Here is a 72,089-nt window from a genome sequence, read left to right as displayed (position 1 = left end):
GCCAATGCACTCCAGCCTGGGCAACAGTGCGAGACTTCATCTAAAAAAAAAATAGTCCAGCTCCTTTGCACAGTTCCTGTCTGTCTTCCAGGCAGGCAGGTGGTCTAGAGCTGCTGGGGTCCGACGCTGCTGCTTGGGCTGTAGAACCCCTAGATGGGCCAGGCCTTCAGCCCATCACTGGCTCTGTGAACTGCATGCTTGAGCCTGACCTTCCTCTCCCTCCCAAACACAGTGAGAAGGTCATTACTGCATGTCCTCAACATCCCAATGCAGGGGAGTGTGGCAGAACTGAGTATAAGTATTTAGAGTGGCAAATAGGAGGTCCTTGCTCTCTGGAGCCAAGCATATGTTTCTGTCCTGTAGCCAAGTGATCAGTGAGGTTGGATGGAACAGTAGGAGCTTGGGGCTGGCCAGGAGGTCCTTGGCTTACCAAGGGCAGGGTGCAGTGAGGCTACAGAGCTCAGAGGGCTGTGGCTCTGCCTCTGAACATGGCATTTACCTGGGTGGGCTTCAATAGCTCTTGTCTCACCCTAATGGAGACTTAGAGACTTGGGCTGATGGTGCGAGAGAATTGATCTGAGTGTAAGGCTGCTGGTGTAGTGTGTGAGTGTGTGTGTGTGTGCGTGTGCACGCGTGTGTCTATGTCTGTGTGGCAGAAGGTGGTATTTACTCTAAGCCCAGGAAAACTTCCCAGTACCTTGTTGTTGACGGAGAAGACTGAGGAGAGAGGTTTCTTTAAGCAGTTAGACCTAGCCACAAAAAAAAATGAGAAGGGAGGAGTATTTCTCAGTGTCTGTGGTATCCCAGGAATGGACAAGATCTTCCCTGTTCCTTACCAAAGTTCATTCAAATGATCCCTGGGGCGGGTGCAGGGTGCACCACAGAGGGGTTGGCCACTGATAAAAAAAGGAAGGAAAGTTTGTAGAAATAGTGCTGAAATCAATTACCCAGGAAGCATTAGCAGGTTCAGGAGAGCTGGGTGGCTACTCAAGCTAGGGCACTGTGCACACTAGATGCCCAGGGAGAGGAAGGAGGTGGGGAGCAGGGGGAAAAATGAAGGAAAGACAAAAGAGGAAGGGTCAAGGTCAGAGCGGCTGACCCTGTATTCCCAGACCCCACCACACTTCCTACCGTGGGTGCCTGCCCTTCGCTAAAGAACATTAGGAGAGTAATCCCAGCACTTTGGGAGGCCGAGGCAGCCAGATTACTTGAGGTCAGGAGTTCGAGACCAGCCTGGCCAACATGGTGAAACCCCATCTCTACTAAAAATACAAAAATTAGCCAGGCATAGTGGTGGGTGCTACCTGGGAGGCTGAGGTACGTGAATTGCTTGAACCTGGGAGGCAGAGGCTGCAGTGAGCTGATTGCACCACTGCACTCCAGCCTGGGCGACAGCGTGAGACTCCATCTCAAAAAATAAAAAAATAAAATAAAAAAAAGAACATTAGGAGAGAAATTGAACATGGACTGTATGTTGGGTAATAGTATTGTACCAGTATCCAACATCCTGGGCATAATAATGGTATTGTGGTCATGTGGAAGAATGTCTTTGTTGTTAGGAGCACATACTGAAGTGTTTAGGGATGAAGTGTCTTGGTATGTGCAACTTTCAAGTAGGTGAGTAAAAAGAAAAGAAGAGAGACAGAAAGAACGGAAGCCAATGTGGCAGAATGTTAACAATGTAAAGGTCTAGATCAAGGGTTCAAGGGGCTTCATGGTACTATCTTTGAGTTGTTCTCTAGGCTCAAAATTTTTTTAAAAATGATAAGTTAGGGGAAACAAATTACTGGTGCATGACAACATGGATGAATCAACATGCTGATTAAAAATGAAATCAGACAAAATATCAATTAATTTGAAATTCTAGAGCATGTAAAACTACAGTGAAAGATACCACAACAGTGGTTGCCTCAGCGTGTGAGTGTGTGTGGCAAGGGCTGGGGAGTTGGAAAGGAGCATGAGAAAATTTTCTATATTTCTAAAGGGATTTAAGTTACACAGGCGTAAGATATTATTCAAAACTGAGCAGATGTACACCTAAGATTTGTACATTTCATGGTATGTAAAATGTGTATCAAAAGGGAAAAATGATTAAAAAGAGTTGGGGGCGGCCGGGAACAGTGGCTCATTCCTGTAATCCCATCACTTTGGGAAGCCAAGGTGGGCAGATCACCTGAGGTCAGGAGTTCAAGACTAGCCTGGCCAACATGGTGAAACCGGGAGGCTGAGGCAGGAGAATCATTTGAACCCAGGAGGAAGAGGTTGCAGTGAGCCGAGATCGCACCACTGCACTCCAGTCTGGGCAACAAGACCAAAACTCCATCTTAAAAAAAAAAAAAAAAATTGCTGGGTGTGGTGGCAGGTGCCTGTAGTCCCAGCTACTTGGGAGGCTGAGCCAGGAGAATTGCTTGAACCTGGGAGGTGGAGGTTGCAGTGAGCTGAGATCGCGCCACTGCACTCCAGCCTGGGTGACAGCGAGACTCCATCTTAAAAAAAAAAAAAAAAAAGGAATTGGGGGAAATGTTGAATTCAGATAGATTGTGGTGGTTTGTCTTGGATTTCTAACCTCTGTGGGATAAACCTTGGGAGCCTGGCTGGGTATATTTTGAATGCTTCACTTTGAGGATTCAGAAAGAATACATTGTTGCTCAGGTTTTGGAAGTTCCCAGCCCCAGAGTTGATTTCCCTGCATTGAGTCCCAGCCATGGATCCAATGATGAAGGTACACCCATGGCTTAGTTCTATGGAGAATGTGGAAGCCAGCCTCCAAGATGGCACCCTGTGGAGAGTGGCAGCCGGCCTCCAAGATGGCACCCTCCAAGGAGACCCTCTTACCTTTTGGTTTTGTCTGTGGTGTGTGTGTTTGTGTGTGTGTGTGTGTGTGTGTGTGTGTAGCCCCCTCTCCCACTGAATAAGGCCAACCTGTTTAACCAATAAGATATTATGGAAATGATACTCTGTGTGTGTGTGTGTGACTCTGAGACTAGGTTATAAAAGACATTGCATGTCCGCCTTGCTCTCTCTTGGATACTTGTTCTGGGGAAAGCTAACCCTATGGAGGCATCCACCTCGCAAGGAACTGAGGCCTCCTGCCAACAGCCAGTACATCTGCCAGCCGTGTGAGTGACCCACCTTGGAAATGGCTCCTCCAGTCCCAGTCAATTTTTCACATGATTGCAACCCTCGCTGACATCTTGACCAAAACCTCCTGAGTGACCTCAAGTTGGAATTATCCTGCTAATTCAATCCTGAATTCTGTACCTGCAGAAACTCTGAGATAACAAATGTGTCTTGCTGTGTTAAGCTAGTAAGTTTTGAGGTTAAGCCACCAGAGATAACTAATACAGGAAGGGACGTTGGGACCTCTAGAGGACACCGAAGAAGGCTGTGGGCAGGTGTGGTCCGCCTCCTTGTGGCAAACCCCAGAGGCTTTCCTCTCTGCCCACAGACCTCACCTTCCCTCCTGGTTCTCATTCACAGCAGCCCAAGAAAAGACTGAGAAGTATTTTCCTTTGCCATTCTGGCCCCATTGTCATACTGAGTCACTAAACTCTTTCAAGACTCTGCTGTCTTGCACCACCCCCACACCACCCTTGCGAGGGGAATTCAACTCTCTCTACACATTTATCTCAGGACCTCATGGTACCCCATAGCACCTTAAAGACAATTACTTCTTGGACCTGAGAAGTTCCCAGGTCTCACACATTAAAAGTTATGGCCAACATCCCACTTACATTTTCCTCCCCAACCTGAGCCTCTCATCTATGGGGAATCTCTCCATCCACAATCAGTTTTTGTGGCAGACATGGCATCCTCCTATAAAATAAAGTATAATTTTTTCTTTCTTTCTTTTTTTTTTTTTTTAAGAAAAAGGGTTTCACTCTGTCACCCAGGCTAGAGTGCAGTGGCACAACCACAGCTCACCGTGGCCTTGAACTCCTGGGCTGAAGCAATTCTCCTGCCTCAGCCTCCTGAGTAGCAAGGACTACAAGTCCCTGCCACCACGACAGGCAAATTTTTAAATTTTTTGTAGAGACAGGGTCTTGCTACATTGCCCAGGTTGGTCTCGAACCCCTGGTCCCAAGTGATTTTCCTGTCTTAGCCTCCCAAAGTGTTGGCATTACAGGCATGAGCCACTGCACCCAGCCTAAAAATGTTTTTATTATGAAGGTAATACATGCTCGTTTTAGCATTTCCATTAATTAGAAAATATAGCAATTGCTGTTAAGGCTGTGTGCGTGTATGTGCACACACGTGTATTCCCAAAGCAAATCTGCTATAAATAATTTAGGACTAAATGAAGCTCTGAAGTAATTTGCTTTGTCACAGCCAAAGCTTTAAAGCCAACATATTTTCAACCTGGAGGCTTTTTGTATTAAAGGCATATTCTGGCAAACAACAACTTAAATCTCCCAGAAAGAACACGGATACAGTTAAAAGTTGGGGCAAGTGGATCTTTGTGGTCCTTTCTCTGACCAGAAAGGAATGGCCAGCAGGTGAGGAGATCAAGGAGAAGGATGTGACCCCATACACCTGCACACCGCTTGGCCCTTTGCTCACGGCTTTGCACGTGGTCTCTGTGAATCCCCTCAGATGTCTGCTGACCTGGGCAGCCAGAACCACAGCCCTTGTATTCCACAGAAGTGCCAGAGCTGTGCTCAGACCCAGGTCCCTCTGAGTCCACAGCCCATTGTATTTAGTTTACAAGGGTTGCCATAATGAAATATCACAAACGGGCCGGGTGTGGTGGCTCACCACTATAATCTTAGTAGCTTGGGAGGCAGAGGCGGGAGGATCGCTTGAGGCCAGGAGTTTGAGACCAGCCTGGACAATATAGAGAGATCCCATCTCTACAAAAAATGTTACAAAGAGTTGAGCATGGTAGCGCCTACTTGGAAGACTACTTACTACTTGGAAGTTCCAGCTACTTGAAAGACTGAGAGATGGGAGGATCCCTTGAGTCCAGGAGGGTGCAGTGAGCTATAATTGCACCATTGCATTCCAGCCTGGGGGACAAGAGTAAGACCCTGTTTCTTTTTTTTTTCTTTTTGAGACAGAGTTTCGCTCTTGTTGTCCAGGCTGGAGTGCAATGGTGCAATCTCGGCTCACTGCAACCTCCTCCTCTGAGGTTCAAGTGATTTTCCTGCCTCAGCCTCCAGAGTAGCTGGGATTACAGGCATGCACCACCACGCCCAGCTAATTTTGTATTTTTAGTAGAGACGGGGTTTTCTCCTTGTTGGTCAGGCTGGTGTTGAACTCCCGACCTCAGGTGGTGATCTGCCTGCCTCGGCCTCCCAAAGTGCTTGGATTACAGGCATGAGCCAATGCACCTGGCTGAGACCCTGTTTCAAATAAACAAAAATAAAATCACAAAGAAAGTGGCTTAAAACAATAGAAATTTATTCTCTTGCAATTCTGGAATCTAGAAGTTGAAAGTCAAGGTGTCAGCAGGGTTGGTTCTTTCTTAGGTGCCTGTATTTTTCTGTTTTCACACTGCTAATAAAGACATACCTGAGATTGAGTAATCTATAAAGGAAAGAGGTTTAATGGACTCACAGTTCCACATGGCTGGGGAGACCTTACAATCATGGAGGAAGGTGAATGAGGAGCAAAGTCACATCCTACAAGGTGGCAGAAAAGAGAGCGTGTGCAGAGGAACCCCCCTTTATAAAACCATCAGATTTCATGAGACTTATTTACTACCAGGAGGAGAGTATGGGGGAAACTGCCCCCATGATTCAATTATCTCCACCTGACCCTGCCCTTGACACACGGGGATTATTATATAACTCAAGGTGAGATTTGGGTGGGGACACAGTCAAATCATATCAGGGCTCTAAGGGAGAATCTGTTCCGTGCCTCTCTTCCGGCTTCTGGCAGTGGCCACCATCCTTGGCTTTCCTTGGCTTGTAGGCAAATGCATCACTCCAACCTCTGTCTCCATCTTCTCTATCTCCATTTGTGTGTATGTCTCTGTCTTCACATGGCCTTCTTATAAGGACACCAGTCACTGAATTTAGGGCCCACCCTAATCTAGTGTGGCTTCATTTTACCAAGTTTCATATGCAAAGGCCCCAATTTGAAATAAGATTGCATTCTGAGGTTCTGGATGAATATGACTTTGAGGTGGGGTAGTTGGGGGCACTATTCTATCCAGTACATCAACGTTCAAACATATACTTTTTAGCCATCAGCAATGACAGCACCTGGGTATCCCTAATAGATAAGTCCCTTTATTGTGAGCAATAAAGACAAGGGAAGAAGTCAAAAAAAAGAAAGACTTTACACTTGAACTCTGCTGAAATACATTTGACTAAAGTTTTGTGGAGGCCCCAGGAGAACACGGATGAAGATTTTGCTGACTTCCCTGTTGCCTTGGAGAAAACAGAGGAGCAGTTCTTTGCGGGGGGAAACCCTCTAAGACATGGATAATGAAAGCAAACCTCATGGAAACATAAGGGCTGGATCACAGCTAATTTAGACAAGAAAATAGTGCAATGAATATTACGCAACCTATAAAATTGTCCTCAAGAAGAGTTCTTACGTACATGGAAAAATGCTTATGCTGTAATATTAAACAACAACAACAACAACAACAAAAGCCAGCATTCAAAATTGTCTTTGCAACATGAGCTTAACTATGCATATCCCAGAAAATAAGTCTGGTGCCAACTGAGACATGAGGAGATAGAAGCAGAGCACTGTTGCCTTTTATTTTATATGCTTTTGTATTATTTGAATTTTGCCCCCAATAATAATGTAGTACTCTTTAATTTTTGCTTTATTAATTTTTTTTTTGTTTTTTTGTTTAGAGAGAGAGGGTATTGTTCTGTCACCCAGGCTGAAGTGCAGTGGTGTGATCATGGTTCACTGCAACCTCCACCTCCTGGGCTTAAGCCATCCTCCCACCTCAGCCTTCCAAGTAGTGGGGAATACAGGCACCAGCCACCATGCCTGGCTAATGTTGTTATTTTTTGTAGAGACACGGTCTTGCTATGTTGCCCAGACTAATCTCAAACTCCTGTCCTCAAGCAGTCCTCCCACCTCAGCCTCCCAAAGTGCTGGGATTACAGGTATGAGCCACCACACCCAGCCATAGTACTTTTTAAAAATAAGCTTTGTATTTAAGAATAGTTTTAGATTTACAGAAGAGTTACAAAGATAATAGAGTTCCCATATGGTATCCAGTTTCCTCAATTGTTAACATTTTGTATTTGTCACAAGTAATGAACCAACACTGATACATTATTAACTAATGCCCATACTTAAATGGGGTTTCTCAAGTGTTTTTCTAATGTCCTTTCTCTGTTCCAGAATCTCATCCAGGATACCACATTATGTTTAGCGGTCATGTCCCTTTGTGACTGTGGCATTTTCTCAGACTTTCCTTGTTTTTGATGACCTTGACAGTTTTGAGGAGTACTGGTCAGGTATTTTGTAGAATGTCCCTCAATTTGGATTTGTCTGCTGTTTTTCTCATAATTAGACTTGGGTTATGAATTTGGAGGAGAAAGACCACACAAGTTAAGTGCCATTCACATCAAGTCATGTCCAAGGATACATTATTTTTGTAATGAAACATATGATGAAATATTAAACAAAGCCAGCATTCACAATTGAATATATGTTTTATAATGAAACATACAATGAAATATACAATGAAAAGGATATACTACATTTGTAATAAAATGTACAATGAAATATACATTTCTTTTTGTTTTTTTGTTTTGTTTTGTCTTGTCTTTTTGTAGAGACAGGGTCTTGCTATGTTGCCCAGGCTGGTCTTGAACTCTTGGGCTCAAGTGATTCTCCCACCTCAGCCTCCCAAAGTGCTGGGATTACAGGCATGAGCCACTGTGCCCGGCAAAACATATTCTTAAATAGGATTATGCCAAAAAACTGTTTGACTCTAGGTGGTGGATTATAAGGGTTTTCTAAATATTTTCCTTTACAGTTTTCTATAAAAAGCATACAATATATTTTATAATTTTAAAAATTTATTTTAAAAATCCTACTGTAAATACTCAAGCTGCCTGGCTGTAGAGACAGAGGAAGGAGGGAGGGAAGCATCCCGGGGCCTCAGCCTGGCCTGTGTGGGAGCAGAAAGTGTCAGAGTGATGGGGAACACACCAGGACTTGGCTGTATGCTGGGAGCAATCAAGATTACTTATGGCAGGACAGAAAGTAACAGCAACAAAAGGAGAGTGAAGGCTGGGGCTGGGAAGACATCTCTAATGAGAACATTGAGATGCATTCCAGGCGAAAGGGTAACCCAAAAATGTAAGCAAGCCTAGAGCAGAGATTAGTTATAGCCAAATAAGTCAGGCAGAACTCAGAGGGTGCAGGCGGCTTCGGGGAGGGACAGGCCACCTCTGTGTCTCTGAATCCAGCAACCTGAGGCTTTGTATAAATACTGACTTTTTAGGGAAGACACAGAGGAGCCTCTCTCTTTTTCCACTGGAGGGATTAAGAAGAGTTTATTGATTTTCAAACAGGCTGTTTCTAATCAGGGCTTATTTTAGATCTAATAAGGCTCTTATTTTTTTTAATTGGGTACAGAGAAGGGAATTTAATGTCAATCTCTGGGTAAAGTATTTTTAATTACTTTGGATGATGTTACGTTGAAACTAAGATTGTAGGTCATACGCAAATCCCAGGGAACTGGTCCTACAAGGATATTCTACTAGAATTAGGGGAGCCTTGCCCAAGGTGTCTCCCAGCTCTTGGTCCAGCATGAAAATGACTGGGCAGATGGGCTGGCATCCATAGATGGGGTAAATGATGATAACTTCCAGAGTAAACAACTTTTTTTTTTTTTAGATACAGTCTTGCTCTGTTGCCCAGGCTGGAGTGCAGTGGCTTGATCTCGGCTCACTGCAATTTCCACCTCCCAGGTTCCAGTGATTCTCCTGCCTCAGCCTCCCTAGTAGCTGGGATTAGAGGCGTGCACTGCCATGCCTGGCTAATTTTTGTTTTTTAGTAGCGGGGGGGGCGGTTTCGCCATGTTGGCCAGGCTGGTCTCAAACTCCTGACCTCAGGTGATCCACCTGCCTCAGCCTCCCAAAGTGCTGGGATTACAGGCATGAGCCACCGTGACCAGCCTAAACAACCTTTTTTTTTTTCTTTAATTTATTTTTAAATTTTTTTAAAAATTAAAATTTTAAATAATAGCGATGGGGTCCACTATGTTGCCCAGGCTGGTCTCAAAATCCTGGGCTTAAGCGATCTCCCCGCATCAGCCTCCCAAAGTGCTGGGATTACAGGCGTGAGCCACCATGCTCAGCCTTTTAATTACAGTTGGCAAACTTCTACATATCCTTTAAGACCCAAATCAAGTGTTCTGTGAAGTCTGCTGTATGAGCAATCATAGCAGCTCCGACTTCTGCCCCCACTATGGAATGTCACAGCTATTTTAATTATTGCATTTATCACACTGCACTATAATCATTAATTCATAGTTCTGCTCCCCCGGTAGACTATAAACCTTAGAGAGCAGAAGCTGTAGCTTATTCTCATCCTGTATGCCTTTCTCCTTCAGTGCAGCTCAGTTATTAGAAAACAGAAGGCACTCAAATAAAAAATGCTTTTTCGGCCAGATACGGTAGATCCTGCTTAATCTCAGCACTTTGGGAGGCTGAAGTGGGAGGACTGCTTGAGCCCAGGAGTTTGAGACCAGCCTGGGCAACATTGCAAGACCCGATTTCTATAAAAAATAAACAAAAATTAGCCAGGTGTCCTGGCACGTTCCTGTAGTCCCAGCTACATGGGAGGCTGAAGCAGGAGGATCACTTGAGCCTGGGAGGTTGAAGCTGCAGTGAGCCAAGACAACGCCACTGCTCTCCAGCCTGGGTGACAGAGCAAGACCCTATCTTAAAAAAAAAAAAAAAGGCTAGGCGTGGTGGCTCATGCCTGTAATCCCAGCACTTTGGGAAGTCGAGGAGGGTGGATCACGAGGTCAAGAGATCGAGACCAGCCTGGCCAATGTGGTGAAAACCTGTCTCTACTAAAAATACAAAAATTAGCTGGGCGTGGTGGCACGCACCTGTAGTCCCAGCTACTCAGGAGGCTGAGGCAGGAGAATTGTTTGAACCCAGGAGGCAGAGGTTGCAGTGAACTGAGATCATGGCACTGCACTCCAGCCTGGTAACAGCAAGACTCCATATCAAAGGAAAAAATAAAAAAAGCTTTTCCCTGAATAGTAGACTTAGCTATCCTTCTGCAGATCTGGTGTGTCTAGATGTACCGTCACATGTGCATCCAGTCAATTTTTGATTTACTAACTTTATGAGGATTCATTGTTGAGCACTTCCTATGGGCTTAAGTTCTGTGCTAGACATAAAACTTTTGTGCAAGGTTATGTAATCATGCTGTGGTGTAGCCCTTGATCTTTAAAGAAATACAGTGAAGGAAAATATTAAACCATTAGCGAACAGGAGAAGATGTAATTATAAAAAAATTCGAAGTCAAGTGCCCCCATGCATGATGAAGATGGCGCCTGTCGAGGGGCTGAGGCAGGGGAAGTGGCAATGGCTGGAGTCACCGGGAAGGGCTTTCTGGAGAAGTGGGAGTTGGGTTGAGACATGGAAGACAGGGACAAGCAGCCAGGTGGAAGGAATCGGGGAGAGCTTCAGACCTGCAGAGCAGCCTCCAGGATGGGATGGAGCACAGAGGGGAGAGGAAGGTGAAGAGACCAGAGTGGGGTCCCTGATTGCAGCTCGGAGTCTTTGGGGTCCACAACTAAGCTGTAGTGTAGGCCAGAATGATGTCACAGACACTTGCAGTGGACCAAGAGGCCAAGTGCTGAGTGAGCACAGCTGACACCAGAAGCTGGCAATGATCTGAGTGAAACTGGGGCCAGGGGTGTGGCATCACCCTGATTGCAGCTCGGAGGCAGCATCTGGATAACCTGGGGGTCCCGGAGGCAGCATCTGGATAACCAACGGGGATGGGGCTACAGGAATTGGCGAGATCTGGCAGTGCAGGCACCAGAGCCTCAGGAAGCCAGATGATGCCACTGATTGCTGTGTCCCCATCCCTGCTCCTCCCTCTGAGACAGGCCTCTTCTCTCTACAGTGCTTCGCGGCCCTAAGTTATTCCTGAAGACTAAGAAGGGGCAGGAGGAAAGGAAAGGATGGGCTGAGGAGATACCTAGAAAGGAAACAAAATTCTGAGTGGAGGGAATTCAGGCAGCAGCATGGCACTTGGGCAAGGTTTTGGTGGACACCACGATACGGCTACCTGCTAGCACTGCGCCCTGGGCAGGCTGCCTGATCTCTCTGAGCCTTAATCTCATTTGTACAACTCAAATGCTCAACCTTCTCTTCTGTTTTTAATTGATGGGTAAATATTGTATATATTCATGGTGTAAAATTTCTTTCTTTCTTTCTTTTTCTTGAGACAGGGTCTCACTCTGTCATCCAGGCTGGAGTGTGATGGTGCAGTCATGGCTGACTGCAGCCTCGATCTCCTGGGCTCAGGTGATCCTCCTGACTCAGCCTCCTAAGTAGCTGGGAGCACAGGTACACATCATCACACCTGGCTAATTTTAAAGATTACTTTTAGAGACAGGGTCTTGCTATGTTACCCAGGCTGGTCTTAAACTCCTGGGTTCAAGTGATCTGCTAGCTTTGGCTTCCCGAAGTGTTGGGATTACAAGTGAGTCTCTGTCTGGCCTCAAGCTATTTCACACGTGCATTACCTCATATACTTATTTTTTGGTGGTGAGAACACATAAAATGTACTCTTGGCAATTTTCAAGAATATAATACATTGTTATTAACTGTAGTCACCATGATGTCTGATATGGTTTGACTCTCTGTCCCCACCCAAACCTCACCTCGAATTGTAATCCCCATGTGTCAGGGGAGGGGCCTGGTGGGAGGTGACTGGATCATGGGGGTGGATTTCCCCCTTGCTATTCTTGTGATACTGAGTTCTCACGACAACATCTGATGGTTTAAAAGTGGTTCTCTTATGGCCAGGCACAGTGGCTCACGCCTGTAATCCCAGCACTTTGGGAAGCTGAGACAGGCGGATCACCTGAGGTCAGGAGTTTGAGACTAGCCTGACCAACATGGAGAAACCCCATCACCACTAAAAATACAAAATTAGTCAGGCATGTTGGCACATGCCTGTAATCCCAGCTACTAGTGAGGCTGAGGCAGGAGAATCACTTGAATCCGGGAGGCAGAGGTTGTGGTGAGCCGAGATCACACCATTGCACTCCAGCCTGGGCAACAAGAGCGAAACGCCGTCTCAAAAAAAAAAAAAAAGGCAGTTCTCTCCATGTACCCCACCCCCACCCAACTCCTGCCACCTTGTGAAGAAGGTCCTTGCCCCCACTTCGCCTTCTGCCATGATTGTAAGTTTCCTGAGGTCTCCCCAGTCATGTGGAACTGTGAGTCAATTAAACCTCTTTCCTTTATAAATTACCCAGTCTCAGGCAGTTCTTTATAGCAGTGTGAAAGTGAACTAATACAATGTCCAATGCATCTCTTGAACTATTCCTCCTGTCTGATATTTTGTGTCCTTTGACCAACACCTCCCCAGTCCTCCCCGTCAACCTTATGGTGCAGTTCTTGGGACATAGAGCAAATGAGGCACTTGGTTGCAAGAGACTCACTGGGATCATCTAAAGTGTGCGGAGGGTGATGGCCAAGTTAATCGTAAACAATTCATCCCGGCACGGCCCTCCCAGCCTCATGGCAACCTGGGGCAGACACACAGCGAGGACTCACTCTGTGTGGGATGAAGCTCAGATCCGGGGGTGGGCCTGGGGTGCAGAGTGGCCCCGGCAGCAGGGCCACTTTTCTGTGCACTGAGGAGCTGGCATTTTCATAGGCTGCCTCTCTGCCATTGATTCGCCAAATCCTCTTTGAGGGCCCACTGTGTGCCAGACCCTGAGTGGGTGCTGGGGACGCGGTTTGGTCTCTGCCTCTCTGTGTTCTTTTGGCTTCTGTACCCTGTCCCTAACTGCTCAGCTCCCCCTGCCTGCATTAGTCAGTGACGTCTTTGTTTTCGAGTGTCTGACTGAAACCCCACTCAAACTAACTGAAGTTAAGGGAGCCATTAGGAGATTCATATAAATCATCCACAGAAAGACAAGCAGGGGTGGGCATGGAAGGTAGAGGGAGGCAGCGGAGAATGAGGCTGGCTTCTGGGTTGACAGACACAGCTCACCAGGGAGCAAGCTGGGATTTTAAAATAACTGCAGTTGGGTGCGGCAACTCATGCCTGTAATCTCAGCACTTGGGAGGCTGAGGCAGGAGGATTGCTTGAGCCCAGGAGTTCACGACCAGCCTGGGCAACATAGTGAAACTCTGTCTCTACAGAAAATAATTTAAAAATTAGCCAAGCATGGTGGCATGTGCCTGTGGTCCCAGCTACTCGGGAGGCTGAGGCGGGAGGATTACTTGACCCCAGGAGGTTGAGGCTGCAGTGAGTAGTGATTATGCCACTGCAATCCAGCATGGGTGACAGAGCAAGACACTATATTAAAAAAATAATAATAAAAAATAAAGAATTGGGTTTCTGTCTCTACTTAACAAAGGAGATTTCTTCCATTATACCTCCTCAAATCCCAAACTCTCCAATATTTTAATAGTGTTCTGCTCTAATTTAGAAACTCTGTTCTCATTTGAAATTTACTGAGGATCTGTATAACAATAATATTAATAAATAGCAATTGTTGGCTGGGTGCAGTGACTTATCCCTGTAATTCCAGCACTTTGGGAGGCCGGGGCAGGAGGATTCCTTGAGGCCGAGAGTTTGTGACCAGCTTGGGCAACACAGTGAGACCCCATCTCTACAAAAATTTAAAAATTAGCAAGGTATGGTGGTGCACGCCTGGGGTCCTAGCTACTCAGGAGGCTGAAGTGGGAAGATTACTTGAGTCTAGGAGTTTGAGGCTGCAGTGAGCTATGATGGCACCATGGCACTCCAGCCTAGGGGACAGAGCAATGCCCTGTCTCAAAAAAAAAAAAATGCCAGGCATGGTATAACACCTATAATCCCCACAATTTTGGAGGCCAAAGCAAGTGGATCACTTGAGCCCAGGAGTTGGAGACCAGCCTGGGCAACATGGCAAAACCCCATCTCTGCAAAAAATACTAAAATTAGCTGGATGTGGCAGTGCATGCCTGTAGTCCAAGCTACTAGGGAGGTTGAGGCAGGAGGGGATTTTTGCTTGAGCCCAGGCTGGGATTTCAAGACTTCAGGAAGCTGAGATCACACCACTGCACTCTGACCTGGGCAACAAAGCAAGACTCTGCCTCAAAAAAAGAAAAAATAATATCTGTGTAGATACTAGGCAGACATTTTTCTGAGCATGGCTTTGATCTTTTGGTAGGAACATTCCAGGAGAAAAACAAGAAAAAAAGCTTCTTAAAGATCTGCTGTTCCTTGGCTGAAGGATCTGGTATCAGGCTGATTGATGGAGATCATGACGTGCAGCAGTTAGGCAAAAAAAGCCCTCTTCTCACGATCAGAAGAGCCGCATGTGTGTGTGAGCCAGTTGCTATCCTGCCTCCTTCAAGGTTAAGCACTGCTAAAAACCACTATGTGTCTGTTGGAAATTTTACTTAACCCAAGAAATAAGCAACAATGTGTCATAGGGCCATAAAGAGTTCTGCACCTATGTTCAGATTATTTGCAGAATCATGTCTATTACAATTCTGACCTGTGTACAAACAAATAGACTTCTTAATGCATGGATCAAGTATGATAGTCACCTCTGAAGATTTTTAACGTGGGAGTGTGATGGGATGAGACTGGAGAACTTAACAATCATATTAACAGCTGCACAAGTCATTTTCTCACTTTTCTACTTTTCATAATAATCATGTAACTATACATATGTTAGTATTAATGCTTATTTCTTTGGTTAAATAAAAATTCCAAAGGACACAGGGCAGGTTTTGGAAGTTCTTAACCATGAATGAATCAAGATAGGGTAGTGATTAGCCTTAGATAAATCCCAAGAAAATTACATTCATTTGGTGGATTGAGACCAAATGCAGATTTTCTTTTTTTTTTTTTTAAATAAAAAGAAGCTCATGCATGTAATCCCAGCACTTTGGGAGGCCAAGGCAGGCAGATCACTTGAGGTCAGAAGTTCAAGACCAGCATGGCTAACATGGTGAAACCCCGTCACTACTAAAAATACACGAATTAGCTGAGCACTGTGGCAGGCGCCTGTAATCCCAGCTACTCGGGAGGCTGAGGCAGGAGAATCACTTGAACCTGGGAGGTGGAGGTTGCAGTGAGCTGAGATCGCGCCATTGCACTCTGGCCTGGGTGACAAGAGTGGAACTCCGTCTCAAAAAAATAAATAAAATAAAATAAAATAAAAAACATTTAACCCTCAAATTTTCTTTTAAAAAATTAGTATTTTCTATTTGATTACTGATGGAAATTGACCATGTCCACATTCCCTCTGTGTTAGTCCGTTTACGTTGCCATAAAGGAATACCTGAGGCTGGGTAACTTATAAAGAAAAGAGGTGCATTTTGGCTGTACAAGTATGGCACCAACATCTGCTTGGCTTCTGGTGAGACACCAGGGAGCTTACAATCATGGCGGACAATGAGGAGAAGGCAGTGTCACATGGCAACAGCGGGAGCGAGAAAGAGAGGGGGAGGTGACACAATTTTTTTTTCTTTTTTAGACAGGGCCATGCTCTGTTGCTCTTGCTGGAGTGCAGTGGCACAATCATAGCTCACTGTAGCCTCAAGCTCCTGGGCTCAAGCCATTCTCCCATCTCAGCCTCCCAAAATTCTGGGATTATAAACATGAGCCAGTCCACATTCTTTTAAACAACCAGATCTCACGTGAGCAAGAGCTCACTCATTACTACAAGGAGGGCACCAAGCCGTTCGTGAGGGATGCACCCCCATGATCCAACACCTTCCACTAGGCCGCCTCTCCAACATTGGAGGTCAAATTTTACCATGAGATTTAGAAGAGACAAACCCAAACCATGTCACCCTTCCTTTCCTTCTTATCAATTCATAAAACAGAACATACTCCACCTATTGTTCCTCCCCTCACCCCAAATCCTCTTACTCTCATTAAGGAAGAGTTGCCAAATAATAATATTTGATGGTAACTTCTGATATGAGAAAGAGAATTGGATAGAGGCTGAGGGCACATCCAACAGGTGTGGGCAAAGGGCGAGGTTATGTGTATGGGGAAATCTGTAAGATATCGTCTAGACATTTTTATTTTTACAATTCATTCCCTTATTTGAAAAAGTAGTTTTCCGATGTCTCATGGCTGTAATATCAATACTTCTTCTTCTTTCTTTTTTTCCCCTTTCTTTCTTTGTGTGAATGGAATAATCCCAAAACTTTGGGAGGCTGAGGTGGGAGCATTGCTTGGGGTCAGGAGTTCGAGACCAACCTAGGCAACATAGCAAGGCCCCATCTCTACCAAAAATTTAAAAATTAGCCAGGCATGGTGGCAAGTGCCTGTAGTCCCAGCTACTTGGGAGGCTGAAGTGGGTGAACTGCTTGAGCCCAGGAATTTGAGGCTATAGTGAGCTATGATCATACCACTGCACTCCAGCATGGGCAACAGAGGCTGACTGTGTTTCTAAAAAAAATCAACCAACCAACCAACCAACAAAACAAAAAAGAAAAACCTGGACCGAACTCACAGCATTAGAGACATTTTTGTTCTGAATTGCTTTTTGGTTCTAATTCAGTTATCGCCTGCTTACTATGTACTATGCTGGGATACCTGGGGAAAGGCCAGGCTTTTACACACTACCTTCTGATATTGTCTCAGGTGAATCAAAGAATAAAATGGAACTGGGCATGGTGCCTCATGCCTGTAATCTCAGCACTTTGGATCACTTGAGTCTTGGAGTTCAAGACCAGTCTAGGCAACATAGAGAGACCCCATCACTACCAAAAATTTAAAAATTAGCCAGGCATGGTGGCATACACCTGTGGTCCCAGCTAGTTGGGAGGATTGCTTGAGCCCAGGAGTCTGAGGCTGCAGGGAGCTATGATCGCACCACTGTACTCCAACCTGGGTGACAGAGTGAGACCCTGTATCAAAAAAAAAGAATGGAAGGGTCTAAGGATTTGGAGGGAGGCAAAAGGGAAGAGCTACAGGAAGGCATATGAAGAGAGCCTTGGCCTTTAGGCCTAGATGGAACCTTGCTGGCTTTTTCTTTCTTTTTCTGTTTTTATGAGACAGAGTTTCATTCTTGTTGCCCAGGCTGGAGTGCAATGGCACTATCTCGGCTTACTGCAACCTCCGTCTCCCAGGTTCAAGCAATTCTCCTGCCTCAGCCTCCCTAGTAGCTGGGATTACAGGTGTACACCACCATGTCTGGCTAATTTTTTTTTAATGTATTTTTAGTAGAGACAGGGTTTCACCATGCTGGCCAGGCTGGTTTTGAACTCCTGACCTCAGGTGATCCACCTGCCTCGGCCTATCAGTGTGCTGAGATTACAGGTGTGAGTGCTGGGATTACAGGCGTGAGCCCCCACGCCCAGCCTCTTGCTGGCTTTTTCCAAGGTCAGCAATTGTGCTATTGATGCAAACCACTGTCTGTTGTAGCAAGTGGGATTCTCTCTCCGCACCCCACACTTGGGCATTGCTGGGAGACTCTGGGGCAGCTCTGGGGCCGCTCTGGGGCCTTAGGGGTATACAAGTTGGTTATTGAGGGCAGTAATCTCAGATACAGATGTGCAGTGATAAGAAGAAAATCCTGTTTGGTTGGATTCTGCAGTCTCTCTGACCTGCATTGGAAATATTTTCTGAGGACCTTCTAGCTGAAAGCTTCCTTTATGTGTGATGAGAACAATAGCCTTACTCTTTTTTCTTATTTGTCATGGCTACCAAAAATCACAGAGATGTTTTTCAGACCAATATATTGGGGACTTTATTGCTTCCAAATTTTCCAGGCAGAGAAGAAAGAACTAAACTTATGGTGCAAGAATACTGTGAGTTTAATTATTGTTTTTTATTTCCTGAAATGCAAGGCTCAAAAGTTCCTCGGTCAAAAGAAGAATGCAGCAGGGCATAATGGCTTACTCACACCTGTAATCCCAGCACTTTGAGAGGCTAAGGTGGGAGGATTATTTGAGCCCAGGATTTCGAGACCAGTCAGGGCAACATAGCAAAACCTCATATCTATTAAAAAACAAACAAACAAAAAACTAAGAGTGGGATCACACACTGTCCGGTAGAACTTGATGCTGGACTGGGCTGGAGGGTCCACCCAATGGTGTCTTGTTCCAGAATTATTTTAAAGCCTTAAGAATGGATGTACTGGAAACAGTGGCTCCAGCCTGTAATCCCAGCACTTTGGGAGGCTGAGGCAGGAGGATCACTTGAGGCCAAGAGTTTGAGACCAGCCTGGGCAACACAGTGAGACTTCATCTCAAAAATTAAAACAAAAAGAACGAGTGTAGCTGCAACTTCATTTGGTGACACAACATGGGTGAGAAGTATAATACTGGTTGTGAAATATAATACTATTAGCTACCATTTATTAGCAACTCCTGTGTTCTAGGTTTTCTGCTAACTGCTTTGTATACATGGTCTCAAAGTCAAATCATCTCATAATCAGTCACAGTGGTTAGTCAGGGCTGGCACATCTGCTTCTCCACATTCCCTGTTGCTCTGTTCATTTCTACTTTATTAACCGTGATGTATACACATTCTCAATCTTAACCCCCTGCAAATTACTGTTAGAAAGAGGAAGCATACAAATCAGGGAAACAAATGCTTGGAATGATTTTCTAAAGAGTGATAAATTGTGAAGGCTTTGTTTGTTCCTAAATTCTAAAGAATAGCTGATGTAGTTGTACTTTTTACGAGGAAGAAAAACAACCACCATTCTTGTTAAATTATTCTGCTAATGTTTACTTTGTTGAAACAGTGGTATTTTATGAAAACAAAACAGAAAAGTTTTTATTTGGGCATGGCAGGGGACAAAGGCCTTTCCTCTATTACTAGGAACTGGTTGAGCATCCCTAATCTGAAAAATGCAAAATCCAAAATGCTCCAAAATCCAAAACTTTTTGAGCACCAACATGATGCTCAAAGGATTGGAGCATTTTGGATTTCAAGATTTTTGGATTAGGGTGCTCAACTGGTAATTACATAATGTAAATATTTTTAAAAAATCACTCTCAAATTCAAAACATTTCTGCTCCCAAGCATTTCAGAGAAGGGATACTCAACCTGTATTCTGGAAGGAGGCTTTGTCATTTCTATCACTGCCCTTGGATCGTAATGGACTTGTGGGGTGTCAAGTCTTCTAGAATGAAATCTGACTCACTCTCCTTTTCAATATAAATAATGTGTAGTCATAGACACATAATCTTTGCACTTGTCCTCAGGAACAATGTATGCAGATGTGTGTGCATATAAATATGTAAACCAAAAATAGTATTCTAAGCCAACTGATGGACCCTGTCCTCTTAGCCAACGGCATTCCAAAGTTAACCTGAAAAACTAGTTCAGGCCATGATGGGAAGGGGACATGTCAGACATGCCTCCTCATTCCCTCCTCCCTTTTGGAATTCAGGCCCAGCTGACAAACATTAACATCAACACAGAGACCTGAAGACTGACAGGACAGACTCTTTAAGACTGAAAAGAAGCATTTACAATCTATTCTCTCTGAAGCCTGCTACCTGGAGGCTTCATCTACATAATAAAACCTTCATCTCTACAACCCCTTATCTTCACCCAGACATTCTAGGTCTTTAGAAAAGAACTCTTTCAACCAATTGCCAATCAAAAAATCTTTGAATCTGCCTATGACCTGGAATGCCACCCCACCTTCCAGTTGTCCCACCTTTCTAGACCAAACCAATGTACATCTTACATGTGTTGATTACATGTCTCCCTAAAATGTATAACAACGTATAAAATCAAGCTGTAGCCTGACCACCTTGGGCACATGTTCTTAGGATCTTCTGAGGCTGTGCCACAGGCCATTCATTGGTCACTCATATTTGGCTCAGAATAAATCTCTTCAAATATTTTACAGAGTTGGACTCTTTTTTTTCCGACAAATATGTGGTATATATGTAATCGTTTCTTTTTTATTTTTATTTTTTTCTTTTATTTTTTGAGATAGTGTCTCACTGTGCTGCCCAGGCTGGGGTGCAGTGGTGTGATCTTGGCTCACTACAGCCTCGACCTCCTAGGCTCAAGTGATCCTCTCACCTCAGCCTACCAAAGTAACTGGGACTACAGGCTTGCACCACCACGCCTGGGTAATTTTTGTATTTTTAGTAGAGACAGGGTTTCACCATGTTGCCCAGGCTGGTCTCAAACTCCTGAGCTCAAGTGATCCTCCCACTTCGGCCTCCCAAGTGCAGGGATTACAGGCATGAGCCACCACTGTGCTTGGCCTGCATCATTTCTTTAAGCTGTTTCATTTCTCCTGAGTAGCCCTACAAAATTATGCAAAATAATTATGCACAATAACCTAATAGAAATATAAACTTTTTAAAGAGAATTTAGATTTCCAGAGAGGAGGACAGCTGCCCATTGACAAGAACTCCTGCCACTGGGAAGCCTTTTTGTTTTTTTAGAGACAGAGTTTCACTATTGTTGCCCAGACTGGAGTGCAATGGTGCGATCTCGGCTCACTGCAACCTCCACCTCCCAGGTTCAAGTGATTCTCCTGCCTCAGCCTCCCAAGTAGCTGGGACTACAGGCATGTACCACCATGCCTGGCTAATTTTGTATTTTTAGTAGAGACAGTGTTTCTCCATGTTGGTCAGGCTGGTCTCGAACTCTCAACCTCAGGTGATCTGCCCACCTTGGCCTCCCAAAGTGCTGGGATTACAGGTGTGAACCACCACACCCAACAGGAAGCCATTTTCGAGGGGCCTTCCGAAATCTGACAGAGACAAAGTGACACCTTCACTGGAAGGGCAGGAAAAGCCACTGTCAGCTAACAACTGGCTCCCATCTCTTGGGTGGTATTACGTCCTGCGGTGCTCCCTCTGGGGCTGGGAACTTATCTCCTATCCTAGTTATACCATCTTTGGGAGAGACTTTGGGAACATCAGTGTAGGCTGGCCCTCAGAAATCAGGGGTGTTAAATCAAAGGTTCTCTCACAAATTTCCAGGTGCCTCCAGGTAAGGTTTAAAAGAAACTACACTTTGGGAGGCCAAAGCAGGAAGATTGCTTGAGGCCAGGAGTTTGAGGCCAGCCTGGGCAATATAGTGAAACTTCATCTCTACATAAACCTTGAAAAATTATCCAGGCATGGGGCATGTACCTGTAGTCCCAGCTACTCAGGAGGCTAAGGTGGGAGAATCACTTGAACCTGGGAGGCAGAGGTTGCAGTGAGCTGAGATCATGCCACTGTACTCCAGCCTGGGCAGCAGAGCAAGACTCCCTCTCAAAAAAAAAAAAAAAAAAAAAGAAGAAGAAGAAGAAAGAAAAGACAAAAGATAATCTAGTAAAGTGGTATCAGTAGTTGTCTCTTGGCCGAGTGTGGTGGCTCACCCCTGTAATCCCAGCACTTTGGGAGGCCGAGGCAGGCAGATCACGAGGTTAAGAGATTGAGACCATCCTGGCCAACATGCTGAAATCCTGTCTCTACTAAAAATACAAAAAAAATTAGCTGGGCATGGTGGCATGTGCCTGTAGTCCCAGCTACTTGGGAGGCTGAGGCAAGAGAATTGCTTGAACCTGGGAGGCGGAGGTTGCAGTGAGCCGAGATCACGCCACTGCACTCCAGCCTGGTGACAGAGCAAGACTCCATCTCAAAAAAAAAAAAAAAAAGGTAGTTGTCTCTTTATGTTGGGATTGTGAATGTGTTTTCCTTTTCTTTCCTTTTTTCCCAAATTTCGTGTACTGAATGTGACTTATATTTATAATAAAACTAAAATCTGCAAAGAAAAATTTTCTAGCCTTGTTTTGCAAATTCAAGTGTAATTATTTTTACCCTTTGGTGGGTATGTGCCACCTGGGAAACTTTTAAAGTTTTTCAGAGATTTTGAGGTCTGGCCTGGGGGTGTCAATGCACAACCAAGGTCAAGGGCTTCCACAGACTCTCTCCTAATCTGGGTGTAACCCTTCTGTGAGGACCATGGCAAATGGGACCCTAGACTAGAATAATCAGAGCTGAAGGGAGTGCTCACAGTCATCCACTACTGTATTGAGCACCCTTGACAAAACTAACTCCATCTTGGAAAAATACTCCATTTTATATTTCACAGGGGACTCTGCCAACAAGGATAAGATGTTTTGTTTAATAAACAAATAAAAAGATAAAGACTGCATCCAACCAGATAAAGACACAAACAGGCACACTCTTCCAGGATCAGTTCTCACCAGAGGACTCTGTGACTATAAAAGGTCAGGCTTTCAGCAGCTTGAAATGGCTGTCTTAACTGACACTGTCTGGTAGTCACTCGTAATAAGAACTTTGCATCTGCCTCTGAAGGCTCTGCCACCTAAAACACTCTTCCTTGAAAGACTGACCTGGCCCAGGCCCAGACTCCTTTTGTCTCTGCTCCCCTGGTCTGGTCCATTAACCCTTTCTCCTATCTCTTTTTTCTGAAATTAGGGAATACTTAGACAAGCAAATTCCTTTTCAAATGAGTGGAGTAGGAGACACGGATGATTGCTCTCAGCTCCTGCCCCTCTTTCCTGAGAGCTGCCCCTGTTCAGGAGCAGCAGTTGTGCTTGCAATACAGGACCATATACTCTGGATCCTGAGAGTTTCAAGTTGGGACTGTGAGATGCTACTTAGTCATTCCTGCAAGGCAAGCAACAGAGGACACATAAACCAGGGAGCTGAGAGCTGCCACGGTAGGTCTTGTGCATGCATAAGCAGTGACCACGTGTGACTGCTGAGAGACCTACAGAGCAGACAAATTCGAGAAAGAACGAAAGCACAGGCAGCCGGCGCCGGCTTCCTGGTCCAGCCCTCTGTGGGGCTGGCTATCCTCGGTGCTCTTGGAATCCATTAGCTATCACCAAGGCCTCCCAGAAAAGGCCTTTTGCTTAAGCTAGTTTGCAGTAGTGTTTTTATCTCTTGACCCCCAAATCCTTAATTAGGAAAAATGGTAACCAAGGCAAAATGCATAACTTAAGCAATAATTAACATGCAGATAGAAATGCAAATGGAAGCAAACATTAAGGATGTATTAGTCATCTTTCCCTGTTGAAAATCTTAGAGCAATCATTCTTAGCTTTTTGAGGATGGCAGTAGTTAGAATTTTTTTTTTTTTTTTTTGAGACAGGGCTTGCTCTGTCATCCAGGCTGGAGTACAGTGGTGCAATCACGGCTCACTGCAGCCTCGACCTCCCAGGCTCAAGCCATCCTCCTGTCTCAGCCTCCCGAGTAGCTGAAACTACAGGCAGGTGCCAGCATGCCTGCTAATTTTTGTATTTTTTGAAGAGAGGGGTCTTCCTATGTGACCAAGGCTGGTCTTGAACTCCTGGGTTCCAGTGATCCTCCTACCTTGGCCTCCCAAAGTGCTGGAATTACAGGCATGAACCACAGTACCCGGTCAGTTATAAATTTCTTTATTAAGGATAAGATTAGTGTTACTCTGTAAATTTACTTTAATTTCTTTACCTGATAGCTCAGTTAGAATTATTACTGTTATCATTTGTTCAATAATAGGATATACATTTTTAATAGTTCAGCCATTAAAATACAGCATTGTATAGAATAAGTTGAAATTTTATTAACATGTTGTCCACAATTAGTTCACCAAAATCAATGAATTTTACCTTGTGAACATTATTAAAATACTTTCCAAATGCAAATTGTGATGCGTATCCCAAACTTTGTAAATGTCCTGTTAAGATGGATTACGAATAGTTCACATAGAAATTGAAGAACTTCTTCTGTGGGTTGCCCTTGGGTGGCCTCTACCGAACTTGTAATTTATCAAAGAAAGGCCAAGTAGGTGTCAATGAAAAGAGTCAAACTCTGTAAAATATTTGAAGGGATTTATTCTGAACCAAATATGAGTGACCATAGCCCGTGACACAGCCCTCAGGAGGTCCTGAGAACATGTGCCCAAGGTGGTTGGGGCGCAGCTTGGTTTTATGCATTTTAGGGAAGCATGAGACATCAATCAAATACGTTCAATAAATACGTTAGTTTAGTGCAGAAAGGCGGGACAACTCAAAGCAGGGGCTCTCAGGCTATAGGTAAATTTAAACGTTTTCTGATTGACAATTGGTGGAGTTTGTCTAAAGACCTGAGATTGATAGAAATGAAATGTTCAGGTTAGAATAAAAAATTGTGGAGATCAGGGTTCTTCTGAAGTCTTATAGTGGCTGCCCTTAGACACAACAGATGACAAGTGTTTCCTATTGAGATGTTTAAAAGGTGCTGGAGTTTTAATTAATCTCTTCAGGATTGGGAGGACCTGGAAGAAAAAAATCTAGCTATGTTAACAGAGATTCTTTACAGATGCAAAATTTCCCCCAGAAAGAACAGCTTTGCCAGGCCATATCAAGATATGGCAAAGAAACATGTTTTGGGGTAAAATATTTTGATTTTCTTCCTTGTCCTGTGATGTTATGCCAGAGTCAGGTTGGAAAGTAAGTCATGATAGATAGTGTTAAATAAAACCCATCTGATGAGAATTTGTGGTTTGTAGGGCATGACTCTCCAGGCCCTTTAGATAGGAATCTGGGCAAGATTAAAAAAAAAAAATCAAAGCTTAGTCTTCATAGGTATCCAAGTCAGACGATCTGTATTTGAATCCCGGCTGTACTACTCACCAAATAACCTTGGGCTAGTTATTATATTTGTTTCCCTGACAAGATTTCTCCACTGGAAAATCAGGTATTAGTGGTATCTACTCATAAGGTTTTCGTGAGCTTTTAGGAAGACAATCCATTTAAAGCACCTAGGAAAATGCCTAGCACACAATAGGTAACCATTAATTTCTTATCTCTATGATTAATATAGAATATTAGTAACTATTGTTAAGCTGCTTCTGTTGAAAGACCCTTTTCCTGACTTGTATTAATCAGGACTTTGTAGAGGGATAGAACTAATAGGATAGATATATATATGAAAGGAATTTTATTAAGGAGAATTGACTCACACAATCACCAGGTAAAGTCCCGCGATAGGTCGTCTGCATGCTGAGGGGCAAGGAAGGTAGCGGTGGATCAGTCTGAGTCCCAAAACCTCAAAAGTAGGGAAGCCGATAGTGCAGCCTTCAGTCGGTGGCCAAAGGCCCAAGAGCCCCTGGCAAACCACTGGTGTAAGTCCAAGAGTCCAAAAGCTTAAGAACTTGGAGTCTGATGTTCGAGGGCAGGAAGCAGCCAGCACGGGAGAAAGATGAAGTCCAGAAGACTCAGCAAGTCTGCTCTTCCATCTTCTCCTGCCTGCTTTATTCAGCTGGCAGCTGATTAGATGGTGCTTACCCAGAGTAGGGGTGAGTCTGCCTCTCCCAGTCCACTGACTCAAACGTCCATCTCCTTTGGCAACACCCTCACAGACACACCCAGGAACAATACTTTGCATCCTTCAATCCAATCAAGTTGACTCTCAATATTAACCATCACAAGTCTTGTCCTGTGTACTTGTGCTCATAGAGTAAGGACTAAGGTTGAGTCAAGGTCAAGGTCCAGTCAAGGCTTTCCTCTTGATATGGTTTGACTGTGTCCCCACCCAAATCTCATCTTGAATTGTAGCTCCCATAATTCCTAAAAGTCAAGGGAGGGAGCTGGTGGGAGGAAATTGAATCATGGGGTCGGGTCTTTCCCATGCTGTTCTCCTGATAGTGAATAAGTCTCACGAGATCGGATGGTTTTATAAAGAGGAGTTCCCCTGCACGTGCTCTCTTGCCTGCCACCATGTAAGACACCCCTCATTCTTCCACCAGGATTATGAGGCCTCCCCAGCATGTGGAACTGTGAGTCAATTAAACCTCTTTCCATTATAAATTACCCAGTCTCGGGTAAGTCTTTACTAGCAGCATGAAAACAGACTAATACACCTTTCCTGTGAAACTTCCCTCCGTTTCTCAGACAAAGTGAGTATCCTCTCCGGGTTCCCTGGGCATTCCTCCACACTGAATTGGAATTAACTGTTTAGATGGGCTCCCTCTCTAGACTGTAGGTACTCTGAAGACAGGAACTGTGTTATTCTCCTCTGAACCCCATAACAGTTTGTTGAATAAATACATGAATAAAAAAGAGCAGAGGCTCTCCTGAGGGACAGCATAGAAGAGGTTATTGAAAACATGGAAGAGGTTGGGATGAGAATAAAAAGGGTCTCACAAATTTAGGGAAAGACTGATTGTTCTGTAGTCATGGTAACAAAGAGCCACCAGAACCAATTTTAAATCTGTTCAATTAATTCGTGACAACTAGCCTCAGTGAACACGCTTTTGCAAACCAACCAATCAATGTCAGCCTTTGCTTATGAAAATCAGCTAATAAGAATGGATTTGGGGCAGGTGTGTTGGCTCACACCTGTAATCCCAGCTACTCAGGAGGCTGAGGCAGGAGAATTGCTTGAACCCGGAAGGCAGAGGTTGCAGTGAGGTGGGTGGGTAGATCACTTGAGGCCAGGACTTTGAGACCAGCTTGGGCAGCTTGGTAAAACCCTGTCTCTACTATTAACAAAAATACAAAAATTAATACAGAAATTAGCCTGGTGTGGTGGCACACACCTGTAATCCCAGCTACTCAGGAGGCTGAGGCAGGAGAATTGCTTGAACCTGGGAGGCAGAGGTTTCAGTGAGCTAAGATCACACCACTGCACTCTGGCCTGGGTGACAGAATGAGACTCCATCTCAAAAAAGAAAAAAAAGAAAAATTAGCTAGGCATGGTGGACATGGTGGCAGGCACCTGTAATCCCAGCTACTTGGGAGGCTGAGGCATGAGAATCACTTAAGCCCAGGAAACAGAGGTTGCAGTGAGCCAAGATCACTCCACTCTAGCCTGGGCAACAGAGCAAGACTCTGTCTCAAAAAAAAAGAATGGATTTGCTTCATTAAAAATACCTCCAAGTGACAACAAATCAATGTTATGTCTCACTTATGTGACCACACTTCTACAGATGATGTCAACCTATTTATATCTGTGAACTTCTCAAAAACCCTAAATGAGATCAGATCGGCAGTCTGGTCTGCTCCTGGAGACCATGCCTGACCAGCGTAGTAGTATACTTCTCCTTCATAATAGAAGCAATAGATTCAGTTTTGCTCTTTTATTTCAGGTATTGAGTGCTAGTTTCATCATTCTTTAACAACTCTGATATAGAAATTTTTTTTTTAGGTAAAATTCACTTAACAAATGTCTTAGTCCATCTGGGTTGCTATAGGAAAAGACTTTAATTGGGATAACTTAGAAACAACAGAAATTTAATTCTTACAGTTCTAGAGGCTGGGAAGTCCAAGATCGAGGCACCAGCAGATTCAGTTCCTTGTAGAAGGCGACTTCTATGTGTACTCACATGGCAGCAGGGGCTTGCAGGCTCCCTCAATCCTCTTTGTAAGGGCACTAATCCCATTCATGGAGGTGGGACCGTCATGGCCTAATCACTTCCCAAAGACCCCACCTCTTAACACTGTTGCATTGGAGATTAAGTTTTAGCATATGATTTCTAGGGAAACACATGTTTTGAAAATAGCAACAAAATTCACCATTTTAAATATTTTGCAGCATGCAATTTAGTGATATTTTAGTATATTTACAATATTGTACAACCATTATCCTTATCTAATTCCAGAATATTTTCTTCACCCCCAAGGGGAAGCCTTGTACCTCCCAATTTCCTTTTCTGTTCATTCTCTGTCAATGACTAATCTTTCTGTCTTCATAGATTTGTTTATTTTGAATAGTTCATATAAATGGAATCGTACTGTATGAGGCCTTTTGGGTCTGCCTTCCTTCACTTAGCATGTTTTCAAGATTCATTCATGTTATAGCAAGTATGAGTACTTTGCTCCTTTTTATGACCAAATTATAGTCTACTGCATGAACATAGTACATATTTATTTAGTTTTTTGAGACAGGGTCTTGCTCTGTCACCCAGACTGGAGTGCAGTGACACCATCTTGGCTCACTGCAACCTCCATCACCTGGGTGCAAGCAATTCTCCTGCCTCAGTCTCCCGAGTAGCTGGGATTACAGGCGTGCTCCACCAAACCCAACTAATTTTTGTATTTTAGTAGAGATAGGGTTTTACCATGTTGGCCAGGCTGGTCTCAAGCTCCTGACCTCAGGTGACCTGCCCGTCTTGGCCTCCCAAAGTGCTGGGATTACAGGCATGAGCCATCATGCCGGGCCTGTACTACATATTTTTAATCCATTCATCTGTTAATGGATACTGGGCTATTTTCTACCTGCAGCTGTTGTACATAATGCTTCCATAAATGTTGGTGTACACATATTTGAGTTCCTGTTTTCAATTTTTTGGGGGTATTTTACCTATAAGTAAAATTGCTGGGCCAACTGGAATATCTATGTTTAATTTTAGAGGAAATGTCAAACTGTTTTTCACAGTGGCTGTACCATGTTTCTTCCCACCAGCAATGAGCAAGAGATCCAATTTTTCCACGTCCTTGCAAACAGGTTATTTTACATTGTTTTGAATACAGACATCTTAGTGGGTGTGAAATGGTATCTTGTGGATTTGATTTGCATTTCCCTAATGACAAATGATGTTGAGAATTCTTTGGTTATTTGTATATCAACTTTGGAGAAATATTTATTCAAGTTCTTTGCCCACTTTAAAATTGAGCTGTGTGCTAATTGTTGAATTGTAGAGTTTCTGTATATAATCTGAATGTTGTGCCCTTATCAGATATGATTTGCAAATATTTCCCATTTTGTGCATTGTCTTTTCACTCTCTTGATAGTGTCCTTTGATACAGAAAAGCTTTTAATTTTGTTGTTGCCTATGCTTTAGCATCATATCTGTAGGTCTTATATGCTTTTTGTTCTTTCATCACTTCCTTTTTTAATTTAGTTGATTTTGTTTGTGTGTGCTATGATTTTAATTACCTTTTTCTTTCCATATATATAAAAGTTATTTTCTAACTGGTTACCTTGGGCATTACAATGAACAACTTAAACTTACAACAGCCTACAGTAATTAACACTAACTAGTGTTAATAAACACCAGTTTGAATAGTACACAAAAACTGTGCTCCTATACATCTGTATCCCTTTCCCTTATATTGTTATTACCACAGATTACATCTTTATACATCATGGGCCCATTCCTATAGATTCATAATTATTGTTTTATATATTTGCCTTTTAAATCATATAGGGAATAAAGAGGAGTTACTTAACAAAACACAATAATACAGGATTTTGTATTTACCTATGTAGTTACCTTTACTTGTGTTCTTTATTTCTTCTATGGCTTTGAGTTACTGACTAGTATTCCTTCATTTCAGCCAGAAAGATTCTCTTTAGCATTTCTTGTAGGGCAGATCTAGTAGCAACAAACTTCTTCAACTTAAAAAAAAAGTGGAAATATCTTAATTTATCCTTTATTCTTGAAGAATAGTTTTGCTGGTTTAGAATTCTTGGTTGAAAGGTCTTTTATTGTTTTTGTTTTTATTTTCTAAAGACTTTAGATGTGTTATCCTACTGCTTTCTGGTCTCTGTGGTTTCTGATGAGCAATCAGTTGTTAATCTTGCTGAGGATCCATTGTACATAATGAATTGCATCTCTTGCTGCTTTCAGCATTCCATATTTGTCTTTGGGTTTTGACAATTTGCCTATGTGTCTTGGTGTGGGTCTCTTTAAGTTTATCCTGCTTGAGTTTCTTGGATGTGTTTATTCATGTCTCTCCTCAAATTTGAGAAGCTATTATTTCCTAAAATATTTCCTTCAAATATTTTTCTTCCTTTTTTTAATCTCTCTTTAGCACTCCTATGATGTGTGTATATGTTGACATGCTTGATGGTGTCCCACAAGTTCCTTAGGCTCTGTTTATTTTTCTTTCTTCTGTGTTTTCTGGTCCTTAGACTGGTTAATTTCAATTGCTTTATCTTTCAGTTTGCTGATTCTTTCTTCTGTCTGCTCAAATCTGCCATTGCATTCCTCTAATGAATTTTTCATTTCAGCTGTTGTAATTTTCAGCTCCAGAATTTCTATTTGATTCTTTTTTTACTATTTCTTTATTGATGTTCCCTATTCATTCATACATTATTCTCCTGTTTTCCATCAGACTTTTTCTTGGTTTCCTTTAATCTATTGACTATATTTAAGAGAGTTAATTTGACATCTTCGGCTAGTAATTCCAGTGTCTGGGCTTCCTCAGGAGTGGTTTCTGTTCAACTCTTTTTACCTTGTGAATGAGCCATACTTTTATGTTTCCTTGTGTGCCTTGCAATTCTTTGTTAAGAACTGGATATTTTGAGTATTGTAATGTGGTAACTCTGGAAATCAATTTCTCCTCCTCCTCAGTGATTGCTGATTTTTGCTTTTTGAAGGCTGCTGCTGTCCACTTGCTAACTGATTTTTTCAAACTATTTTTTTTTTTTTTTTGCAAAGTGTGTATTCACAGTTGCGTTTGGCCACTGAAGTTTCTGTTCTACTATCTATAGAATCATCAGTGACCTGACAAAGATTTTTTGAAGTGGCTGGCTCCCAGAATGGGAAACAAAAAATTGTCACCTTAAATATTCTAATAGATGCCACCAGGGAAAGCCATTACAGCTCATGAAGGCTGAATCCAAGGCCAGCATTAGAGACAGAAAAGCAGATTAGTGGTTGCCAGGGGTTAGGAGGAAGGGAGAATAGGAAATGACTGCTAAAGGATATGAAATTTTCTTTTTGGAGTGATGAAAATATTAAAAAATAATTTAGATAGAAATGATGGTTGCATAACTGAATATATTAAAAACCAGATAATTATTTATTTATTTATTTATTTATTTATTTTTATTTTATTATTATTATTATTATTATTATACTTTAGGTTTTATGGTACATGTGTGCAATGTGCAGGTAAGTTACATATGTATACATGTGCCATGCTGGTGCGCTGCACCCACCAACTCGTCATCTAGCATTTTTATTTTTAAAAAGTAAATTATATATCAATAAAGCTGTTATAGAAAAATCTAAACTGGATATTTCAAAGGTATCTCAAACTCAGTGTGTCAAACATCAATTTTTCTTTTTTTTTTTTTTGAGACGAAGTCTTGCTTTGTAACCCATGCTGGAGTGCAAGTGGCGTGATCTCGGCTCACTGCAACCTCTGCCTCCCGGGTTCAAGCGATTCTCCTGCCTCAGCCTCCTGAGTAGACGGGATTACAGGCATGTACCACCACATTCGGCTAATTTTTGTATTTTTACGGAGTCTCACCATGTTGGTCAGGCTGGTCTCAGACTCCTGACCTCATGATCCACAACCTCAGCCTCCCAAAGTACTGGGATTACAGGCATGAGCCACTGCGCCTGGCAAACATCAAATTCTTGTTCTTCAATATCGAACCTTCTCTGTTCTGGTGATCTCTGGAGCTTAGTGAGTGTATCACTATCCATCTACTTATGCAAAATAGAAATTCCTAGGGTCATGCTTGCCACCTGTCTCTCCCTTCCCTTAGTATTTAGTTCATCCCTGAATCTTATCAGTTTTGTCTCTTAATTACATCTTTAATTTTTCCACTTGTCCATATCTTTATTGCCACATCCCAAAGCTGCCATTATCTCTTGTTAAACAAAGCTTTTTCTCTGGCCTCATATCTACAATCATGTGTCACTTAACAATGGGGATGAGTTCTGAGAAATGTATCATTAGGCAATTTCATCATTGTATGAATATCACAGAGTGTACTTACACAAACTAGATGATATATCCTACTATATATCTAGGCTATAGCCTATTGCTCCTAGGCTACAAACCTGTACTGCACATTACTGCTTTGAATACTATAGGTGATTGTAACACAGTGATAAGTACTATACTTTTATACAACTAGCAGCACAGTAGGTTTGTTTACACCAGCATTGCCACAACACATGAGTAATGTGTTGCACTATAATGTTCCAATGGCTATGACATCACTTGGTGATAAGCATTTTTCAGCTCCATTATAATCTTATGAGACCACTGTCATACATGTGGTCTGTCACTGACTGAAACGTTGTTATGCAGTGCGTGACTGTACCTGTATAATATGCTCTTGCCCCTTTTCAGTTAACCATCCCTACAGCAGCCAGCAATGTTGGGACCAGGCAGATGCTTACTGCATCAGTAGAGCAGGACACTAGAAAATTGAGGCAAATTTTTGATATTTTGTAACAGGACACAAAATTTCTGCAAGTCACAGACAACGCAGTTCACTCTTGCTTAAATAGGGAGAAAATGTATTATCTACAAGGACTAGGCTCTAAGTTTGGGCTCAGCCATGTCTTGAAGCATCTATATTTTTTATATCTTTGCATTTTGTTGCTTCCCCTCATGGTGGTAAGGTGGCTGCCAGTTGCAAACAGGCAGCATGTTCCCCTATTCACATCCAGTGGAAGAAGGAAAACCTCCCCCAACTATGAAATATGTTCTTCCCTTAGCTTGTATTAGGCAAATTATACATGCACCTGTGGATCAGGGAAAGGCCAAATATTCATTGGAATGGACTGATTAAAGTCAATCCATGGATGGGTGGATAGCTGAACAAAATTGAAGATCTGTTAGGAAGAAGAAAGTGATGTGCAATGGTCTGAATCTGTGTCCCATCCCCCAAATTTATGTTTGAAATTCCATCCCCACGATGGTGGTATTAGAAGGTGGGGACTAGACCAGGCACTGTGGCTCACATCTGTAATCTCAGCACTTTGGGAGGCCGAGGCAGGTGGATCACCTGAGGTCAGGAGTTCAAGACCAGCCTGGCCAACATGGTGAAACTCCGTCTCTACTAAAAATACAAAAAATTAGCCAGGTGTGGTGGCACATGCCTGCAATCCCAGCTACTTGGGAGGCTGAGGAAGGAGAATCACTTGAACCTGGGAGGTGGAGGTTGCAGTGAGCTGAGATTGCACTGTTGCACTCCAGCCTGGGGGACAAGAGTGAAACTTCGTCTCAGAAAAAAAAAAAAAGGAGGTGGGGCCTTTGGAAGATGATCAGGTCATAAGGATGAAGCCCTCATGAATGGGATTAGCATCCTTATAAAAGAGGCCCAAGGAAGATTGTTTGCCCCTTTTGCCATGTGAGGGCACAGTAAAAAGATGGCCTTCACCAGATATCAAACCTACCAGTGCCTTGATCTTGGACTTCCCAGCCTCCAGAACTGTGAGAAATAAATTTCTGTTGTTTAAGCCCCTCAGTCTATGGCATTTTGTTATGGCAGCTTAAATGGACCAAGACATGGAAGACAGATGCTTGTCCTTGATCTCATATGTCTCTTTTTTGGTGCAGAGCTTTAAATATATAGCAGGGGCCACATATCTTGCAAAAAGAGGAAGGCAGCCTTAGCAAAATATCATTTCCAACATGAGAGATTTCACCCTTCATTTTCAGTGTTCAAAACTGAAAATGCACTTGATTTTACGTGGGACAAACAAAATTTAATAATTATAACTTAGTAAAGAGCTTTTTAATTTTTCTAATTGCATTATGATAAAGTTAGAATGTAAAGAATGCCGTCTGGGGCAGGGTGCTGTGGCTCACACCTGTAATCCCAGCACTTTGGGAGGCCAATGCAGGAGTATAGCTTGAGCCCAGGAGTTCGAGATCAGTCTGGGCAACATAGGGAGATCTCGTCTCTACAAAAAAAATTTAAAAATGAGCTGCACATGGTTGTGCGTGCCTATAGTCCCAGCTAATTGGGAGGCTGAGGTGGGAGGATCATGTGAACCTGGGAGGTCAAGGCTGCAGTGAACCATGATAGTGACACTGTACTTCAGCCTGAGTGACACAGTGAGACCCTTTCTTAAAAAAAGAAAAAAAAAAAAAAAGAATGCCATCTGGGATTCAATATGGTCATTTTTTTTCCTGATTACAAAGTCTACTGAACATAATGGCAAAAGTTCACTGGTTACAGCAACCAAAAGTGGAAGTCTTCCCTTTCATGCTAAGCATTTAAGCAAAATATATTACACATCTACAGCAGTGCCAGGTAGCCTTAAGTAAAAAAGGAACATATTTTAGGCACAGTTGCAGGATAAGTTGAAAGACTTGAAATTGTTCTCTGAACAAACAGGCGTAGATACTGATAAGGTTTGGCTGTGTCTCCACCTAAATCTCATCTTGAATTGCAACTCCCACAATTCCCACATGTTGTGGGAGAAACCTTGTGGCAGGTGATTGAATCATGGGGGTGACTCTTTCCTGTTCTGTGTTTGTGATAGTGAGTTGGTCTCAGTCTCAGTCTCACAAGATCTGATGGTTTTAAAAATGGGAGTTCCCCTGCACAAGCCCTCTTTTCTTGTCTGCCACCATGTGAGATGTGCCTTTCACCTTCTGCCATGATTGTGAAGCCTTCCAGCCACGTGGAGCTGTAAGTCCAGTCAACCTCTTTCTTTTGTAAATTGCCCATTCTCCGGTATGTCTTCATCAGCAGTGTGAAAACGGACTAATACAGATACATTAATGATGATTAAGTCCTAAAAATCTATTCTATTACAATCAAGCACAGCTAGCCTACAGATAAGGGATGCCAAAGTATAATCTTCATAAAAAGAGGTTATTCATTTGAAAGTATACATGTGTCACTGACACTGAGGATGCGTTGAGGCCCAGGCAATTCATTTCCTTATACCACTGTTTGGCAGCTCCTGGAACTATACTGTAGAAATTCTGATTCTTCTTCTTCTTCTTCTTCTTTTTTTTAATAGAGATGAGGTCTGGCTGGTCTCAAACTCCTGGGCTGAAGCAATCCACTCACCTCAGCCTCCCAAAGTGCTGGGATTACAGGCGTGAGCTACTGCACGCGGCCATCCTGACTACGCAATCAGAATCTGTAGTTGGTTGGTTAAAGAAAAAAGTCAGCTATATGGGGCTTCATAAAATTATTATATATATATATCTTCAAAATTTTATTTTTAATTTAAAATATAAACAGGTTTATCTACCCATCATTCCTTTGATGTCAGGTTAAGACCTTTTCTTTGCATGTGGGCCTGCTGATGCAGGCTGCACAGAGGACATTGATTAGCACAGCAAGAAGCATTATCAATTTCAGCTTCAGTAGAATGAGGACTCAAGACACTTGTGAAACAAAATGAGGGCAAAGTCCTATATTTTGACACTTTTCTCTCCCTCCCAAACATTCATGGTTGCTTTGCCCACACCTAATTCCACAGCATTTTTTTCTTTAATAACATGTCTTTATCAGGTCTTTCCCAAGTTTTCAACTTTTTTTCATAGAGATTACTCTCTTCACACTCATAATTGTTTGATTTTGGTAATATTGAATTAAATTACATCGTTATTAAGTACAACTTGCAAAAACAAGTTTTGGAACAAATACAACTGATTTTTTTTTTTTTTTTTGAGATGGAGTCTTGCTCTGTTGCCCAGGCAGGAGTGCAGCAGCACAGCCTCTGCCTCCTAGGCTCAAACAATTCTCCTACCTCAGCCTCCTGAGTAGCTAGGATTACAGGGACCCACTGCCACGCCCAGCTAACTTTTGTATTTTTAGTAGAGATGGGGTTTCATCATGTTGGCCGGGCTGGTCTTGGACTGTCCTCAAGTGATCTGCCCACCTCGGCCTCCCAAAGTGCTGGGATTACAGGCGTGAGCCACCATGCCCGGCCAAATACAACTGATTTTTGGAAAGCATACAACTCAGAGAGAGCAGTGATTAGCCTACCAAGGAGCAGATGACTTCATAGTAGGGGAAATTTGGGTTCTGAGCATCAGGCATTATTTTTCACTGAGAGCAGAGACTGGCTCAAAAGTCTGAACCATATAGGTAGCTAACGAAAGCTGAGTTAGTTTAAGAAATGGGAAATCTAGGCAGGCCATGGTAACTCATGCCTGTAATCTCAGCACGTTGGGAGGCTCAGGCAGGAGGGTGGCTTGAGTCCAGGAATTCAAGACCAGCCTGGTCAACATGGTGAGTCCCTGTCACTGAAAATTTAAAAAAGGAAAAAAGAAAGTCTAAATTCAAGGACTTAGCACCAAACTTTCATGAAGGTGAGCAATGTTGAAACCCTGTGGAGAGGGATGCTGACAATGAAGGCTTGGGCAATCCATTCTTGGCTGGGTCTGTAGCGGGCATGACAATGATTCTCTTCTCAAAGCCTGAGCCTCCATTTGCATGTGTTTAGTGTCATGAACCTAGTCCCAGCTAAATGCTCTAAAATATTTAAATACAACACCCTTTAAAAGGGAAAGGAAAGGAACTGCTCCTAGTTTTGTTTAATAAAGTATTAAAGTCTAAAGTATCCTTAAAATGGGTCAGGAAGAGCGATGGCTCATGCCTGTAATCCCAGCACTTTGGGAGGCCCAGGCAGGTGGACAACTTGAGCCCAGGAGTTCGAGATCATCCGAAACATAGGGAGACTCCATCTACACACAAAAAAATTTAAAAATTAGCTGGGCCTGGTAGCACAAGCCTGTGGTCTCAGATTCTCAGGAGGCTCAGGCAGGAGGATCGCTTGAGGCTCAAGCAGGAGGATTGCCAGGAGGTTGAGGGTGCAGTGAGTCGTGTTTTCCAGCCTGGGTAACACAGCCAGCCCCTGTCTTCAAATAAAAATAAATAAATAAATAACTCTCCAAGAGCACCCATTTGCCAGACACTATGGGGGAACTATCCTGTCTACTGGTGCCCTCTTGTGCTAAAACAGCAGGTCTACATGGGAATTATGAAGCTTTAAGGTGCATGTGTCTGAGAGATCTTCATTCACCTTGGATTGCACATTAAAAATTAGCCCCCAAACGATTCAAGTGGTGGTGCTTGAGGTGGGGCCATGGAATCAGAAGTGTTTTCTCCCCACCTCCTAAACTGTGTAAAATGAAATTATTAATGTATTACTTTTACCAGTAAAACACACACACACTAAAAAACAGAACAAAACACCACCACAAATTACCACTACAGTTAATTAGTTATAACAAGCAGATCCAGACTGGACACAATGGCTCACACCTGTAATCCCAGCTCACTCAGTTTCTGAGTATCAAGAATCTGTGTGTGGCTTAGCTGATGCTGGGGCTGCAGTATTCATTTCCAAGATGGCACACTAACATGGTTGTTGCCCGAAGGCCTCAGTTCATCATCACATGAGCCTCTCTACAAGGCTACCTGGGTGTTCTCTTGACATGGCAGCTGGCTTTTTCCAGAATGAGTGATCCCAGAGAGGATCACTCAGTTGAAGAATTTAAAGAGAGGCAAAGCCTTTAGGAAAGGTGAATCCACATCTGTTTTCCCCATTTGCATTTAGGAAGCCCACTGAATTATAGAATATCTATCTTAAAAGTTTAGTCTTCCAATAAAGCAACAGAGAATATGCTTAAGATCATGAACTCTGGAGCCAAAATGCCACTTACTAGCTGAGTAGACCTCTGGCAGTTACTCAACCTCTTTGTGCCTCAATTTCCAGTTCTGCAAAATAAGGATAGTAATATCACCTACCTAAGACAATTAAAGGAAATAATGTGCAATTAACAAGTTACATGTAAACTGCTTTTAACAGTGCTTGGCATGTAGTCAGCTCTATGCAAGCTTAATAAATGTGATTTTTAAAAAAGTCAGACTTGACAAAGTATATTAGGGTTAAAATAGTTCTTCTATTATTTCTCCCGCTTAGTATTCTTATCTCTCAAGGTTTTTGCTAATAATAATTTCTGTTACGCCTCAACTTAAACTGATGCTTAATGGAATTTATGTTATATTTAAGGGAAAGTAATCTAAATTGCTAAGAAGATAGGTGTGGCAAAATAAAAAATATTTGGTCTTTGTCCCTGGTCCCTGGCACAGAGCTTCTCAGACCCTTGGAAATTACTGGTTTTTTTTTTTTTTTTTTTTCTTGAGACGGAGTCTTGCTCTCAGGGGGAGTGCAGTGGTGCCATCTTGGTTCACTGCAACCTCTGCCTCCCGAGTTCAAGCAATTCTGCCTCAGCCTCCCAAGTAGTTGGGATTACAGGTGCCCACCACCATGCCTGGCTAATTTTTGTATTTTTAGTAGAGATGGGGTTTCACCATGTCGGCCAGGCCGGTCTTGAACTCCTGACCTCAAGTTATCTGCCCACCTCAATCTCCCAAAGTGCTGGGATTGCAGGCATGAGCCACCACGCCTGGCCAGAATGTACTGTCTTTTGTATGCTAATGAGAACATAGGGCTAGAGGATCAGAACTCTCAGCCCTGACCCGCAAACTCCAGGGAGGTTAGAGGGGCTACAGACCGGATCATAAAAACTCCTGAATGATTAGATTTGGAAAGCTTCCAGGCTGGTGCTGTGCTGGGAGGCTGACGTGCTCAAAGAAGGAATGGAAACCCTGTGCCATCCCATCCCATCCCATCCCATGGCCTCGGTACTTCTTGCTTTCACGCTGTTCCTGAGTTGTACCCTTGTAATACATCTGCAGTAGTAAATACACACTTTCCTGAGTTCTCTGAGTCATTCTAGAGAATTATTGAGCCTGAAGGATCATGGAAATACCCTAATTTGGAGTTGGCTGGGCAGAAGTATAGGTAGTTTGGGTACCCTATTTGATGCTGGCAAACGAAGTGGGGGTAGTTTTATGGGAGTGTGGGGTCTGGGCTAACTCCAGATAGCACCAGAACTGTTCTGAATTGCTGGACATTCAGTTGGTGTTGGAGAATCGGTTGCTGGTGTTGGAAAAACCACACATTTGATGTCAGAAAACACTACACAATGGGGCTTCAAGTGGGTAAGATGACCTTTGATGACATCATGTGCCATGGCAATTAATATACAGCAGTCCTTCCCAAAGTCATCTTCCTCCCAGTGTGGAGACTCTCTAAGGAGATGTTGACAGTGCACTGGGAGAAACCCAGATGTAAATGGATGTGTACATACATGCTGGAGTTTAAAAATATGAGCATGGGCTGGGCACAGTGGCTCACGTCTGTAATCCCAGAACTTTGGGAGGCTGAGGCAGGTGGATCACCTGAGGTCAGGAGTTCGAGACCAGCCTGGGCAAAATGGTGAAACCCTGTCTCTATTAAAAATACGAAAATTAGCCAGGCATGGTGGCACACACCTGTAGTCCCAGTTACTCAGGAGGCTGAGGCAGGACAATCACTAGAACCTGGGAGGCAGAGGTTGCAGTGGGCTGAGATCGTGCCACTGCACTGCAGCCCGGGTGACAGAGCAAGACTCTGTTTCAAAAAAATAAATAAATAAATAAAACAAAAAATAAAAATATGAGCATGAACTCTTTGATGCTATTCCCTTCAAAAGGTACAGCTTAATTCCCCATCCCTTCAGTGTAGAATGGACTTAGTGACTCACTTCTAACAAATCAAATTCATTGGAAATGATCGTGTACAACTTCAGAGACTAGGTCATGAAAGGCCCTGTGGCTTCCATCCTCTCTGGGATCACTCATTCTGGAAGAAGCCAACTGCCATGTCAAGAGAACACCCAGGTAGCCTTGTAGAGAGGCTCATGTGATGATGAACTGAGGCCCTCGGGCAACAACCATGTTAGTGTGCCATCTTGGAAATGAACACTGCAGCCCCAGCATCAGCTAAGCCACACACAGATTCTTGATTCTCAGAAACTGAGTGAGCTAATAAGATGTGTGTTGTTTTAGTTTTGGGGGTAATTTGTTATATAGCATACATAACTACTACAGTGTGTGCTTACGGACGAAGTGAAGTTTCATCACTGTTTCTAGACCTTACACTGTTCAACTGGCAAAGATCCATCATCTTGCCTGAAGAGCTAGTGCCAGATTGCAATAAGATGATTTGATAAAATGGTTTCTCTCTTTTCCCTGCCCAGTTACTACCTCATGTCACATGGATGTCTGGGTTCTCCTTACCACTTAGCTTATTTTTCTAGAATATTTGGGATGCAGTTTGAGTGTAGTCTCAAGTGAGATAGAGTGCCACTAGAAGAAGGCTGACAGCCTGGCTATGCAGAAGCCCCAAAGAGTGAAGTTTGCAATAATCTGTCTGGGCTTTGGTTCTCTATCCTGAAGAATCAGAAACCATGTTTCATCAGAATATTTAGAAACTCATAGGCTAAACTGACAAACTTGAGGGCAGAACCACACACACAAAATTCACATGAGACTGACGTATAAACCAGAGAATTTCTCTAAATTTACTATGTGCAGAATGAAATGTTGGTGCCCTCATGCAGAATTCTCCCTTTTCCTGAACAATAATAGCTTAAAGGCCATATTAACAATCAGAAGATGGTTCAGTTAGGCTTGTAATTAGTGCCAAAAGAAGTGGCAAGTCTCAAGGTATGTTCTCCCTAAGCCACATACCTTGGGTCTTGATAAACTAGTCCTAACTGAAGTAGAGAACACTTTTGGTCACTGAATTACTCAATCTCTTGGATGCAGGACTTCCTTTTCACGGATAACACCGTATACACGCTGTCATATTTTGTTTCTTCAAACCGCATTTTGGTGAGTGGATAATTTTGGTTATTTTCTTTCCTCAAATGAGTTAATATCATGTAATAACCTACAGTGTACCTGGGAAGCATTGAGACTCTCCTCACTATGTGTAGACTCTCTGGTGGTTTCTTCTTATCAAGTCCTTAGAAGGTATCTCACTGCTGCCCCACATAGTACCTGTGTAGTTTGGAGAGGCCATTTACTTAGCCTGTCCAGAGAGAATACATTAGAACCAGTGTAGAATTTCAAAGACTGTCTTGTAATTTCTCATTTCTTTTATCTAGAAAATTTCCATGATCAACAACATTCTGAACTGATCACCAGGGGGTTGAAAAATGAATAAATAGCAGTTAACAGAAATAGGGTATTTAGGTTCTCCTTTTCAAAAGCTCAATGTTTCATCTGCTACAGTATAGTTTTCCAAGTTTAGTCATGAGTATTTTTACCAAAATCATTCCAATTTCGAACAATTAGGCTAATTTGCGCTGTCAGTTTCAGAAATTCAAAAAGATATTTTTTTCTATTCACAATTAAAAATTAAATTTTGAGCCAGGAGTTTGAGACCAGCCTGGGCAACACAGCAAGATCCTGTCTCCACAAAAAGTTAAAGAAAATAAAAAAGCTAGGCATGGTGGCTTATGCCTATAGTCCCAACTACTCAAGAGGCTGAGGTGGGAGGATCACTTCAGTTTGAGGAGGTCAAGTGATCCATGTGAGCAAAGATTGTGTCATTGCACTCCAGCCTAGGTAACAGAGTGAGATCCTTGTCTCTAAAATAAATAAATAAAAATTAAATTTTGAGAGAATATCTTAGTATTTTAGTATCTTAGTATTAGTCAATATCTACTAATTCAAAAGTTGAGAAGTATGTTCCAGTAAATTTATGCACTTGAATTATTTTAAAAATTTGGAATTATAAAATTCTCAACATTTTGCTCACTACATAGACAATAGAATAATAAAGCTCAATAACTGATTAGTACTATGCTAAAATATTAATAATTTCATAAATTTGTATAAATTTCAAAATTTCTTTTAGTTTCATTGTCCTCAGAAACCCAAGAATGCCACTAATTTGTATTCTACTGAAAACATCTTTCCCTGATTACTTTTGTTTTACCAAAAAGAAAAAATTGTACTTTTCTTAAAAACAAAGTGAAGTCTAAATTAATTCAATAGCTACTGAAATTTCACCTGAAATTTTAAACAGCTACAAATCCACAAGAGGAAAAAGTAAACATATTAGCTTTAATACAACTAGTACATAATAAAAATTAAGAGAAAAGATTAATTCAAGTAGAAAAACTGATTAAAGTATGCTTACTAAAGGTCCTGTTATCAGCATTTTTATTCAGTTTAGTCTATGCTAGAATATAAATACATAACAGTACGTCTTTTCTTGTCAAGGGTAGCCTTTTACATAACTAAAATTTGTGGCTAGCAGTTTATATAACAAAAGAAAAGCTAAATCTGTAAATTATCAGAAAAGAAGCAAGGATATAGGAAAATAATACATTTATATAAATTACAAAGGACAGTTACAATGAAACTCCATTAGTTTCCTCTCAACTCAATTTTACAAAATAAAGTGAACACGTATTATTCCGTGAGTTGTTAAGAGCACATAAACACTGTGGGCCCATTCAAAAGACAGTGGTCAAAGACAAAATGTTATCTTCATGTCATATACTGTTCTTAGTTCTTTACTGGAGTTGAGCTTCCTTTCATAGTCTTCTTTAGGTGGTGGTAATTTGGCAAGATTTTCATCAAGAAATCCAGCTGCAGTGTCTGGGGCTAAAAAGATAAGGTAATTAAGGCTGACTGGCAGAAAGCAAAGTCAAGAGTACCACGCAGCAACCAGGCGTGATGGGTCATGCCTGTAATCTCAGCACTTTGGGAGGCCCAGACAGGAGGATGATTTGAGCCCAGGAGTTCCAGACCAGCTTGAGCAACATAGGGAGATCTTGTCACTAAAAAAATTTAAAAATTAGCTGTGTGTGGTGGCACACCCCTGTAGTCATAGCTACTCAGGAGGCTGAGGTGGAAGCAGGGCGGTAGGGGTGCAGGTGGATTGTTTGAGCCCAAGAGGTTGAGGCTGCAGTGAGCCATGATTGTACCACTGCACTCCAGCCTGGGTGACAGACCCTGCCTCAAAAAAAAAAAAAAAAAAAAGTTCCAGGTAGCAATGGTTATTAATAAGTTGTGGAATTACAGGTGCTTTTCATTGACTCATTTTTGCTTACCTGCTTGTTTTTTTTTTAAATTTATAATGAACATATACTAAGTTTGGTTACAAGAAAAAGCCAACAGATTTTATATATCTATATAAAAATATACAGAAATCAGTTTTCAAACTCGCTTTTGTAGATTTCATCCTGGCTTCTGAAAAGTTAAAAAGTTCCGATTACAGAAGACCACGTAAGTAAAACACCCAGAGTATTTTGTTTTCCACATGACCTACAGAGCCACACAGCTGAGGTGTACTTGGATACACCTGTCTGATCTTCACTCTTCATATACCAGTACTGCCCAGATTTTCCTGATTGTAAAACTCACTGCGGTACTTGTGAAAAATATAGATTTTTAGGCCCCTGCCCTAGCACTGTGACTCAGTAAGTCTGGGGAATCTTTATTTTTAATAAAGACCTCTACATAATCCTTATGATTAGTGAAATTTAGGCATATTATAAAATATTAAGCTTCAGATATTCTTGCTCACTTAATTCTAATCTCCCTTCCCCAACACCAGCTTTATTTCCCACTCTTCAGTCATTTTTGCTGTTATGTAGAAAGTAAAACAAATGACTGGATTTGACCTTATTTCCTTTTTAGTCTATAGAGTAATACTTGCTTAAAATAATAATAATGAAGCCAAACATTACAGAAATAGAGTAACCCAAAAAGAACTGGAGTTTTGATTTCTGATAAAATATGGCTAAGAATCAGAGGCAAAGTTATGTCTTGAAACTATTCTTTTTTTTTTTTTTCTTTTTTCAAGACAGAGTCTCACTCTGTCACCCAGGCTGGAGTGCAGTGGTACAAACAGAGCTTACTGCAGCCTTGACCTCCTGGGCTCAAGCGATCCTCCCATCTCAGCCTCCAAAGTAGCTGGGACTACAGGTGAACACCACCATGCCCAACTAATTATTTTTTATTTTTTGTAGAGATGGGGTCTCATGATGTTGCCCAGGCTGGTCTCGAACTCCTTCCTGGGCTCAAGTGATTCGCCCACCTTGGCCTCGCACAGTGCTTGAAACTATTTTCTTTAGTGGGAGGAAAAGGAGGCTAGGTAACTAAAGAAATATATATCGAATGTGCCAAGCAATGAGGCTCAAAACTGCAATACAAATGTCTTATGTCCAAAGGAAGCCCAAATGCCCTTTTTCATCTCCTACTCTAATATTAAACTCCAAATATGTACTCTACATTATTCTTGATCTGAATTTCTAGGAGGAGATAATTTCTCAAGCCATGAAAATATCCAAACACACTTTCTTATTCACAAGCTGTGTTTATTATGAAGCTATGGCAATAAACTAAATAGACACACCCCAGTTAAAGGCACAGGATAAATGTAGTATGGTCATTCCTTAACCTTGAAGACTGATATTTTAGGAGTAAATCAATATGGCTTGTACAGTTTGTTTATGCATTGTCAGTGACAATGCATGAGACCAAGAGTAACATTTCTGGATCTTTTCTCATAACTGACTTGTCATTGTCATCTTTGTATATATTTTTGATATTAACCTAAAGACTAAATAATTGAACTGCAATTAAATCTTGGTTTTAAGGATTGAACTGCAATTAAATCCTGGTTTTCGGGATGTTTCTCATTGTTTTCTTTTTATTTATTTATTTTTTGAGTTGGGGTCTCTGTTGCTCAGGCTGGAGTGCAGTGGCATGATCATGGCTCATGGTAACCTCACACTCAAGCATTATCTTCCCACCTCAGCCTCCTCAGTAGCTGGACTATAGTCATGACCCACCACACCTGGCTAAGTTTTTCTAGTTTTTGTAGAGACAGAGTCTCACTATGTTGCCCAGGCTGGTCTTAAATTCCTGGCCTCAAGTCATCCTCCTGCCTCGGCCTCCCAAAGTGCTAGAATTCCAGGCATGAGTCACTGAGCCTGGCATCTTTTGTTTTATTTTAATTATGTTCTTAAATAGTGTGCTTGCTGCCTCATGAAGACAATTACATTGTACTTTGGGAAAATCAGCAGATAGAACTCTTTTTAAAGAGAGGTTCTAGTACCTGCGGTCGCTCAGTCTGCACCCGACGAAGGCAGTCTGCACCATAGATCACCGTATTCTCAGGGATGACTTCAAATGTATTTAGGTTGCAACAAGCCCCAATGATGCAGCCACTTGTCAATATTACATTTCTGCCTACATATGCTGCAATAAAAACATAGAACTGCAACTTAAGACATCAAATGATTCCAACACTTTTTTTCTTAAGATGATTTAGGTATAAAAATGTAAACTGGCCTCAAGAAAAAAGTTAAAGAAAATACATCAGTTTGGAGTTTGTATGGACAACACAGAGGCAGGCAGTACAAGCCAAGGTCAGATGGATTCAAAATGGAGCTCTGCTGCTATTTGTGTGACCTTGGGAAAGTTGTTGCAAAGTCTCTAAGCTCAAGTTCATGTATAAAACAAAGAGGCCACTCTACTTCACAGTTTAAGGAATAAATGTGATAACAGATGTAAAGTGATGAGCACAGGTTTGACACACAGTAAGCATAAAATAAACAGAAAATTCTGATGATAATAGTGATAATTGCTAATCCAAATTAAAATAAAAGTCATTAAGTAGATTAACAAAAAGTATAATTTTATTATTTAAAAAAGAAGCATTTTCTTTCATGCCACTCAGGACCAAGAAAGATAACCCATTATTCTAAAGAACTGTCATCATTCAGGTTCTTTCTGGACCTTGGTGGGACAAGCTCTTGAAGTTGCTTCCCAGTAGTGACAGTGACTTTAGGTAATCTCCCGTCTGGTCCCACTTACAAGCACATGATATTTGTTTCTGATTGGCTGGGGAAAAGTATTCCTGAAATTAAAGAAAACAACTGCTACAGACACTTTGATTTTCCCCCCCCTTTAATTCTACAACAACACTAACCAACCAAAATTTCAGAGACTAGTATTTAGAAGAAATCTTTTCCAAATCTTTCATTTAAAGTTTATGGTTTAATTCAATCCTGTACATAGCTGATTTTAAATTTAATGTATTTAACATTACCAGATAACCACATAACCAGATTAGGTTCCTTAGTAGCAAACAATTAGTTTGCCAGCTATTGTAGCCCACTTCCAAGCACAACACCTTGCCACAGTTTCTATTAGGTTGTTTCCCAGGACACCACAAAGAGAAAAGAGGTCACTGCTTTGACAATGAAACTCTGAATGTAGCTTACCTTTTGATTCAATGACATTATTATCTCCCATCTTCATGGCTTGGGAATCTGTAAGCCAGAGTTAGGTAAATACTATAAATATGTTCATCTTTAGTCCCCACTAACACAGTATGTCCTTATATTGCACTGAGACAGAGGACAGGGGTGTCAGATGGGCCATGCAGGCTCACCCTTGCCAGAACTCTTTGCTCTGGGCAATCTGTGGTAACGGTTTTATCTTTAAACATAAATATCTCTAGGTATAAATAAATGACTTGTGTTTTTAAAGAAATGAGCACCTTATACCCTGATTTTATGAGTAAAATATTTTCATAATTGTTTCAAGATAATTAAAACTATCCATCACCCAATCACTCAAACACTGTTAAAAGTTTGATATATCTTTATATAAATATACAGAATTTCCTGTATATAAGTGGGAATCAAACTGTATAAACTTTTATACCTTATTCAGTTCACTTAAATTTGCAAGCATTATTCCATGCTATTAAAATCTTTAGGCCAGGCAGGGTGACTCACATCTGTAACCCCAGCACTCTGGGAGGCCAAGGTGGGAGGACTGCTTGAGCCTAGGGGTTCAAGGACCAGCCTGGGCAACAGAGTGAGACACCATCTCTACCAAAAATAAAATTAGCTGGGCACGGTGGTGTGCACCTATAATCCCAGCTACTTGGGAGGCTGAGATGGGAGGATTGCTTGAGTCTGGGAGCTGAGGCTGCAGTAAGCTATGATTGTGTCACTGCATGCCGGCCTGGGTGACAGAGCAAGATCCTGTCTCAGAAAAGATAAAATAAAATAAAATCTTGAAAAACATAATTTTAAATGACTGCTTAATGGTCCTTGTGGTTTTATGCTCATAGTTCAATTTATTTAAATATCTTGCTATCATTGAACATTTAGATTTTTCCTTCTAAATATTTTCTACTATATATTGTATGTTTTGCTGACACCATAAGATTTTACTATCTTTTTTTTTTTTTTTTTAATCTTTTTGAGACGGAGTTTCGCTCATTGCCCAGGCTGGGGTGCAATGGCGTGATCTCGGCTCACCGCAATCTCCGCCTCCCGGGTTCAAGTGATTCTCCTGCCTCAGCCTCCTGAGTAGCTGGGATTACAGGCATGTACCATCATGCCTGGCTAATTTTGTATTTTTAGTAGAGACGGGGTTTCTCCACGTTGGTCAGGCTGGCCTCAAACTCCCAACCTCAGGTGATCTGCCCGCCTCGGCCTTCCAAAATGCTGGGATTATGGACATGAACCACCGCGCCTGGCCTGATTTTACTATCTTTTTAGAGTACTAAACTAAGCAAAAGAGCTGGAGACATTCTAGGGGGGAAACAGACAACACATGAATAATGAAATATTTTCACCCCTACACACCATTTTCTTGAATCAGACAATGCATTGTCTACCTAAAACTACAGAGGAACCACACTGACAAAGCTGGGGTTCTTGAATCAAGAAGCAAGCCAGCATTGCTGTTTCTATGTTTACTGTCACTCAGCCATTGCTACCTGTCAACAAGCTGTAGTACCAGCAAAAGAAGTAGTACTTTCAAAGTGCTGAGCTAAAGATATGTGTGTGTCTGCGTTTGTCTAAAAACGGCACACTTACTTTATGCTATTGACTTATTTACAGGAACAGAAGGGACCATTTTTAAAATATATACTATTCAAGAAGTCTGTTCAAAGAGCTAGATGACCTACTTTTATTTATTTTTATTCTCTTTTGAGAAGGAGTCTTGCTCTGTCACCCAGGCAGGAGTGCAGTAGCACAATCTTGGCTCACTGCAACCTCTGCCTCCAGAGTTCAAGTGATTCTCCTGCCTCAGCCTCCCAAGTAGCTGGAATTTCAGGCGTGTGCCACCATGCCCGGCTAATTTTTGTAATTTTTTTTTTTAATAGTAGAGATGGGGTTTCACCATGTTGGCCAGGCTGGTCTCAAACTCCTGGCCTCAAGTGATCCGCCAGCTTCGGCCTCCCACAGTGCTGGGATTATAGGCATGAGCCACCGCACCCAGCCTGGATGATCTACTTTTAAAAATGTAATTATAATATATATTGTGAATGTAAATATGTTTGATAGACAAATTATGACAATTTTACAATTTCTACAGGAGAAGACTTAAGTACTAAAGGAGAGCCAGGAATTATTTATGGTAGATTATTGTAAAGGATACAACAGCCAACTTCAAACACATTATTGGTGCCAATGATCATAGGTTTTGGTTCTGGATCTTCAGTGTCAGGAGTGATATTATCTGGGTAACTGTAAACAGAAGAAACAAATCATCCAAAAAGTCAGTAACACAATAAGCAATTTTCTTCCCATTTTTGAATTTGGGTTAATTCTTTCAATTTTACCTACATCAAGCTTAAAAGACATGACTATGTAAGTTATTTCTTTTACTTTTTTTTTTGATATGGAATCTCACTCTATCACCCAGGCTGGTACGGTGGCACCATCTTGGATCACTGCAACCTCCGTCTCCCGGGTTCAAGAGATTCTCCTGCCTCAGCCTCCCGAGTAGCTGGGACTACAGGCACGTGCCCCTAGGCCTGGCTAATTTTTGTATTTTTGTGGAGATGGGGTTTCACCATGTTGCCCAGGCTGGTCTCGAACTGATCTCAGGTGATCCACCAGCTAGAGCCTCCCCAAGTGCTGGGATTACAGACGTGAGACACCACGCCCAGCCTATGTAAGTTATTTCTTAATTCAAGTGATTCATTCATCCTGTGTGCTAGAGAAGGCTTGATTTTGAGTTGAAGAGAGCTACTGAAAAGTGAAGAAGTCATTGGTGTGTAGAAAAGAACAGCCTTCCTTAGTTTATTTATTTGATTTTTTAATTTTTAATTTTTTTTTGAGACGGAGGCTTGCTGTGTCCCCCAGGCTGGAATGCAGTGGCACGATCTTGGCTCACTGCAACCTCCACCTTCCAGCTTCAAGCGATTCTCCTGCTTCAACCTCCCAAGTAGCTGGGACTACAAGGTGGGGTTCCACCAGGCCCGGCTAATTTTTTTTTGTATTTTCAGTAGAGATGGGGTTTCACCATATTGGTCAGGCTGGTCTTGAACTCCTGACCTCATGATCTGCCCACCTCGGCCTCCCAAAGTGCTGGGATTACAGGCGTGAGGCACCACGCCCAGCCTACTTTATTTTTTAAATTCAAAGTCCAGTGGGTCTTCTCCAGGACAAAGGAAAGAAGATGCTAGCTATCTTTTTAGGCTGTTAATTAGAATCAAAATCATGCCCAACTTGAAAATTTTCCACCCTTAATAATCATTTGGGATTGTGAAACATAAACAGATACTCACATAAAATAATTATTGCTATTAGTTAGCTAGTTGAAATATTTGGAAGATAAAATGTTTGTGTTCTAAGAGGAGGACGCCATTTTTAAATGGTGCTTTATCTCTGACAGTTGAGTTACTGCAGAATATAGTTGCTGTTAATTGACTTACACTGAAGGTGCCAAATGTATTTTAAATCCTAAGTAAGCATTAAATCAGTCTTTTTCTGACAGTTAAATATTTTCCCAAGGTCTTTCTTTCAAATTCCATACATGGTTGCTATAAATTAGGTATAAGCTTGAATTCCTTCCCAAAATTTTATCTAGAAAGAACTTATGTTTATGAAAAATTCATAGGTATTACAGTCTAGTTCACTAAGATCATGCACGTGTTCTAGTATTTTATTATTTTTTAATCTTTACAGTTTAAAACTTGCCTCTAGGACTCCACATTGTTCAACTATAATTCTGGGTGTCACCTGTGCAAAACTTGTGAAAAAATACCTTAGAGTTAAATTCACGTGTTTAGGCATGAGTAATAACATTTCAGCTACAACCAAAAAATCCAAAAAAAAACTCTGCAGGGTGGTGGGCGCAGCACTTGGAGGCTTGAAGTGCTCGGGCAATGTTTGCTTAAGGAATGGGTGAGACAGCCACATGTAAGGGGAAGATGACCAGACCGAGCGTCAAACATTCTAGGCAGCTACTCAGCTCTCTCATCTTGGACAAGTCTTTTCCCTCATATGGTATTTGGTTTACTCATTTACTTATGTTGAAAAAGACCCTTAATGTTTCTCTATCACTAAAATAGTAGGCCTCCTGGATGTCAGTTGAAAAGGTTCTTACAGACAGCTGAAATTAAGAAAAACCATTACCCATGGTACTTGGTTTACAGTATGTATAAGAGTCTTACGCATTTATGATAAGGGCCTGTTCTTCTATTAGGTTCCCTTCGCCAATCACTATTGGCCCGGCTTCCGCAATAATTCGTGCTTTAGGGTGGATCACTGTCCGAGGTCCTGTTAAAAATAGTTTGAGAAGAAATTATTGGTGGAGGCTATGCTTCCAACAGAAGGGTGGAAGGTGACTGAGGATGGGTGAGGCTGTTGGGAGGAACATTTTCTAAGTATGTGCCAGGCACCAAGCTAGGTACTTCACAGATACTATCTCCCGGGCTTTATCATCAGTAGTCAGAGCCAAGTTGCAAGCCAATGTGAGTGGAATGGCACAGGCACTAAAGCCAGACAGCTCTGGCTCAGCCTCCACTCGGAAGCTTCCTGTGATCTCAGCGGTGAAACAGAGGTGATGACAACACCAGTCCCACAGGGTTGCTGTAAGGGCTAGGGGCGATAATGCTGGAGACACAGCATGTGACACAAAGTTGGCAATAAAAATTAATTCCTTCTTTTCCCTCAGCAAGGTAACGCTCTCTTTGCTTAAGATGTTCTGCTTTCTTATGCGAGTGTACCTCCGAATTAGTCTTTTTATTACATAATTGAGAAGAAATATGGAGGCCGAGGCGGGCAGATCGCTTAAGGTCAGGAGTTCAAGACCAGCCTGGCCAACATGGAAAAACCCCATCTTTACCAAAAAATACTAAAATTAGCCAGGCATGATGGTATGTGCGCCTGTAGTCCCAGCTACTTGGGAGGCTGAGGCAGGAGAATCGTGTGAACCCAGGAAGCAGAGGCTGCAGTGAGCTGAGATCATGCCACTGTACTCCAGCCTGGGTGACAGAGCAAGACCCTGCCTCAAAAAAAAAAAAAAAAAAAGGAGAAACATGGGTGGACAGAAGTCAGAAATTATGGGATCTAACAGCTTTGTTCCTCTGTCAGTGTCCCTATTACGAGCACACCTACTGAAAGGAGGCACAGCTTCTGCTGTCTGGCCCAGGATATGATTTAAACCAGTGAAAGCTGAAAAGGTTAAAGGGAGGCAGCAGAAGAGCAGAAGGACCCAAAGGTGATCACTGGAGTCCTAGAACTTTGGCGTGGGGAGCCCTGAGGCGATGCCTCCAGTTTCGAACTGAAGGGAACAGCCAGGGCCCTCATTACTCCCGCTTCGCCAGCACCGTCTACCCCGCCCTGAGCCTGGAATGCGAACACACTCCCTCCCAGCTTTATCTACCACAGGCTGAGGGTTCTGGTGATAATGAAACCACTGATGAGAAAACATAGCCTCCTTTAGCCTCTCTCCAATATCCATCCCACGTACCCCTCAATACCAAGACAATTTTTATGGGTAAACAAGTGCAGATGAAGTAACTGACTCTGAAAGTAAGGAAGGGTGGACAGAAGTGTTGACAGAGGGGGTGAGAGATTAGGAAAGTGACACTGTCCAAGAAATTCAGTATTCAATTGTGTAAACTGGTTTTGTTTTGTTTTGTTTTGTTTTTTAAGAGACAGGGTCTCATTCTGTCACCCAGGCTGGAATGTAGTAGTGTGATCATAACTCCCTCCAGCCTTCAATTCCTGGGCACAAGCAACCCTCCTGCCTCAGCCTCTTGAATCACTGGAATTACAGGCACGTGCCACCACATCCAGCTAATTTTTAGAGATGGGGTCTCACTATGTTGCCCAGGCTGGTCTTGAACACTTAGCCTCAAGAAATCCTCCTGCTTCAGCCTCCCAAAATGCTGGGATTACAGGCGTGAGCCACTGTGCCCCACCTAATTATATAAATTGTCAATTCATAATTATTATCTGCCTGTGACAGCTGAGATGCCTCACTATATGTTATGGGGCAACAAAAATAAATACATGTTATTTTTGTCCTTTTGAACTTGTTATCTTGAAAACTGGGAATGCTTAATATACACTCATTCACAAATGTACTAAAATAAATAAGGAGGTGTTTCTGGTGCCCAGAGAATTGGAGAGAACCTCAGGGATGCCTATTCTTTTTCCTGATGAGGAACTGCTGGGGGTTGATAATGAGGGTGGGGGCCTAAAACAGGGTGCTCAGTCCAACATCCCAACATTTCTTATCAGAACACACAGTCTGGTAAGAAATAACAAGAGAGTGGCCTTGATCTCTCAGTCACTTCTGGCTTTCCAAATCTTCAGCTGTTAAAGTAAAATTTCCCAGGCATAGTCTCCTATTCAGGATGGAAGATTTCAGGATAGAAGATGGGATGGATCTCTGAGATCCCTGGGAAGCTTCTCAAGTTGAACGTGAGTGTAAATGTGTGCATCTAATCTTTTCTTTAAAACAAACAAAAAATATATATGCATATATACACACATATTCACATATATATATATATAAAATAACATGATCATTACAAAAAATTACAAAAAAAAGTTAACTATTCTTAAAAGTTTGGAGTATATTTTTCCAGACATAAGCTCCACTGTACACTTAAGATATGTAAATATTGCTGGGGGCGGTGGCTCATGCCTGTAATCCCAGCACTTTGGGAGGCTGATGTGGGTGGATCACTTGAGGTCAGGAGTTTGAGACCAGCCTAGCTAACATGGTGAAACCCTGTCTCTACAAAAAATACAAAAAAATTAGCCAGGCATGGTGGTGCACACCTGTGGTCCCAGCTACTCAGGAGGCTGAGGTGGGAGGATCGCTTGAACCTGGAAGGTGGAAGGTGCCATGGGCCAAGATCACATGACTGCACCCCATTGTGGGTGACAGAGCCGAGACTCCATCTCAAAAAAAAAAATCTGTAAATATCACTCCATATAAACTATATCTCATTAAAAAGTTTAAAAATAAATATGATTTGGAGAAAAATATGCATTTCAAGCACACACTTCTTTCACACCAAGAAATATTACCTATTATTCTGCAATTTGCTTATTTCATGGTAATTTTTCCATGTAAGTATATCTAGATAGATATTCTTTTTAATGGCTGAAAGTATCTCATTTTATATTAATATACCATAATTTATTTCACAGGTCCCTTAATAATGGCATTTAGACATCACAACTTTCGGGGCTGCGATCCTGAACAACAGGGAAACGAGCAGTGGATTTCTTTTAAAGGAGAAATTGTAAGGCTTCCAGCTGTGGGAACCAACTGAAATTTGTAGTTTGCACCATACCAGGTTTATATTTTACGTCAAAACATTCTATGATAACAGGACACAATCTGCCTCTTTTAGGTTCTTTGTAATCAAAGCCCCAGCCAGCCCCACCCCCCTTGTCTAGAGAGTCTAGACACTGGACTCTATCACTAAAGGTGATGTGCTTACTCTCACAAAGGCTTGTTTTCTCATCTATAGAAAGAAGAGATCTGTAACCTATTTCATTGGGCTGAAGTGTGGATTATATGAAATAATGTTTGAAAGAGGGATTGTGGGGTCTGGACCATGGTTCTTAAAAAATGGGAGATTTATCACTATTTACTACTAAGAGCTAATGCACAACTTTTTCATAGTAAGCAAAATAACTAATTCTGGTCTGGGACACAGAAGAAAAAGAACCACTTTGCACTTCTACTCGGGTATCAGGGTAATACCTCCTGTTAGCCAAGGGGAAAAATTCCACACCACATGATCAGACAGTAAAAAGATTAATGAAAGTATTTTCCGTAACTAGCTTTAAAAATCTTAGCTATGGGGCTGAGCACAGAGGCTCACGCCTGTAATCCCAGCATTTCAGGAGGCTGAGGTGGGAGGACTACTTAAGGCCACGAGTTCCAGACCAGCCAGGGCAATGAGTTAGACGCCCTTCTCTACGAAATGAAAAATTTTAAAAAAATTGGTCAGTTATGGTGGGGTGCACCTGTGGTCCCAACTACTTGGGAGGCTGAGGCGGGAGGATTGCTTGAGTCCAGGGGTTCGAGGCTACAGGAAACAATGATTGTACCACTGTACTCTAGCCTGGGCGACAGAGCAAGACACTATCTCTGAGGAAAAAAAAAAAAAAGATAGGAGGCAGTGATCGTCACATCTGTTACAGAAAGCAGATCCTCTGCCACTGCTAGATAAGTAGCCAGAGACACTAGATATTCTGCCGGTCATCAAGCTGTAGCTCTTGACAAGACAAAGATAACCCTGGGACCTGTGTGTTTCTTTAAAACTTATGAAAACAAGTGATAGTTTCATTTTTCCCTTTCAAAAATGACTAAGTAATACAAGTTTCTTATATAAAGAACCCAAACAAATAAGCACACTTTTTAAAAAACTAAAAAAAAATTTTTTCACAGAAGATACCAGAAGCACGCATTTTTAAAAAATTAAAATAGGCCAGGTGTGGTAGCTCACGTCTGTAATCCCAGCACTTTGGGAGACCGAGGCAGGTGGATCACTTGAGCACAGGAGTTCCAGACTAGCCTGGGCAACACAGCAAAACCCCATCTCTACTAAAACACAAAAATTAGCCGGGTATTGTGGCGGGCATCTGTAATCCCAGCTACTTGGGAGGCGGAGGCCGGAGAGTCACCTGAACCCGGGAGGCAGAGGTTGCAGTGAGCCGAGATTGCACCACTGCACTCCAGCCTGGGTGACAAAGTGAGACTCTGTCTCAAAAAAAAAAAAAAAAAAAAATTAAAATAATCCCAAGTCCCACAAGACGTCTTGCACAATATTTAAAAAATAATATGTGAGCTATTTTAAGCAGGTATTTTATTGTGATTACTGTCTTTATCATTATTAATAATTATTAAACAAGTAACTGGAAAATGCCTGGTTAGAAATCTGAGGGCTGTGTACAGAGAGGGAGAGAAAGCACCGCTGCATTTAGGCGAGACCAGTGATTTAGACACCACCTCCACCTGCTGGCAGCATTGCCAAACTACAGGTCCCAGTAGTGTTAAGTGGCTGAAATAAAAGTTTGAGAAATGATCAACTTTAAATTGTGAGGTGACAGCAAATGTCACAGGCAATAATACATCAAATAGCTTCTCTCAACTTCTTGCGGGTCTTTTTTGGGCACAGACTGAAGTGGTTAACATAAGCATACTTCAGGATATATAACCGCTAAGCTTTTTGGTTTGGTGAACTTTTTTTTTTTTTTGGATACGGAGTCTCGCCCTGTCCGTCCCGGGCTGGAGTGCAGTGGCATGATCTCGGCTCACTGCAACCTCCGCCTCCCAGGTTCAAGCAATTCTCCTGCCTCAGCCTCCCGAGTAGCTGGGACTACAGGAGCCCACCACCACGCCCAGCTAATTTTTTGTATTTTAGTAGAGACGGGGTTTCACCGTGTTGCGCAGGCTGGTCTCAAACTCCTGAGCTCAGGAAATCTGCTCGACTCGGCCTCCCAAAGTGCTAGGATTAAAGGCGTTAGACACCGCGTCTGGCCTGGTGAACTTCTTAAAGGAAGGCTGTGATTTCCGTGAATGATGCGGATAATTCTGCTTTGTCTTCGTGGTCTATTGATGGAGGTTGGGCAGCACAGAGCCCAGAGCCCAGCAGCTCAAGCACCATAAGAAACAGCACACTGAAACGTGGCCACAGTTCACTTCATGCTTTTCTGATGCCATGAGCACTTTTATTACACCTAGATCGGTCTGAATTCAACATAAAGTTTAAGGGTCTTGAGGTTAAGGTGCTTTAAAAATAAAAATCTGTCACCACGGAAAACATTGTTTGAAAGCCTGCTGTGAACCCTGGCGCTCCTTCTGGCAAGGTAGTTTGTGTATTTTCTTACCAAATGTGCTGAAGCCCTATTTGGCTTATCTGCTTGTTTGGATAAATGTGTCTAGAGTTGGAACTGCCCTACTGGCTGATGAATTATTTTTCTAAATGGTTGGCTGGGCTTGGTGCCACATAGCCAGAAAGATATTCCTTGCATCCAATTTCCATTTCCCTGGTAAAGGACACTTTTCCTGTCTATCTTTGCCACAGAAAGCAATCTTTGTGTACATTTCCATTTGTCAATAAATAATTCAAAAGGCCTTAAGCTCTGTTTTTTTGACAACTAAACAATTTTCTTGAACTGTAAGCTGAAGTACCTGTAAGAGTGCTTTATTGGTGATAACTTCTCAAGTCAAAGCCACTGTTCTGCCTTACTGAAAAAGACTACTGCAATGAAAGGGAGGCTTTTGGTCTGTATTAAAACTCTCCTAGAGACTGAGTAAGTGGGACACAGTGCTTCCAGCACAAAACAGTTCCACTGAGCCGAGTTCTGCCTTCACATACTGATGTCCTGACGAAGTTCTGTCCCAGCCTCTCGCCCTGTAATGGACCACAGGACTGTGCTTCAAGGTACCTTTCAGAAATGTTTTCAGCTCTCAAAATAAAGATTTACAGGAAATAATTCATGGCCCATGAATTAAGGCAGACTAACTAAAAATAGGCTTGATGCTATGAAACTTTATTTACCCAAATTATAATTAACAAGAGGGCTGTTACTTTTCCCAAGCTATGTCTCTGAACACCCTTGAATAAGGGGGTCAGGCTCCAGCAGAGCTTCAAGTCATAGGGTTTCTGGTTAAGGACCATACTTCCAAGCATCCAGCTAGTTTCTCTGAAAAAACAAATACCTGCTTTTCTAGGAAAACAGATTGGGTTTAAAGTTCCATTAGCCTGAAACATAGCAAAGGAAAACATTACTTTCTTCCTGAAATATTTCAGAATGGAATAATTTGTAAAAGTATACATGACTAGAAGATGGAAAATTACACAAAACATCCTGAAAAAAATCTATGAATTAAACTACAGTTTATTGCTACTTAACTCAGATAAACTAAGCAAAAACAACAATAAAAGCCCTAAAATGAAAAATAAAGCAGGGTGGGGAGAGTTGTAATCAGATGACTTACCTCCACTCTTTGCTTTTATAATTATATCTCCCAGGAGCTTTTTAATCTGATGTATTACATCAGAAAAATGAATTAATAGAAGCCAAAAGACTTGAGACATTTTATACCAAATATAACAATGACAAAAATGATTATCTAATTACCAATTCTGGAAAATTCCCATATTATACAGTTGAAGATAAGAAACATGCATAACAAAAATGAGACAAGAATTGTAGAAGACAGAACCATGGGTAACTATATAACTCTTCTGAACCTTCATTTTTCCTCATATTTTCCTTAACTTTTAAAATTGAGTTTTTTCTCCAGTATTTGAGCAAAAATTTTCTTGTTTCGAAACACTGGGTCAAAGTAAATATAACAAGTATTCACTTGGAGGCCATCTGCTATAATAAACTTTAAATCGCTAGAGATTTCTTTCCTTAAAAATGTATTACCACTTCTTATGTTATAATCTGTGCTAACTTTGGGAGGCCGAGGAGGGTGGATCATTTGAGGTTAGGAGTTTGAGATCAGCCTGACCAACATGGTGAAACCCTGTCTCTATTAAAAATACAAAAAAAAAAAAAAAATTAGCCAAGTGTGGTGGCACATGCCTGTAATTCTGGCTACTTAGGAGGCTGAGACACAAGAATCGCTTGAACCCAGGAGGTGAAGGTTGCAGTGAGCCGAGATCACGCCACTGCACTCCAGCCTGGGCAACACAGTGAGACTCTGTCTCAAAAAAAAGAAAGAAAGAAAGAAAGAAAACCTGTGTTAAAATGTCATTTTAACTAACAGAATTGAGCACCACCAGCTAGTGGTCAAAAACTAGCTGAAGGGCCAAGAGCAATGACTCACACCTGTAATCCCAGCACTTTGGTAGGCCAAGGCAGGAAGATCAGTTGAGGCCAGGAGTTTGAGACCAGCCTGGGCAAAAATACAAAAATTAGCCAGGTGTGGTGGTGCGTCGCTGTAGACCCAGCTACTTGGGAGGCTGAGGTGGGAGAATCACTTGAGTGCAGGGGTTCGACACTGCAGTGAGCCATGATCACACCAATGCACTCCAGCCTGTGCAACAGAACAAGACCTTGGTTCTAAACAAACAAACAAACTAGATGGAAAGTAGATTTAAACAATGCACTTCCTTATATAATTTTTTTTTTTTTTTTGAGACAGGGTCTCATACTGTCATCCAGGCTGGAGTGCAGTGGTGCGATTACAGCTCACTGAGCCTTCTCAAGTAGCTGGGACTACAGGCATGCGCCACCACATGCAGCTGATTTTTCCCTTCCTTCCTCCCTCCCTCCCTTCCTTCCTTCTGCTAATTTTTCTTTTTTCTCCTTTCTTCCTTCCCTTTCTCTCTCTTTCTCTTCCTTTCCTTTCTTCTTTCCTTCCTTCTCTTTCTTTCTCTCTCTCCCTTCCTTCCTTTCCTCCCTCCCTCCCTTTCCTCTCTTTCTTTCTGTCTCTTTTCTTTCCTTCCTTTCCTCCCTCCCTTCCTCTCTCTCTCTTTCTCTCTTTCTTTCTGGTCCCACTATATTTTCCACACTCATCTTGAACTCTTGAGCTAAAGTGATCCTCCCAACCTCAGCCTCCCAAAGTGCTAGGATTATAGCCATGAGCCACGGCATCCAGCCTGTACTTCCTTAAATAATTTCAACATGTAGGGAAGGTAGGAACATAAGAGGGTTAAAGAAGGGGGAGGAGCACAACGTAGTGAAAACCAGACAGAGAAACAGGAAAATGAATACTGATCCCTGATACCCCTAAAATCAGTCCTAGGCAGTGGTCCACCAATCACTGGCAGCTACCTCCCTTGCACAGGATAATGCCTTTATAGCCCAGAAAAGCTTCTGTAAAAGATGTTATTTCAAATCTGAAATACATACCCCCCCACCACATAATGCCTGTGTATATTTATGCCTGCAGATGTATCTATACTATCTACATACATATCTTACAGTAGACATTATATACTTATTTAAAATGGGGTTGTTGTTGGGCCAGGTATGATGGCTCACTCCTGTAATCCCAACACTTTGGGAAGCTGAGGCAGGAGGATCGCTTGAGCCCAGGAGTTTAAGATCAGCCTGGCAAAATAGCGAGACCCTGTCTCAAAAAAAAAAAAAGAAAAAAAAAAACCAAAACGGGGTTGTTGTAACATTGGGGGATTTAAAAAAAAGAAAAGAAAAAATGTAAAATGGGGAAGAAGTAGAAATGCCAGGGAAAATCTACATAATTAATTATATCACTTCAGTCTTAATTTCCTTCTAACTGAAGAATGCATTGTAAACTACTATAAGGTATTATTCCTAGAATATCATGATGATAGCCACAATTATAATGCAGTAAAATGATGAGTACAAGAACACAGAGGAGCATTTTGATAAATATGTGGTCCCAGTCTGCAGTAGAGATTGTAAAAAATTAAAAAACATGACTCCTCATTTTGCTTCATAAACACTTTGCAAGTGGTTTAGGTAATACAAAAGACAAAGAGTTAACACAGCACTGAAAAGAAATAATTAGATCAACCAACCTGGCAAATTCTTTTTTTTTTGAGATGGAGTTTCGCTCTTGTTGCCCAGGCTGGAGTGCAATGGCACGATCTCGGCTCACCGCAACCTCTGCCTCCCAGGTTCAAGCAACTCTCCTGCCTCAGCCTCCTGAGTAGCTGGGATTACAGGCATGCACCACCACGCCCGGCTAATTTTATATTTTTAGTAGAGACGGGGTTTCTCCATGTTGAGGCTGGTCTCAAACTCCTGACCTCAGGTGATCTGCCCGCCTCAGCCTCATGAAGTGCTGGGATTACAGGCGTGAGCCACCGTGCCCGGCCTAACCTGGCAAATTCTTAACAATGTTCCATAATACTGGCACAATCTCCACTGGTTTTATAAGACAAGATGCCTAAATTGTTTGGAGGCTTAGATTTTTTTGGGAAAAAAAAATGACGTTACAGGTTTTTTTTTTTCTATTAAAGAAACTGTTCGTTTAAGGAAATAAAGCGTATTTCCTCTCTGAAAGTGTAATAGTTCACTGAACACTTTAGTCTGGTAGCATACAGGTGACATGCGGCTGCTGGTAAGAATGAGCTCACACCAATAAAGCTACAAGGGCACCATATCCAGGTAAACTCCAGGTAAAAGAACAGAGTAAAATGTTTTGAGGAACTCAGTCAGGTTCATGTAAGTAAAATGTTGGACTTGAACTCTGGCAAGGCTACACTGAGAAGATCTGACAGTGTTAACAGCAAACATTTATTGACAGTTTACTACTCACAATTTTCACGTTCTCTTTCAAGAAACCTAGGAGGTAGATACTACTATTTTGCATGTTATGAAAATTGCTCATTGCCATCCAATATCTCTTCTCCTCTTTTTCCTTGTAATAGAACCCTGATCTCATTAGCGGCTGCAATGCAACCAGCTAAGACTACATCTCCCAAACTCCCCTGCAGGTTGATGTGTCCATGAGATTGTCTTAGCCATGAGACATACAGAGAAGAGTCATGTGGAACTTTCAGGAAGGCTATTTAAAGGGAGCTGACTCATAGCTGAAACACATGCCCTTTTGCTTCCACGCCTCCCCTTTCTCATCCAAGATGATGCTTGGTGCTCTAGCCATCACTTCCTGGCCTGCAGGGCCGGAGTTCCATGCTGGACAATCAACCGATCAGCCCTCCGTAACTTACCTTGAAACTTTTTATATGAGAGAATAAATTTCTGCAGGTGTAAGCCACCCCTACATGCAGCCAAACCTGATCCTGATACACACAACTATATAGATGGGAAAAAAATCAAGGTTAGAGAGGTTAAGTAATATGTCCAAGGTAACCCAGCAAGAAAGGAGCAAGGAGCAAAGTAGCCCAGGTCTGTTGACTCCATGGCCCACGCTCTCCACGAAGCTCTGCAAAGGCAGCACCTTTGTCTGCTGCGCTTACTGACGTGTCCCTAGCACTAGCACAGTGCCTGGCACATCGCAGGTACACAATGGATCTCTCTTAAATACACGAATGACTGTTATACAGCCTCATTAGTATTTCAGATAGGAGTTTAAACACAGCCTCCATCACACTATGTTCTTTCAGAAATTTTAAACACATAGGAGAAAATGCATTATTTTGTCAATAAAACTAGGACATCAGTGAAATAAACTGATTGTATCTAACTGTAAAGCACTAAAACAGATTAAATCACATCAATTCTTGAAAAACAGTAAATAAACTATTTCTTACCGATAGTTACATCTCCTCTGATTTCACTTTCTACACATACAACTGCTCCAGGAGCAATCTTCACACTGTAGCAAGAAAAAGGTAACATTTACCAGGGGTAAGATTTAAAATACTGTTGGAGAAGCCACCGTGACACTGTAATGAAAACAAGGTTTAAAAAATGATGGAAAAGAAGGCCAGGTGCAGTGGTTCACGCCTGTAATCCCAGCACTTTGGGAGGCCGAGGTGGGCAGATCACCTGAGGTCAGAAGTTCGACACCAGCCTTACCAACATGAAGAAACCCCATCTCTACTAAAAATACAAAATTAGCCAGGCGTGGTGGCAGGTGCCTGTAATCCCAGCTACTCGGGAGCCTGAGGCAGGATAATCGCTTGAACTCGGGAGGCAGAGTTTGCAGTGAGCCGAGATTGCACCATTGCACTCAAGCATGGGCAACAAGAGCGAAACTCTGTCTCAGGAAAAAAAAAAAGACGGAAAAATGGGAAGTCAATGGTAAGAGGGTAAGGTTTTAATAGATTATAAATTTTTCAATTGGTATATTGTCCATCATCCCAAATCACATGTGCTAAAACACTTGAGAAGAGTTTTGAATCTTTTCTTTTAATACCAGCATGTTTCGAAACAGCAAAAAGCTGGAAACAACCTAGATATTCATCAGTGGAAGATTAGTTAATAAATTATGGCACACTATGGACTATTACATGGCCATCAAAAAGAATGAATAATCCCTTATCAAGATTTTGGAATGGCTGAGCACAGTGGCTCACACCTGTAATCCCAACACTCTGGGAGGCCAAGGAAGGAGAACTGCTTAAGCATAGGAATTCAAGACCAGCCTGGGCAACATAGTGAGACCTCATTTTTTTTTTTTTTTTTTTTTTGAGACGGAGTTTCACTCTTGTTGCCCAGGCTGGAGAGTGCAATGGCACCATCTCGGCTCACTGCAACCTCCACCTCCCGGGTTCAAGTGATTCTCCTGCCTCAGCCTCCCTAGTAGCTGGGATTACAGGCATATGCCACCACACCTGGCTACTTTTGTATTTTTAGTAGAGACGGGGTTTCTCCATGTTGGTGAGACTGGTCTCGAACTCCCGACCTCAGGTGATCCGCCCACCTCAGCCTCCCAAAGTGCTGGGATTACAGGCATAAGCCACCACGCCTGGTGACCTCATCTCTTAAAAAAAAAAAATTTGGAATGATCTCCAAGCTATATTGTTAAAAGTAAAAAAAGTGAAGTGAAAAAATGGACAGTATATAATATGCCATTATTTTTGTAAAGGCAGAGAGAAAAAATATACATTCAAACTATTTAACAACCAGCAAGGTAATACTAACTTAGAAATTTAAAATTTACAAATATTTGTTTACTCTCATATACATATATACACACACATATGAGAAACTTTTTACCAAGTAACGAATTCTTCAAAAGACTCTAATAATTTCCATATAATTTATTGATGCTTTTTTATATTCTGCTGTTATCTTTTGTTTGGCAAAGCTGTATGTAAACACTGACCCTAGCTGAACCAGGAGCTGACATGAGGAAGTGCATCAAATGACTTCTCCATTACAGTGATAGTGATTAGGAAACTTTTTTCATTAAGAAAAGAATTTTTCTAAATGGCAATGACATTCATGGTGTTAAATCTGCTGCTCTCAGCTACTATGAAATAACACTAACATTTTAGATATTTTGTCTTTGTAATTTTGTGTGGATTTTTCAAAATTTTGATTTCCAATTGTTCCAGTATACAGAAATACAATAGTTTTGGGCTGGGCATGGTGGCTCACACCTGTAATCCCAGGACTTTGGGAGGCCAAGGCAGGTGGATCACTTGAGGTCAGGAGTTTGAGACCAACCAGCCTGGCCAACATGGCAAAACCCCGTCTCTACTAAAAATACAAAAATTGGCCGGGCATGGTGGTGGCCTGTAGTCCCAGCTACTGGGGAGGCTGAGGCAGGAGAATGGCATGAACCCGGGAGGCGGAGCTTGCAGTGAGTCGAGGTAGTGCCACTGCACTCCAGCCTGGGCGACCGAGCAAGACTCCATCTCAAAAAAAAAAAAAAAAAATTAAAACACAATTTTATCTATTCTATCTATTTTAAAATACCATATGTATACATCAAGCAAAGACTGGTAAGTAACAAAGTAAAAACCTCTTCCCCCTCCCAGGTTGGACATCACTGAATGAGAAGAAGCACGAAAGTCATGAAGAGAAAGGGAGCAGGTAAGGCTAGGAGGAAAAGCAGGACCAGCCCATGAATAAGCTTGTACACCATGACCAGGGATTTGAATTTGCATCTGTAGGCAAGAAGTCATTGAAGGATTCCTATTCCCAAGCCAACAATGTCACCAAATGGTATGCAGATAATTGACACTTGTATGAAGAAGTACTTGGTGGTGGTGGGGGTCAGGGAGGCAGTTGGTCTAATCCTACAGAGATAATGCAGGCCTGAAATGCTGTATTAGTTCATTTTCACACTGCTATACAGAACTTCCCTGAGAATGGGTAATTTATAAAGGAAAGACTCACAGTTCCACATGACTGGGGAGGCCTCATGAAACTTACAATCATGGGCGGAAGGTAAAGGGGAAGCAGGCACCTTCTTCACAAGGCAGCAGGACAGAGAGACAGTGTGAGCGCAGGAAAAACTACCATTTATAAAACCATCAGGTTTCACAAGAACAGCATGGGGGAAACTACTCCCATCATCCAATCACTTGGATTACGGGTCCCTCCCTCAACAGGTGGGCATTATAATTCAAGATGAGATCTGAGTGGGGACACAGGGCCAAACCATATCAAATGCACTGGTAGCACATAGGAGAAGCTGCAGGTATGTCTAGGAAATAGAAACAAGACTTGGCAACAAACACATTTAATAAAAATCTGGTTTCTAGGCAACGTTGAAGGTAGGTACTTCCCATTCCTTGATACAGGCCCCATGGACCACAAAGTGTGTATGGTTGCATCCCTCAGTATCCAGTATCTGTGGGAGATTGGTTCCAGGACCAATCCTCAGATGTTCAAGTCTCTGATAGAAAATGCTGCAGTATTTGCATAAAGCCTATACACATCTTCTCATACTTTGTCATTTCTAGATAATTTACAATACCTAATACAATGTGAATGCTATGTAAATCATTATACTGTATTGTTTACACACACAATTTTTTTTTCCTATTTTTGATCTGAGGTTGGTTGAATCCATGGATGTGGAACCCATGGATATAAAGAGCAAACTATATTTGCTTTCTTCTCTGTGCAGGGGAAGTAAGTTTGACTAGTGTATTAGTCTGTTCTCACACTGCTAATAAAGACATATCTGAGACTGGGTAATTTATAAAGGAAAGAGGTTTAATTGACTCACAGTTCAACGTGGCTGGGGAGGCCTCAGGAAACCTACAACCATGGCAGAAGGGGAAGCAAACACGTCCTTCTTCACATGGCGGCAGGGAGGAGAATGGTTTTATGAAGTCCCCTTATAAAACCATTAGATCTCGTGAGAACTAACTCACTATCATGAGAACAGGATGGGGGAAACGGCTCCCATGATTCAACTATCTCACCTGGTCCCTCCCACAACATGTGGGAATGATGGGAACTACAATTCAAAATGAGATTTGGGTGGGGACACAGCCAAACCATATCAACTACAGAAGGATGGGGGTGAGGGGTATGGAGTGAAATAAGGAAACTGTTGCCATCCTGTCCCCTTCCTGGGAAGGGATGATTCCTGATGGAGAGGGAAGCTCAAATTCCAGGGCTCAAAATCAGCTGCTCTGATTCAGCTTCATTTATGCCGAAAAACAACCAAAACCAGCTTGGGTCACATGGTAAAACCCCATCTCTACAAAAAAATTCAAAAATTAGCAGGGTATGGTGGCTTACATCTGTACTTCCAGCTACTTGGGGGGCTGAGGCAGGAGGATCGCTTGAGCCCACGATGTAGAGGTTGCAGTGAGCTGAGATCGCACCACTGCACTCCAGCCTGGGTGATGGAGTGAAACCCTGTCTCAAAAAAAAAGAAAAAAAAGAAAAAGAAAACTAACCAAAAGTCAGGAGCTAGGGAGCAAGGTCAAAGCCTCTAGGTTTCTGACCTGGAAAACTAATGGCACCATCTGAGAACAGCCTATGAGGAGGGGTAGATTTCAGAGAAAAAAGTCATTTGGCTAAATTTTAGATAAACTCAGTCTGAGGTATCTATGGAATGGTCACCAGATATACCCAATAAGCGACTGAAAATACAGATTCTGAAGCTCATAAGAGAGTTCTAAAAATACAGCTCTGAGACTCAGAAGGGTAAAGATTCTTTCATTAAGACGTCTCTCCATCATTTCTATGCCAGAATCTTCCCCCCAAGTATTCCCTAATATACATGCAAAGTAAGACGAAAACTATTTTTAAGATTGTACCAATTTCCCTACTGGTGTGATGAACTAAAAAAAAAGAAGACATACACAAAATTTTCTTCCACAAATTAGGGTGGACAAACCTTCACACCACAATGTATTTTTAAAGCTCTAAGTAAACAAAAAAATAATGTATCAAATAGAAGAAACTAATAATCCCCGAGTCTATCTTCAAGAAATGGTTTTGAGAATAGACACAGCTCCAGCTGTTTCCATCATTTTGTCAGGTTCTGACTTTTTAAAAGGCATAAGTCAATGAAATCCTACTGGTGGTCCTTCCGAGTGATAGAGTCTGTCAAGAGTCAATCTGGGCCAGGTGCAGTGGCTCATGCCTGTAATCCCAGCACTTTGGGAGGCCAAGGTGGGCAGATTCCTTGAGGTCAGGAGTTCAAGACCAGCCTGGCCAACATGGTGAAACCCCGTCTCTACTAAAAATACAAAAATTAGCCAGGTGTGGTGGTGGGCGCCTGTAGTCCCAGCTACTCTGAAGACTGAGGCAGGATGATCACTTGAACCCGGGAGGCAAAGGTTGCAGTGAGCTGAGATTGTGCCATTGCACTCCAGCCTGGGCAACAGAGTGAGACTCCAACTCAAAAAAAAAAAAAAAAAAAAGGAACCAGGCATGGTGCAAAGCTTTCACTGCACTCCAGCCTGAGCGACTCTGTCTCAAAAAAAAAAATAAGTCAGTCTGCTGAAATAACGGAAAATATGTAGCCCTCCTGTTGTATTGGAGAAGAAAGAAAGATTTTAGTAAGATTAGAAGAAATCACCTGGTCTAACCCTCTCATATTATAGAAGAAAAAACTAAAATTCAGAGACTAGAAATTTCTTGGAGCAGAGTTCATTCCTGGGGCATCACTGTCCTGAAATCAGTCATCTGTCTTCTAGTTTAAAGTTTTCTGGAAACATCCTGTCACTCCAGATGTTTTTCCATAATAAATGAAAGACACTGTCCTTGAATGTATCACCATCTGTAAATGTCATTTCTCTGATACTTTTCATTTAAAGTGGGTTTTTGTGTTAAAATATGCAATTTTATTAAGCCCTGGTCAAATAAATTAGCCTCTATAAAATGTCTCTGTTTTAGACCTTATTTCTCATTACAATTTTCCATTTCCTCAGCTTCCTTCTCATTATGAAAAGAGCATTATCTAACATTTAACTTGTCCTGGGCAACTGAGAGTAGGACAGACTCACAAGTGCCCCCTGCCTTCAGTTTTACGCCCAAGGGAGAGATCCCAGGTAATGCTTGCGTCACAATCAGCACACTTCTCAGTGGGGCAGGCCACTAGGCCAACTAAAACGTGGTCCCAATATCTCTGCAAGGACCCCTCTGTATCTCGGAGTGGTGGGAGCAGAGAGGTGAGCCGGCAGATGGGAGGGCAAGACTTAACCTCAGATCTGTTAAAGTAACAAGTCAACAATACCTTAATCTTCACTGTAAGCTACTATCTACTATTATCTACTGAACATAATATTTATAGTACATCTGTTCCTCTTTAGCTTATGAAAAAAGATTACAGAGTATCTACTTAAATGGGAGAAAAATCTAAATTTTAATTTATGGCACCAGAAACAATGCAGTTTTCTTTGTCAAAAAGAGTCAGCAGAGGGAGCTCAACACTGCTGCTGTTCGAATTGGCTTTACTTATGCACTAGTCTCATCCCAGCCACCAACAGCAGCCAACAGCCCCCAGCAATGAAGACTACCGGAGAAGAAGAAAAAATTCCTGTCCCCACGTGTTTACAAAGGAGCTTGTCCACTCCACGCCTGGCAAAAAATGTCACAGTTCTAAGCTTATACACTATTGGTGGGAATGTAAATTAGTTCATCTATTGAAAATAGTATGGTGATTTCTCAAAGGACTAAAGACAAGTACCATTGGACCCAGCAATCCATATAGAGCTACCAATCCAAATGGAACTACCATTCGACCCAGGATCTACTCAAAGGAAACCATTGTATTAAAAAGACAACTGCACTCCTATGACTATCACTGTACTATTCACAATAGCAAAGTATGGAATCAACCTAAGAGTTCATCAACGGATGATTGGATAAAGGAAATGTGGTGTATCTATACGATGGAATACTACAGAGCCATAAACAAAGAAAGGAATCATGTCTTTTGCAACAACATGGGTGGAACTGGAGGCCATTACCTTATGAAATAACTCAGAAACAAAATCAAATGCACATGTTCTCACTTTTCAGTGGGAGCTAAAATGAGTACACATAAACATAAAGAGGGAAATAACAGACACTGGGGACTCTAAAAGCAGCGAGGGTAGGAGGGGTGTGAGGGCTGAAAAATCACCCATCTGGTACAATGTTCACTATTTGGGTGATAAGTACACTAGAAGCCCATTTCACCATTACACAATATATCTATGCAACAAATCTGAGCATGTACTCCTTGCATCTATAGTGTGTGTGTGTGTGTGTGTGTGTGTGTGTGTGTGTGTGTGACAGTTCAAGTCCAGGCGCTGCTCCCCTTTTGACAGCGACCGTAAATCCCTTTACACACCCCACCCTTCAGAGACAGAAACGGCCTGGGGTGCGGCCAGCACTTGCGTGGGGGTCTCGCAACACGCAGCAGAGAATCCAGCGCCAAGCCGTGGAGTACAGCGGCACCAAGCACCGCCGATTATGCGGGAGAAGGGAGCCGACCTCCCCCAAGAAAAAGCTGACGTCACCCGCCCCTCACAGCTCCCCCGGGAGACCCCCTCTGCGCAGGCGCATGTGGGGAGGGACGGCCAGACAGGAACAAAAGCCTTCCAGGCAGCGACTCCGCGTCCGTTCTCAACCCTCCCCGCCCCCACTCCGTCGCCCCCTCCCTCAGTGGACGCCAGGTCTGGGCTTGAGGTACCTTCAGCCCGAAGGCCCAGGATGAGACACCTTCTGAGTCGCCACCACTGGCGACCAGGAACAGGTTCCACCCCTACGGAAAGCTGAGAAAAGGCTTTTCTCAAGCAGCAGACCCACCTCTTTTGAGTCTTCTCCGCCATGGTACGGCCCCAATTGGAGCGGAGATCGACACCACCACCTGGGTAGAGCGATAATTCACATGCGATTGGAGAGCCTGGCAGGGTTGGGAGAGGGGCGGAGCCGGGGTGGGGCGGGGACCCTGCGTGGGGCGGGGACCCGGAAGCTTGCGGCTCTTGTTTGCGTCGAGTCTGGGTGCACAGGACTGTACGTGGCAGCGGTGCGGGGCCGCCCGCGGACTTTAGCCCTGCCCAGAGATGGGTAGACCCTAATTTGGAACAGCCAAGCCATTGGCTGGGCACAGGCCAGCACTTTGGGAGGCCAAGAGGCCGAGGCAGGAGGATCGCTCGAGGCCAGGAGTGCGAGACTGCGAGACTAGCCTGGGTAACATAGGAAGACCCTCTCTTCAAAAAAAAAAAAAAAAAAAAAAAGAAGCCTGTCACGGTGGCCTGCGCCTGTATCCCAGCTACTCGAGAGGATCGCCTGAGCCCAATGAAGCTGCAGCGAGCTGTGAGGATGCCACTGCACGCCATCCTGGTCTAAAAAGCTAGAGCGTGTCTCTGATAAAAGAATAAAAGCTGTTTATTGCAATCCAGTGCGCGTCATTATGCCCTCATTTTACCCACTCGCGTAGGCGTAATTACACCCTTAAAGGTATTTCTCTGACCTCGCCGATGCTCCTTTTCAGGCTCTGCCTTTCTCTACTCATTAGGGCTCCTCCTGGCGCTTTTCTCGCTCTATATGACCGCATCCTTCCTATAGGTTAAGTGCCCTCTACCTGCTTGCTCTCTAATGAATGTCTCTGGTTCTGCCCTCTGTGCCGATCTTCACACCTGACATTAGGTTGACTCATCGACATCTCCCCTCAGAGTCGTATCGAACCTAAAACTTACAGAACATGACTTTCGATTAACACTGCCGTCCTCCCTCCAACCTGCTGCTTTTTTGATCCACACCATTGGCCTAGTTGCTCAAGCCAGACACTCAAGAGCCACCCTGGCACTCCTCACCCCTACATCTGTAATAGATCTGCAAGTTCTGCTTGTCCTAGCTCGGGTCTCATGCTTACACTTTACCCTGTCAACCCGACCGTCTCTCTAATCTCAGCCGATGTGTCTCTCCCAGTTATTCGCTCATTCTGTACTTGGCCTCTGAAATCACACCCCCTCATCTCCCACCCCCAACCCTGATCCAAGTAGTTCTCTTGTAGTCAAAATCATCCTTTAAAAGACAAATTGAGGCCAGGCGCGTGGCTCAAACCGGTAATCCCAGCACTTTGGGGGGCCGAGATGGGAGGATCACTTGAGGCCAGGAGTTGGAGACCAGCCTGGTCAACACAGCAAGATCCCGTCTCTATATTTTTTTTCTATAATGTATTTTTTTTAAATGGAAAAAAATTAAAAATAAGAGCCAAATTCAGTTATTTTATTTCCCCTTCCTCTTAAAATCCAAACTGCTTTTCATAACCTATCTCTGAGCTACATCCAGCCCCTGCCTACTTCTCTCTTCCTCTTTCTATGTGTTCGATCACACCCTCATTCTCCAAAAAAGCAAAGCTGACTCTCCACCCCCAACCGCTTCCACTTGCCCCCACCCTAACACCTTCTGACCCTTTATGTCTCGGATGTCACATACTCAGTTTCCAACCAAACAGAACTAGTAGTAGATGGATATCAAAAGGCTTATTGTAAGGAATTGGTTTACATCATTGTGGAGCCTCGGCTAAGCAAGTCCAAAGTCTGTACACTAAGCTGGAACTCTCATGCAAGGGGTGAGGCTGTTGTTCACAGGAGGAATTTCTTCAGGGAAGCCCAGCTCTGCTCTTATGGCCTTCAACTGATTGAATCAGGCCCACCCAGATTAGCTAGGATAATCTCCCTTCCTTAAAGTGAACTGATGATAGGCTTTAATCACATCCACAAAATACCTTTCAGCAGCATCTAGATTAGTGTTTGACTAATGACTTGGGAATGTAGCCTAACCAAGATGACACAAAAAACTGACCATCGCACTCAGGGAAACCCTCCTTGACTGTCTTAGTTCTTTCTGGCTGCTATAACAAAATACAGTTGGCCCTTTGTATCTGTGGGTTTGACATCTGTGGCTGGTTGACATCAACCCATGTTGGATCAAAAATTTGGGGGAAAAAATTACACAAGTTTCCAAAAAGCAAAACTTGAATTTGCTGCATGCCAAGTACTACATTGAAGCCACATGAATGAAGTGATATGTAGGAATTGTATTAGATATTCTGAATAATGTAAAGATGATTGAAAGGATATGGGAGAATATGCATCAGTTAGTTATATGCAAATACTACACCATTTTATATCAGGGACTTGAGTCATCTGCAGATTTTGGCATCAGGGTGTCCGGGAACCAGTTCCCCAAGCATACTGAGGGACAGTTATACATTAGACTGAGTATAGTAGTCCTTCTTTATCCTCGGGGGATACATTCCAAGACCTCTAGTGGATGCCTGAAACCACAGATAGTACTGAACCCTCTATATACTATGCACACATTTCCTTTTCCTCATTAACAGTTTCATGGGTAAAAGATTTATTCTCACCATAGATCTTAGCAACCTCAGCATATAGTTTTTTTTATTTCTTTTTGAAATCAAGAAGTTTTCACATTTTCACTGAAAGCATTTTACAGTTTCTCTTTGGCAGATCCAAATCACCTGCATCGCTACTTTTGGGCTTTGGGGCCATTATGAAGTAAAATAAGAGTGACTTGAACACAAGCACTGTGATACTGCAACAATGTATCTGATAACTGAGAAGGCTTTAATGGGCAGGTAGTACCAACAGTGTGGATTCAAAAGGATGATTCATGTCCTTGCCTAGAGAGAGCAGCATGATAGGAGAGTTCATCACGCTACTCAAAATGGTGTGCAATTTAAAACTCACGAATTGTTTATTTCTGGAATTTTCTATTTAATATTTTTGGACTGACGTTGACTACAGGTTACTGAAACCACAGAAGATGAAACCATGGATAAGTGCGACTACTGTTATTTATAAACAAAGACATTTATTGCTCACGGTCCTAGAGGCTGGGGAGTCCAAGATCAAAGCGCTGGACATTCTGTGTCTGATGAGAGTCCTCATCACCTAATCACCTCCCAAATGTCCCACCTCTTAATTGCCAAGTAGTCAATAAAATATCAGATGTGAAGCTTGGCAGAGAGGACAGAAGCTTGAAGGTTTTATTTCAACATATGAATTCTGAAAGGACAAAAACATTCAGACCATAGCACCATCTAATCAAAAATAGGCTACCCTTCCTATTCTAATTATTTTCTCTATGGGGTAAGGATTGCAGTCATCACCAGCTATACTTACTTATCTTACCATTTCCTCCAAAGACTTAAGTTCCACGAAGGTAGGGCCATGTGAGTTTTGTTCCCACTCTTTACTCAGCACCAAACACAGTGCCTGGTGCATGGTTGATATCCCTCTAAACTTGTTGAATAAGTATATGAATGAATTTAGAGTGTTTTGTCACTGCCAGCCATGTAAACACCTATCCATTTTCAAGCAAT

The 72,089-nt window shown here is 42.4% G+C and overlaps 1 protein-coding gene across 2 annotated transcripts; it reads right to left on the bottom strand.

Moving 5' to 3' along the window:
• Nucleotides 1-41,713: 41,713 nt before the first annotated feature.
• DCTN6 (dynactin subunit 6) lies at nucleotides 41,714-69,127 on the bottom strand. Of its 2 annotated transcripts, XM_054497930.2 has the most exons (7): nucleotides 68,540-69,127; nucleotides 61,135-61,199; nucleotides 50,113-50,218; nucleotides 48,090-48,178; nucleotides 45,911-45,958; nucleotides 44,740-44,882; nucleotides 41,714-42,278 (listed from the first exon to the last, which is right to left on the bottom strand). In XM_054497930.2, exons 1-7 carry the CDS (start codon nucleotides 69,070-69,072, stop codon nucleotides 42,180-42,182), a joined length of 1,083 nt encoding a protein of 360 aa, XP_054353905.2. In that variant the 5' UTR covers nucleotides 69,073-69,127; the 3' UTR covers nucleotides 41,714-42,179. The 2 variants fall into 2 exon arrangements, with proteins under 2 accessions (XP_054353905.2, XP_054353906.2); XM_054497931.2 differs by lacking the exon at nucleotides 41,714-42,278 and having other exon boundaries at nucleotides 44,740-45,543.
• Between the last annotated feature and the right edge of the window lie 2,962 nt (nucleotides 69,128-72,089).

This window comes from Pongo pygmaeus, chromosome 7 (assembly GCF_028885625.2).
Source record: "Pongo pygmaeus isolate AG05252 chromosome 7, NHGRI_mPonPyg2-v2.0_pri, whole genome shotgun sequence".
NCBI lineage: Eukaryota > Metazoa > Chordata > Mammalia > Primates > Hominidae > Pongo > Pongo pygmaeus.
Note: the sequence above shows the minus strand (reverse complement) of the source record. Positions and strands in the feature narration are given on the sequence as shown.

Bases quoted from the DNA above. Each gene is read 5' to 3' on its own strand.
- DCTN6 (XM_054497930.2), bottom strand. From the start codon at position 69,072: ATGGCGTGCAGTGGCATCCTCACAGCTCGCTGCAGCTTCATTGGGCTC. The intron at 44,883-45,910 runs GTAAGCTACATT...TTTTTATTGCAG, and splicing joins TAATGTCATTGAATCAAAAG to CATATGTAGGCAGAAATGTA. The intron at 42,279-44,739 runs GTACTAGAACCT...TTATCTTTTTAG, and splicing joins TGCAGACTGAGCGACCGCAG to CCCCAGACACTGCAGCTGGA.